The following is a 72089-nucleotide window of genomic DNA, read 5'->3' as shown; positions in this document are numbered from 1 at the left end:
AATCGTGCACAGTGAACTTACAGCTGAATTATGATTTCAAATTTATAAAGTAATATTTAAAGACAAATATTATAGTTGTGTGATACGCTTCAGGCTTAAAACGGTTTAGAATATTGTTCAGTCAACATAATTATCATAGAATAACACCAAAGACTTGCGGCAATTGCTCATTTATTATATTACGCTTAAATGCGTATAACAGATCATTAATATATGCATATATCATATATGTCTCTTAAAGTCTTAATAACGTATTCATGAAACATGAGTAAGTTAATTATTACGATTTTTATGTTACGTTTTATACTGTTAGGTATATGGATTTGAAAATGAATCAATTAATAAGAATCAATATGAAAATATGAATATTAATAAATAATAATATTTTATTATATTATACTAACTCAAATTCTAACTAAACAGTGCTACAGAAATTTCTTTTGCATATATAACATCTTATAAGGTATAATTAACTACCAAATTGACTAAATTTTAAAGTAAATATTTTTAACTATACTTGAAGCTCTCGGAACATTTGCTCTGTTGTAAATAATCCCATAATGGTCACATATACAATATGTCTATTAAACAATGAATATGTTACAAAATTCCTCACTTTAATCACAAAATTGAATCATTCTAAGTTTTAAAACAAAAATTGATTTTTTACTTAAAAGAATATAACTCTAAGCTTTATAAATTTCTTACTAATACTTAATGTATCTTGTCTTAGTTTAGATTGATGTTAGTATGGTATAGTTATTTTCACTCATTTTGTATACCTATTAGATATTTGATGATTAATCATTAATCTATTTTATAGTATTTTCATAATATTATATATTTATTGATTTTTCTATATGAGTAAAGGTCACTGTTATGGATATGTTTTTATTTATAAAAATAGCTAATTAATGATGGGCATACTTGATTTACGCGCAGTATTTACTTAGACCGTATCCGCTGTATTCATTTTTAACAGAAAACGTAGAACAAAGGCCTCAATATCTATATAGCTTCGTGTCCTCGTCTTTACAACAAAAACATTGAAAATTAGGTTAACGGTCTATTGTTTGTTTTTACATCGTCACTTATAGCTTATTATCGTTTTTTTAACGCGAGTAACGAGTAACAACCATAACGTTTTTTTATTTTGTTCAAACATATAATTTCCGCAATCGGTTTTGGCTGATACCTTGTGTAGACATACACATTGTTTTAACAGCAGTATGATAAATGTTATTTTTTGGTCAGTATACATTCACAAAACATACATAAACTTATTTTATAATAATCACACTCTAAATCATTTTCGTATTATATTCGATCAGTAGAAGATTATAAATATTAGTATTATATATGTACTATGTTTATTGTTTATACATGTATGTTTGACGTATAGTTATGAAATTTGCATTATTTTTAGATTAAAAATATGAAACAAAACAAAAATGATCAAAAAAGCTAAATTTATAGTATTTCCACTGTGTTATTGTTTCACTATGGGTCGAGATTTAAAATTAGAACACATGTCTGTCCACAAATCGCTAAATGATCTACTTTATAAATTAAATCCTATAGTATATAATATTGAGTGACATACGTCCGGTTTTCTCAACATCGATACATATCGGAAACAGATAAGTGATGATGGACTAAAATGATGACTTGTGATTATTTTATAAATTTGTGTACAGTATAAAATAATTATAAATAATCATAAAGGACATACCAGGTGTTTTTTTTTATCATAAACAACTCATCATTTCAAAAACTTACCCCGCAAAATGTAGTACACTTCTTGACTCATCTGAACTTTAAATACTATCATTGCTCAAAAACTACTACTCCAAAATTTGATTTTTACTCGTCGAAATAATCCGAATAATATTCTATTTCGGAATATGTAATTTTAAATGTGTGTTATTATACAAAAAGTAAAAAAAACTTAAGCTGCAATTATAATCATAAAAAGGAGTAATAATAAAATTGTTTTTTATTACTTACAATTATGCGAGAAAAATATTTCCAGAAACGACTATAGTTTTTGAAATAATGAGTGGTTCGTGATAAAAAAAAATTAACCTGTATTATATACACTAATTCAGAATTGTATTGTTAACTGATGTTACAAACTCACAAATAACCACGATATTACATATAACATAACATATTAATATATTGAAAAAATTGCAATGGCCTCATGTTTTTTTAAAAATTAAATGTTAAAAATTAATAAATATCGTAGTTTTAAATGTATTATCATTTTGCTCTGTTCGAGTAAATTATACGTATACAGCTGCGTAGTTTATAAACTTTATACCTAGTTAGTAGTTCTTAGGTAGGTTAACTACGTACGGAATGTTGCATTAACATGTGTATTTCATAACTAATAAGTATTTTAAATAAAAAACTGAAAATTATATTCAATAATAATTGAATTTTAGACTTTAGTATAATTATAATATGAATAATATGAATAAATATATATATATAATATTATTTTTATGTGCATATATGTACAATGTGCACATAAAGGTAGGTTGAGTAGGTACTGAATTATAATATTTTGTTATTTGTACATCATATTACTACTTTATGTATACAATATACATATTATATATTACCCACCATTAATACTTTACGATCGTCAAACTGAAAAAGCACTGACGTGTATGTTAATTAAGCCATACCTATTAAAAACATACACACATATAACAATTATATAAGTAAAGTTAAATAAAGTTTTAAAGGTATATGGAATTTACAACATTTATTATAGATATAATGTATATTCAATAGTAAGTATACATATTAAATAGGTACTACTGAGTGATTGTTTTAATAGTAAATACTCGATATATTTTAAAAATGTAAACGTTTTTGAAAAATATATTTTTACATAATTTAATTTTGAGGTATTCTCTCTATATATCGCCTATCTATATCTTAAAATGATTAGATTTCTAGTAACATTGTTTTGTGTACCTACTTAAGTCTGTTCTATATAGTTGAATAAGGATCGATAATATAGTCTCCATATACCAAAAGATATATATTACTTAAAGCGAATTTATCATATCCAAAACTGGTTTCTTAGTCCTCGTTTTTACACTTAGGATTAAACACCCCAATCGAGGCTGTCCCGAACAAAATAATAAAGGGGGGTGAGATGCATTAATGTGCCAACTCAAAAAAATTTTCTCGCTTCGCTCGACAATTACTTGCTACCTACAGATTACATACATACAGTAGTCAGTAATCATATTTTACACAATATTACAAATTCTTAAATATTTTACTATGCTCTCCATTTTACTATCTCTTATATATATATTAATATATTTTGATAATATCTTCACAAGCATACTACAATAAAATATTTTCAATAACAAAATATACAACACTGATGTATATTTACAAAACTATTATAATTTGCCATTTGGTAACATAATATAATATTGCTTTTATTAAATGGTTGAGAGAATAAAGTAAATAATGGTTGAATATAGAAGAAATACATGATTTTTAATTATCATTTGTTAATTTCATCAGAGTATCGAGAACAATTTTAAATTCTTTTCTATAAAATAGATGCATTGTGAATTCAGCTTGAGTTGTGGCATTAGAATTACCTATATCGTTTAGGAGCTAATCTTTTACGATGATGTTATATTTAACAAATAGAAAATAATAATTAAAAAAATAGGTAACTGGTTTTAATTAAAACTTAACTTGAACATAAGATAAATTTAATTAAAATAATAATTGAACTTACTTAAAAAATTTAATTTTTCTATTTGAAAAATCAAATTTAAATGTTTTAAATTATTTAACAAACTATATTTTAGTACTTAAATTGTATTATAATATTTGTGTTAGACAGTTGATAATCGGAAAATTAACATATATACCTTTATCATTATTATAAATTACAATATACCTATTAATAAATTATTATGTCGTCATATTTGTTCTTTGAAGTATTTACAAAATTATTTATAAGTTGTATACAAAAAATTATAATTTGGCAAGTGCCAACTCAAATACTTAATGTATAAATATGCCAACTGACATAAACATATTGTATACTTGAGGGGACACCCCCTAAAACCCCCTATTCGGGACGGCCCTGACCCCAATCATAATAAATTATGACTCGATATCTCAGCCTGCTAGACTAATCATTACAGAAAATTTACAGAGCATAAAGTCTAGGGCCTAAACGAGAACAACTAGTTATTAATGTATAATATTTAAATGAAACACAATTAAAACAAACTAAAAATAACGTTAAAAATCTTATAGAGCTTTTAAAAGAAAAACATTTAAAATATATATTGCTAGTTGTACACTTGTACCAGATAATTGACTGATATGTTGTAGATCTACAAATTTGTATACAATTGGCTCTTTGTTCAGAGTTATGAAGAGCTTGAAAAATACTGGTAATCTGCTTCGGAACATGAAATTAAAAATGTAAGATCCTATAAAAAAAAAATCAAAATCTTAAGATATAGGGCTGGTGGTATATCAAATGTTGATACCGGTATCCGGTATTTGTATACTACCGGTATCTATAATATTACCAGTTATGCGGTATTTTCGGTAATTATATTATATAATTCATTGTTAGTAGTAATCTGTGGTTACCAATACTATTATTTTGAATGCTGCACGCTCAATATTAAAATACTTATCTTAAAATCGTCTTAAAATAAACATACATAAAAATGGATTGGTATTTTAATACCATCACAAATCCCTCAGTATTCAAATGGAATTAAACACGTCCGAAACATTATTTAAAGAGAGTATTTGTTTTTAATTTAAATTTAATTTTGAAATTCATAATTAAATCTACTGTTTTATATACATACGCACTCCACCATTGTCGATTTTACGTATTTCCCGCGGGTATATTTGTATACGGCGGAGATCGATGATATCACCGAGTTTTACTTTACTGGACTCTGGACTTTGTAACCATGGTTACCCTTAGCAACCAGTCAGATTCGGTAGTGTACTACGTTCCAGAATACCGTACATATTATACTTTATACAAATTACTTATATATAATACAACTTCCAATGCGCAACATAAATCGCAATTATTTTTCTGTCATTGTGTTTGTCGATGAATTCATCAAAACCAATCGTAATCTGTATAAATATTAGTATAAGTCGGCATGACGTAAGAAAAATAGTGGATAAATATTGGATGGCATAATCGAATAAATTAAATTTTGTATCAGACATTGTCATTTTTTTTTTTTTTTTGAAATTTGATTTTAAAATAAATAATCATTATATTCTTTCTTTGAAAAAAATAATGTAAATAGGCGATAAAAATAACTGCATGATTTTTTGATTTTCATGACTTTTTATAAAATTAATATACGATTGCATTTCATAAAATTATTTTAACTGATTTTTGTTTTTTGTTACTATTAAAAACTTACTTGCAATACCATTTTATTGGCAATCGGTTGAATAAAACAACCAGAGAAGTAAGTCATACAGTATACTTGAATTAATACTATTTATATATTAAATTATTTAAATATATTAAAATAATTTCAATATTTCAATAATTTTGGATTTTTAATATGGAGCTAAATATGTATTATAGATCTAATATTTATTATGAGATTTTTAAAAACAGTTTTTGAAGTAAAAAATGTATATAATTATAACATCTGAGAAATATATAGATTTATTGATTATAATTTGAAACCTTATTCAAACAATAACTTAGATTAATTTAAACATTATCAAGAAATTTTTTTTAGAACGTTATTTATACATTTAGTCATAATTGTAGTTTAATATTAACAATAAGTTAATATAAAACTTTTACTAATCGTTAGATTTTTAGATTCTAAACAGAATGATGAATGTATTGATTTTACAATGATGTGTGTTTTTTTTATTTTTTGTCTATCATCACATATTGGAGTAGTAATAGTGCTTTGATTTTGTTTTGAGTAGTTTTCAAAAGCGTCAGGAAAACCCTAAAAAAGTAACGGAAAAACGGGAATTTTTACGCATAATCAGTTTTCGACAAAATCGATTTTTTTATTTTGCTACAACTCAAAAACAAATTATTGTAAATACTTGAAATTTTAATCAAATTTTTATATTAGCGATATCTATTTACGATTAAATTTTCAAAATATTTTGACTTTTTAACTATTTGCAGACAATTGAAATTTTCTAAATTTTTTTTCTTGAAATGCCGATAAAAAAATTTGGCTTTTCTAAAAATCTTTAAAATTTAATACAAAGTTTATTATAAGTTGTACTTATTGTAGTAAAAAAAAAAATCAAAAATCGTTAATCACAATTTTTGTTTATAAGCATTTAAAGTTCAAATGTTTACGAAATATATCGAAATCGCGAAAATTAGTAAGGAATTTTGATGTTGAAAATTCATAAAATTTTTGTGATTTATAACTAAAGTTAAAAAACCCAATACAAGGTTTTCCATTAGTTTTCATTTAAATAACTCTAAAAAGAACTCCAGCGTCAATATAGAAAACATTTTATGAACACATGAAATAAAATTTTTTACGAATAACGATATATTACAATTTAAATATAGGTAATAATATAATATAATATCCTACTAATTATCCTAGACTGACAAATCATCTCTGTTCAGAATCGTTTTTCGTATACAATGATCCCTGGCATTGCATCCATTATAGTGACCTACTCTCTATCTCTACTATACAGCAGATCAGTACCCACTTGCCCACCCTTTCTTATATTTGATTTAATTTTTATTAATTTGTATTTGTATATTACATTTAAAACCACTGATAATAAACTTTGGTAATTTAAAATAATATAGGTGTTGGGATGTCTAGAACTTTAAAAAATATTTTTTTCGTTGCTTTATTTAAAAACCCTATATTGTTTATTAGCTAAATATATATATTTTCAATATCAAACCACACCCAAAACTACATTGTAATTTATGGACCATTAATCGCGTGATAAAATAGTATATGTATCTTTTAAAATAGCGTGAACAACAATTATTTTTGTTTTGTAATTCACCTAATATATAATTTACTAAATTTAGATTAATCATTGAATATAAAATAATAATTTATACTAATATGAACGCGATTATAATATTACTAAAAAATAATAGCAATATAACAACAATAATATAATATTATTTTATAATTATATATTATGCAGAGCATGGGTGCAAATCGTAGGGATATAACCAGTGCTTTTGTATGCTGATTTTTAGAGCTAAGGCCACGAATCCCGTAACCGTACCCACCTATCGGCTATCATTCTAAATCATAACTATTAACAATATACGTATACCTATGTCTCCAATAACTCATTGTTATACACTTCGGTTTACGTCAGAGGATATTTATATGGATAATAAGAAATATACATATTTTTAACCATGTAATTTATATGACGTTTATAATACATAAAACTCTTACAATGATGGCCGCTATTGCTGAGGGTTATTAAAATAAATATTGATATTTATACATGCTAAGCGAATAATTTAACAGTATTTAGCCATTTAGGTACTCATTATTTTGAAAATTAATACCTTTTTTTTCAAAATTATAAATAATGTGCACCATTTTAATATTATATTATTTATTTTCATTATTTTTCAAAGTATGAAGACGGAAAGAATAATTTTCTAAACATGTTGACGTATAAAATAATGCGTTATAAATGTTATAATCTCAATTTATAATAAGTTATTATAATACATACTATATACTGATATTCTCAAGTTATTATTAATAACAATAATAACAAATTATGTATGCCTTATATAATTTCAATTATTCAATATAGTTTTCATTCAAAGTTTACAGCGATACTGCCGATACTGTGTGCTCTGCAAACTCCTAAATCTTAATATTAAGGGAGAATGTTCATTAATATTTACTGCAGATGACACTTTCTTGCGATATATAGCAGCAGCACAGCACATCGGTATAGGTACACAAATATATTATTATTATAATATATTTTATATCGCCGTCGATATCGGAAATTAGGTCAACGGGCGCCCGGGGGCGTGTGATACGCGCGGTGCGTATGGGCGTTCGCGTCGGTTGGCGTCATCCGACGCGGCCGGTCCGCGCCGCGATTTCGGGGTCGCCCAGGCGATTATTGTACCGTTGTTACGCAACCGAGAAATGCGTACACGCACATTACACTATTATTATTATTATTTGGTCGGGCGCGAGCTGAATGTGTGTCAAACGCGTACCTACCCACACACACGCACACGCGTATATATATATATATATATATATATAAGGTAGGTATATTATATATATATTGTGCGTGTGCCGATTTCGTCTCTCTCGCCCTTTTTCTCTTTCCGTTTCACTCCTTCCGAGGCCGCCTAACGCAATTACCCGACGTTACGATCCATTATATACTGTTATAATATTGTTACTATAATATTATATACTATAGACCTGCATAGGCTGTAAATATTACCGTCGGGCGGTAATATTATAACGCGTATACCTACGCCGACTGTGTGCGTGTGCTTAACATTTAATGGGTTTTGTTTTTTTCGCGGTGGGCGACCGGAAAGTCCGTTATCGGCGGCCGCGTCGTCGTCCGTTTCCGACCGTAAATGGGTTATTTGAAATATTCGTATAGGCATATTTAGGCATAGGCGTGTATAGAAAATATTTCGCAGACCTGCAGGTCGAGAGTAATAATCGTGTTGGTAATAATTTCTTCATGAAATCATGAACACCTCCACCCAACGCCCTAAAAAATAATCTTCAAAGTTTGTTTCGATTTAATTTAAATTCGTGGTACTGGCCATGCAACGGTCATTCTCCATATTATACGTACAACATAAGTAGCCAGTTAAAGGTATAAATGCACAATATCAGCTATATATATAATATATATACGGTTCGCGGTCGATCGTATATATATGCTTAGTGCTTACAACAGAATAATATATAGGTAGGTACGTGTATAATTGTGTAATATAGCAAGTGTATAATATTATTTTACTATAGGTTCTTCTGACCTCACACTATTATAATATTATGGATTTATGCTGCTGTATTCTAGTGTGTGTATTCAGTGTGCCTATCCATACATATTTATGACTCTTTTTCTCTTTTCCCGGCGTGCGCTGTTACAGTACCCGTCCGTCAAAAAAAACAAATAACGATAAATTTTCGATAATACTAGAATACGATTACCTAAACGATAGTAAAAAAAATATAACATGCTTCTTTTATAACAATCAAAAAAAGCTGAAAACAAGTACAATTTTGGCGCTTGAAAAATGTCCACCTATGTGTAGTATATCATTATGCAATATCGAAAAAAGAAATTGATTCCAAAACTATATAGTCGTCATTGTCCGAAATATAAAAAAAAAACGGTTCTTTTTATATTTATTATTTCGAAAGTTTAACGTGCATTACTTACAGCAGAGACACAAATTGGTTAAATCCAATATAACAGATCGATTTCTATAGTAAAGTTCTTGCCAGAACTTTCATTTAAGCTCGTGTTCAAACGTATAAATATTTTGTCCGCGTACTTACAGTATGGCTAGAAGTTATTGCACCACTTTTTGTTCCCCATATGTAATGTAAATTTGTAAACACGCTAATCCTCTTTGTTATTTCCAAAGTTTATGCCCTTTGTAAATTACAGTTTACGAATCATAAGTATAAGTAGTCGTGATAAATATAACCATTTCTTATGTAATATATTATATTATAATAATATATAAAGCCATAAAGGAAAATAGTAAATACATAATAATTAATAACAAACATGTTTGAATATACATACTATACAAACATTTTAACATTTAAATTAACGTAATATTATATTATAAAAAAGTAAATATTTGATTATATTATACTATGGTTCTAATATATAATTGAAATATTTTTTAGAAAACAGATTTATCAAATTACAACTACACCATATGTAAGTTTATCAGACAACTAAAGAGGCACACTGTACTACATAGTGCAGGAGTCGGTTGGACCTATATATATATCTGCTAGGTATGCAATATTTTTTTTAAATTTATTTCAGCATAATTCATTGTTAATACAATAATAATAATAAGAGCTGATACGTATACCAACTGAGTTAAGCTCGTATCTGGTATACGGAGTTCCTATATTAATATAATAATAAATTAATCATATATAATAATATAAATGTTCTTATACAGTTGAAAAGTTGACTTGATTTTCTAGGTAAGTATTAAATTATTCGAGTATTACTAATATTAACACAAAAGTTTGCTTAAATATATATATTTACACATATCTATATTTTTATAATTTGATTGATACACACATTCTCATCAAGGTCATTAACTTTATTAATTGTATTGTATTATTGGTTTTAAGGTCGTTCACCTGGTTCGTCATTGCCAAACTTTTTTTTATAGTTTTTATATTTTTATTTGGTTTTGATGAAAGATAACATTGAAAATAATTAAACAGTTCCGTTTTTTATTTCAAACAAGAAAAAAATATATTTTCTTCTAAAAATAATACACATCGGAATTTTCTCAAAAGAAATCAATTTATGACTGAGTTGGAATGGATGAAATGTGTGGGAAATATGTTACTTGATGTACAGATGGTCGTCTTATACCAAGAGTGTTTTTGTGAAAAAGCTAAATTGAAAAGACTACGAGTCCACGACATTCGTTAATGAAATAGTGGATACAATAAATAAAGGGCATTTGGAAAAGATAGATGAACGATGAACGCAGGCAATACTATATATGTTGGTATTGAAGTATTGCGATGTACGTATTCTTCCTACAATATAATACTAATACCTATAGTGTACCTATATTGGCTATAGCCTATATTGCATCAGAACATTCAGAACATTCTTATCGTACATAGAGAATTAGAGCATTTGCTCTAATAGCAGATGTTTAAAAATTAAGAATACATAATTTCAATGATGATATTATTTGTTAGCCCGATTTTAATTTTTTTTAGGTAGATATTTAATTCAAAGCGTTTTTGGTAAAAGTCAATAAACAAAAATTTAATATTTTTACTCCTGCCACAGAAGCATTTTATTTTTTTTATATTATACGAATATGTAATTTAAATGGAATTTGACTCGAATAAGAACACGACTTTTTCTTATAATATAATTTTTAAACATTAGATGAAATTTTTTATTTATTTAAAAATTAAATGTCAATTTCATCAATGAATTATATTATATAGTTTCCTTGTCGTGTACACGTGTACCTATGTTATTAATAATACATGAAATAATTTTTATTATGTACATTTTTTTGAACATATTTTAGTAATTAACTGCTACAATAGATTGGGTTATGAAGGAATTTAATTTAATTTAAAAAAAAAAAAAATGTTTATACCTAGTATATAAGTTATATAAAATCTCCGAGACGTAAATGTTAAACAATTCAAACATTTGTTCGTATACAAAAATTTGACTTTGTCTCCAATGTGTTCGATGACTAATAAAAAAAATCATAAAAGTTTTTATAGTTTAAACAATATACCTACTCATTACTCGGTGCATTGCTTTTTCTTCAGGCAGTAAAAGTGCTTCAAAAGTTTCAACTCTCTCAACATTTACAAGTGGACACAACTCACTAATAATATATACCTATACATTTGATACGATGCAATTGTGAAGTCATCTTGTTGATGAAATTTCCGAAGCAGTTAGTATCTCTGTATAATAAGTTTTAAATTCTGTTACTTTTTTGTTGAATAGCATTTTATTGAATTACATGAAATGTATTATTTTCAAAACGATTTAATTTTATTATTCGATTCTGATTAAAGTGCTTATTATATAGTTATTGTTTATTATTTATTTTTACTTTCAAAAAACACTTTTTAAGGCTTTACAAAAAGTAGTTCTTAGCTCCTTTTATATAGATTCCTATGGCCCAATAGATAGATAGATAAACATTTTGAACGTAGATTACAGATGACTTTTCTAATTTCCCGGTTATTGTCTTATAATAGGATACCTATGGCTATTATATAAACTGCGAAATAACGAACGGTATAAACGTACAGAACGCTTTTTTTAAATAATACTTCAATCATTTCAGTGTAAACCGCGTGCTCCGTCGAGGCGCGAGCAAAACGAAACGAATTTACCCCAAGGACCCAATACACTGCGAGAACTCAGTGTAATACAATACAATTTTTCTGTATGTTGTTCACAGTCGGTAATTCTATTTTCTTGTTTAGTTATATCTTATAACTTATGAAAGGTTTTTTTAAACGTTCATTCTAAAAACATCGATCTCAAACCTTGTTGCTGTGTAAAATATTCAAATTGGTTGTATAATTCAGAGTATATATATTATATATTATTATATTGTACTGTAAATATAACTCGATTTACAACACTTTGTGAAAGATCAAAGACAGCGCTCGGCGGTGGGTTGAAAATCGATAGACAGTTAATTAGAAAATAAACTTTATATAATACAATATTATACACCAGCCTGTATTATATTGCTGGATAAAATATTATATAAATCGTCGAAAACCGTCGAGGCGCGCGTAATAATAAGAATAGTGATGTAACGCACGGATTGTATACACATTATTCGTCGTTGTCGCCCCTAAATAAGGGAAGTTCCGAAGGGCTGACATCATAATTGCAGGGTAAGGGTTTTTCCCTTTTCTTTTAATATCAAGTCTGAATTACACAATACGCAAATATATACGAACGAGGCGCATAAGCGACGTATATATACGACTTCGACAGACGACAGAGGAAAGTGCCGAAAGCACCTATAGGTACCTATATATATACACTCAACTTTCTGAAATTACCTATTATTATCGTAATAATAATCGCACGAGCAGCAATTAAGTCTGAAGAAAAAAGTTGTGTTCGTTCCGGGTCAACCCTATAATAATAATACACATATAATATTCGGCCTGCCCAGCACGAACGTACCTATACAATATATAATACGAATAACATTATTCGACGTAAAAACTGCGTTGCCGGTCAGGTGTATCTATGTACATATATATATATGTAAGTGAGTAATTACACGTAGCTATAGGTAATATAACTGCAATCGTACCTATATATGTATATATATATTCTCGTAATCACACATATATTATACATACATATAGAAAGAAAGAGAAGTATTAGCTCGTATATGCGTATATATATACAAGTATTAGGTATGCACACGCGATATCCTATATACTACATACACACACACACACACACATATATATATATATACGTATTTTATAGTGTGATGTGTGACGGGGACTAGACCGCGAAAACTTCTGTACATGATGTTAATAATATTAATATTATTATACGATGCACACGACAAACAGTGGAAAACTTTTATTGTGGCGATAAATATTTACGGAGGCGCCGTCGCGGCGTCGTCGTCGTCGTCGTTTGCTCGCCCGCGCGACAGCCGCGACGACAGCAACAACAGCAACACCGGCAGCGGCGGCGGCGGCGGCCGATTCGACTCGAACTGGGTCACGGATCAATAAACTGCACGTGCAAGTTTACCCGCGAGTACCCTCTCCGCGACACGCGCCGCCGCGATCGCGGGACATGCAGACGCCGATTCCGCGCATGTACCGTCGACGCGCGCGCCCGCGCTTTCGCCGCGCGACCGACCCCCTCCCGCGACACGACCGAAAGTCGCACACCCCGTCGGTCTTTCTCCGCCGTAATATTTTACCGCCATCGCCGCCGCAAACTCTTCGTACGCGCACGCCGAGCGCGAGTATAATAATATTATATTATGCGAGTGTATAGGTATATTATAATATTTTATAACTATACTATTTATAACCGTAATATTGTAATAGGTTATATACGTCGTATATGCGACAGGTAAACGCGCTCCCTATATAATGGCTAGGTGGCATATTTTAAATTATATATATATTAATAATAATTATAGGGTTATGCGTTATTCGCACGCCCCGCGCAAATACATCATAATAATTATATATACGACCGCATATCGTAATATTATTATATTGTAATACACATACGTCTTATATCAGTGTGACACATTATCGTAAAAAACCTGCAGAAGGGGCGTTTTGTTATTGTCGGTTAATATAATATAATACCAGCAATACCGCCGCTCTTGATACGAAACCGGGTTTCCTCTGCCGTGACACGCCGCCCCCCACATATCAATCGACTTCTTAGATTTTAGTTTTAACAGTGACATTCGTATTTATTGTTTGAAAATATTTGTATTTCGCGTATTATAAGTACAACAATTATGAGCACGTAACATATTATTATATTAGGTATACAACACACTTCAAAAGTTCCTCGTGAAGCACGGTCTATTATTCGATTTTTAAAAGTGATCGAGGGAAGTAGGCGAATTGCACGTTTTGAATTTGTGCACATATAACATGATTTACGTTAAGCGGCGGCCAGATTTAAAAGACGTTATCCGTTATTTATACCATAGTGGATAAGTGAAAACGTTCGAACTTTCAAATTACCAATTTAAACTTATAAATGACCAGTTATAGCCGAACTTGAGTGGAACATTTTAAATTTGGATGACATGACTAGCTACTTCACGGTCATGTACAATATATGTTTATATTATATAATTATAAGTATAAGCTATATATTAATGTGCACAAAAACGCACTGTCATTTCCGGTCAGTTTCCTCACAAAATCGGCATGCAATACATTTAATCAAACTTAGTATTTACTCAAATATTACATTCAACTCAAATGCAGATTTCAATTAATGTTTTTTGAATTTCCCAACAAAATATTTAATTCTGATCATAGTCGTTTTTAATATTTCAATGAATAATGATATACAATATATACGATACATAATATGATTTAAATTTTAAGAATTTTTTATCTTACTTTTACGCTTAGATACCTACTTCATTGTAGCGTCGTATCAATTCTATTTTTTGATTTATAAAACGCTGACGTGTTTTTTAAATGATTTGGTCTTTGGTATATAAATATAAAATTGTTGACAAAGTTCGCTAATCATACATGTTTAACGTTTAGATATATTTATATACTACTTGTATACAAAAATCGGAAGGCCACCGGAAAACAATAAAATTATTACAATATACATGCTATGTGTATTCTGTAAATGCTTAAAGATAATAAAGTTATTGCATAATTCTTGAAACACGAGTCAGAACGTTGAAATATTTTACAATATTATATTTACGGAATCGAAAATACGAAGCTTCGACGACAAAAATTAGTACGAATTATCGGTATATCTGTTATTGCAACTACGTTCATTAGCTATAATTTCCCCATTATAGTAATACCCGTTATAATACACGTATAATAATGCAACAAAATGCAATCAATATATAGACGATACTACAATATTTCCTCCAATTGCCGTTTTTTATTACTAAAAAAATAGACAAAAGATCTATTTAAATATATAAATAAACACGTCATGTACCGCCGTTAACATAATAATATGCGTATACCGCGATATTGCACTGAGTATATTGTACTAGCATATACATACGTACCTGCGTGTAATAATACACACCAAACACGAATACGACATAATATTGCACAGTCATACACACAGTTGTATATTATAGACAGTAATGTTCATTCGTATATATTGTATACACAGTAATGCGTTCGTTCGTATATACATTTGAGCTTAAACTCGCACGCATCGCATTGTTTTATTACATTATTTACGCATATCTATACAGATAATATAATATAATGCGTGCAGCGTTGTGTATAATATTATTTTATATATTATATTATACTTTATATACTGTGGATGGCTGTAGCGGTGGCGACACGTAAAATGAATATAACGTTAATATATATATATGCGTATGTGTGTGTGATTACGAATCCCGGAGAAATCGGGTCAACCGTAAGGCCGTTTTTATATTTTTCGGGGCCGGTGGGGGAAAATCGACCGACCGGATCGCGTGCGGGGCACGGGGAGGAGAGAGTACCGTCTATTTTCTTTTTGTTCCGATTTACACGCGGCGACGACGTCCTGGAATTCGGATTATCTAAATAGTTATTATTTATGTATTATTATTGTTTTTCACGATAGACCGAGATATATGATATTATAACGACACGAATATACACGTAATATTACTACATCCAGTTAATCGGAACATATTTTTTTTTTTTATCAATTTTTTTACCGAACTGTCGTACTTCTGTATTATTTCGCGATCGCATGTCATGGTCCGCCCCGTAAACGAATTATTATTTGTTTTGCATTTTTGTTATTTTCACCCGCGCTCATCGCCATAACGCATTTTAGACTGTGTAGTGATGATGATTAATACTAATGATAACAACGACAATGATGATATATATTATTTGTATTATTATAGTAATGTGCGCTCCGGTCGTCCACTTACACACACACATATATATATATACATTATACGCGTATATTATATATTATGGCGTGTGCGTATATTTACGAACCGCGTTAGCGTCGGAAGTTTGACCTACATTCAAAGCGTACGACGGATTTCACTATATATATATACTGTATATTATATTATATGAACAATATATTATACATATAGGTAATCTATCGTATATGATAAACTATTGTGTAACGTATATACTGCATGTGTACTATATATATACATGTATATTTATTTACGCCTCCATTGTTTGTATGTGTATTTACTCTTCATAATATATATATATATGTGTATGTTTGATATTATGAATATATGATGTTACCGGATCGACATCCCGGATATCGTGATGATTTATTATGGGATTGCGAATTTGACTTCTATACGACAGCGATGTGTTATTATGGAATACGGGTGTACGGCATATTATAAAGTGTAGGTACGCACATTGAGAACCCGAGTTGCGCTTGCCGGAAAATGTTCTTTTTTTTCTTTTTACTCGTGTCGCCTTCGAATAACCTGCAACCCGTAACTTGAGTATTATACATTTGCACAATAACGAGTGGTTTTTCTAAGTTTTTCTATTGAAACATCACATTATTCCACTATAGGTACTTACTACTTACAAAAGGTACATTAACTCGTATAACGTAACTATAATAAGACTATAAAAAAATTGTCGTAAAATGCTTTTAACGAAAAATCGTGGAAAATGACATTACTACAGTGATACTGTATACTCGACAATATATTAACACTGCATCCTACAACATAAAAATAATCGTATTGCCATGATTTTAGTTCACGACAAAAATACTGTATAATAACAGCAATTTATCTTTTTTCTATGAATAAAATATGAAAAATAAAAATAAATAAATTTACACAAATAAATAACTATTTCCTGTCTTCTAAACAAATCCTAATGGTAATATAAAGTAATTATATATTGTAAATGTATCATACTAAAAATCAAAAATCTTATAAAATCAGTAAAAAACAATACATTTTTTTCAAATGCCTAGAATTATAACTTATATCTACTACAACTGTGATTTATTTTCAGGAAGGTAATTCGAGTGATCGCAGCCATACAATAAGTTAAATTATACCTACGAATATATATATTATGTATAGGACATAGTTTTTATATAGAATGTGAGCTATAATTTATACATAAGAAATTGGTCCATTCGTATAAAGGGTTCTCACGGAATTTTATAAGAAAGAATCGAACGAAAAAATCACAAAAAAATAGTCTTTGTCCAGTATCAGAATCTTTGCACAAGTGTGTATATCGTGTACATATAAATCATTTGGACTTTAGCAGTATTTTACTGTTTGAAAATGTAAATTATATTGTTTTACAAACTCGGCACATCCGCGAACTCTAAATAAATTGTGATGCTCTCGGCTAACGTATAATACTTTGTCTCTCCCGGAGTTATTTACGGTAAATCTTACCAAAAATCCTCGAAGTCTCAGACTTAATTAAATCCATAGTTCACTTTTTACTTCGTGAAAGGTTTTGATAAAATGTGTAGTTTTTTCCACCTTAACAATACAGTCTGTTGGCAGATTTAATGAGATTTTTTTTTAACTTTCTTTTTGTTTTCGGTTTTATAATTCTGTTTTTTCTGCTTTGTTTATTATAAAAGTAAGTAAGTCTTAACTTTTAAGTACTTGCTGTAATATAGAAGAGATGTAATATTCTTAAAGAAATAAATCTTCAAAAAAAAAAAAAAAAATTAATAAAGTACATCCTGGTGTCTGGTGATATTCAATACTTTTCAGTAATAACAATGAAACCCATATCTGGCACACACAAAAAAAATGAGAAATCCTTTACATCATTCTTAACTTCAAAAACGCAATACAATGAATTCATTGAAAAATATACTGTGTCAAACTAAAAACAACGTTAAGAGAAAGTTAACGATAGGAACAAAACAAAATATAATAATATAACTAACAATTATACACATTTATAAATATACATAATAATATTATAATGACTAATTAGTAAAATTAAACTCAACTGTTCAATTGCGCTATAATCTTTAATTACATTTTATGTAAAATATTAAAAACATCATTTTACACAATTTAATAATTATATATATTGACGAAAATGTATTTATACATTTATTAATAATATATTAAATCTCGGTTCTATAACATTGACTACATATTATCGACAGATACATGATTGAAAGTTGAAAGAATTACTCAATGTCATAATAATCAATCTGTATAAAATCTTATAGAGAAATATATTATTTTAACTCGTGGTTTTAAAATATTATATTATTATAAGAAACGTGTTTAACTCAAAATTCTACATAACGTCGAAAAGACGACAATAATAATGAATAATAACTTTAAAAAATAATCCCAAAAATGTCAGAATTTTTATAACAAGGTGCATCATTAAAACTTCAAAAACAATTGAATACGGATATAAATAAAATAAATAATTTAAAAACAAACGCCTTGCTTAAAAATGCATAAAATCTACAACTACAAAAGGAAACGAATTTCAACTTCAAAGTATAAAAAGGAAGTTCAATTTGTTATCTAATTTTTAATATAATAAGTCAGATAAAGTGTTAGAAGAAAAAATATAAAGTATCAAAAATATTTTAATAATAAATTTCTAATGTCTTAGACTCTTAGGGAATCACCTTGTTAATATTGTATAATAAATTATTGTAGTATATCGTGCACCATACGATACATGTACATATGTTATATTATGTGTAAATTAAACAAAATAATGATCAATAAAAATTAACAATAACAATAATTAGCGATTATACACTCATATTTATATAAAACTAATTAACAATATAATACAAATTATCTATTTATTTATTTTATCATTAGTACTGCTGTTATTAATTATAGGTTACTAAGCACTTCTAAAATTATAATTTATATTATAATATACTGTTCGATTGTTGTCGTTTGTTAATTCCCCAATTGAAAGTAAATATATTAAACATTTATACATGATAAAAACATAAACAAATAAGTACAACAAGCTACTCTTGAGGTATATTCATGATGTTTTGTTTAGTAAAACTTTACCTCACTCATTCGATTAACAATACTACATTAAAGCTGCTTCTATTAAAACGTATACATTAAAATGTATTAATATGCTATTTCGGGCTTCAGCGTTAGCTATTAGCAGTACTCATGGATAATTCTGAATAGAAATCGCATTAATAGGAAAAATATACGGTTATTATAATAATGTGACGTATTATGATTTCAGTTGCATATGCACTTAAAAGCAATATTGTAATATTCGTTCAATAGTAATTTTATTATATGAATCGCTATACTCTTATAATTGCAACTACTGTGTAGTGTGTACCAACCGCATTCCATGTCGTAATTAAGCAAACAAAAGAAAAAATATATAATAATTCGTATAAGTATAGGTGCCTATATATTTTGTATTTTATTATTATTAACTTCAATGTGGTTTTTAAAATAAAACAGAAATACTTGGAATTTATTTAAAAAAAAAAAACAGATTGTAACTTATAAGGAATTATTTGTCAACGATCATATAATTACATAATATCATAATATGTATAATAACATGAATAACTCATATTTTATGATAGCACTAATTAAGACACTATAATATATGCGTTTTTATCAATATTGTATTATGAAACTCGTATTATTTTACTCGTAGCTACTACATTTATTATGCTTTTCAAACTACATCATTATAATATTTTGTTTAATAATATAGTATTTATATACAATACTATATAATAAACTATTTAATATGTATTATGACTTATTTGATATGAAAATAAAACATATTATAATTTTATAGGTACCTACGCTATTTAAATTAAATTATAAAAATCAAATCAATTCAATATTGATAAGACGGAATGATTTATACTATGTACCTATGTTTAAAAGATACAAATACTCTGCTCTTCCCCGCAGCGAATTACTTTAAATGATTTTACGATAAAACTTTCAAAGTTATTTCGATTCTTCACATAGATACGTTATACACTTATACATCGACTAAATGACCTTTTACAATGTATATAGATAGGTACAATGTACCTACACGTGTTTAATAGTTTTTATTCCTAGTTTTACCTAGTTGTCTATAAAAAAGTAATGTTTACCGTGAACAAATTAACTCATACAAATGTTTACATCGATTTTTCGGATGTATCATCCTATAATAACCATTATACAGACTCGTACCTGAAAAAAATGTACTAAACAAATATTTATTTAATATGAAATAGTATTTTTAAAGAATGTATTATATTGGTATACAGAGCGATCAATTTTTTTAGTTCATCGATTATTGAGTTTATCATTGTTGTGAATAGGTGGACAGACTTGATTCCCTCAAATTACTCTCACCCCCAATCCCCCAATTCAAAACACAGATCCTATAATACTAAGCTAATACTAAGCATATAGGTATACCAGGTAATTTTTTTAAAATATTTTACATTTTTTTAAAGTTATCACTATTTTTTTTATCGGTGTCATTTTTATATTTTTTTAATGACAACAATCGTTTTTCCAAAAATGACGTTTTGTAACGACTTAAAATTATGTAAAAGAAATAATTTCAAAAACGTCAGTGTTTCTCTAAAACAAACCTATCTTATACATTAAATGGATCATCTCGTTCATCGTTTATATAAAATTTTAAGGTGGAGGATCTTCAGATCCATAAGCTTATAATATTATTTTTATCTAGTGTTATGCTCATGACTGAAATGGCCATACGGATAATATCACATTATTGTAACGCGCGTATATACTGGAGTACTGAGCATATAGTAAGCCGTAATATAAGGGTCCCCCTCACCGCCGTTCAGTTAGGTCGGGTTGCACGTGCGAGTTCTCAGGAGGATAACCCGGCCCCTAGTGATGAAGTGACGTTGGTGGTGGTGGTGGTGGTGGTAGTGGTGGTGGTGGTGGTGGTGGTGGATAGGGAATCGAGCGTAAATGGTGGAACTGAAGAGGAGAAAAGAGGCCTCTCGCGGGCGGGGAACTCCACGTGCACCGAGAGCGGTTCTGTTACGCCATCGCTGCCGCTCGGGATGGCCTCGTTTCGCGCTGACACACTTTTCGCGCGGTTCATAGCTACGGCGGCGTTGTACCTACAATATAAATCCTGTATAATAATTATTATAATATTAAACCAAAAGGATTGCCATACGAATAACAATGTCGATATAATAAAACGAGTACCTACCGTACGGTGATAATATTATATCGTTTTCGATCGGCCGAACCACGTTCGTATGATTATTAATATTCATCATAAATAATGCCAACGACAATATTATGATATATATACTGCAGCTCATATCCGAGAATATTCGGTATATTATTATTGATATTTATTTTGCGCTCGGACGTGCCGTTTCCGAAACACGCGTGTAAACAATCGCAGTAGCTATAATTGTATATGTGTATATATATATATTACTAGCTGTATAAGCCGACTTCGCCCCTGGAAAAAAATGAACAAACATAAAAATATAAAATACAGCGCTACATCAATGTGGCTTGCCGTTTTTTTAGTGTACCTCAATTCATGAGCAAACTGGCGTCAGCGTACCTTGGTTTGTGAACTAATTCAATCGAGATGGGCAATAGCACTGCTATATTTTTGAACGTGGTCCAACTACTCTTTGAAATTTTTGTAATATCCTTAAATTTTCATAATAATCGGCCAAGTAGTTTTTGAGTCTATAACCTACATTCATACATACGGAACGGACATTGCCTTTGGTTGTACATTTAAATAATTGACAATTAATTAGATATTATTATTTTTTTTTCAAATAAATCTCATTGCAAAGCGCATGGCAGTTCGGCTAGTCAACAAATTTTTATTTTTGTAACCAATCCCAACATTAAATATTCTAGCAGAAAGATAAAAGTTATTATACACCAGTGGTTGTATATCAGGAGATACACTTCCGATTTGTATTTGTAAGAATAGAAAAGAGAATAGAAACAATAATGGTTTTTAGTGCGTTTACTATATGCTAATCTTGATTCTTGATACAACAAAAATAAGAGAAGACATTTTAGAGTTTGTGAAAGTTAATTAATTGTAGAGTATTATACAATTTAGTATATATATATAGGCATAAATCTAAATCTAAAAAAATAAAAGTAAGTTCTGAACGTTATTTTGTTTGTGCATAAAATATGTAGATATATTAGATTTGTACGCTAATTTTGTTGATGCGTGTGCCCTATAGGTACTTATGGCAGTTTTCAACGTTGTTTCCATAGTAGGTTGTCTTGATGTTTGTGAAAAAAAGTTATGGTGCATTAAAAAAGGTAAAAATTACAATAAAAAAAAAAATTACTTAAAATTATTGTATAGGTATAGAGATTGTTGTAGGTATAGAGGTACCTATGTCGTTTATATACCTTCGTTCGCATTATCGCGTTCAACAAACATACAATGGGAATCGGATTAGAACACAAGGATCTCCTCGAGTGTTTCCTGTCATCTCGAACACATCGTATATTGTATTCATTGTATATAAAGTGTACATGCGTTTATAAACGTATTCAGATGAAATTCCGGCCGCAATATCCAGGTATAGCCTGTCATTAACGTGTTTAATTGACAAAGTGCAGGAAGCACAGACGGGAAATTACATTAAATTAACATTGTGTATAATATACATATATATATATATATATATACAAAAGTATATATACACATTACACACATATACATACGGTTAAAAAAAACCATATACGAAACAATAAGAACCCACTTTTAAATTATACATCAACATAATAATATATAATATTATTATAATATGTTGTACATAGTTAAATCTTGAATTATATTAGACTGGCTATACTGCTATAGTGACTATATACGTTAAAACATTTTACTGTAGCATTTTTTACTATCATATTATGACTTGTGCGTTCACATCTCATGTGTGATAAAATATTTAATACTATATATAGTTCGTTATGCATGTATATCAACGATTTTTATTTTAATTAGCATAAATAAAACGGGAGTGTAGTGTGTACAAAATTAATTATAATAATAGTACAATATTGTGTGAAAATATCTGACTACTCAAGCGACTAATACATAATAATAATATAATATTACAATATTAAATTTATAAACACATGACTGAACGGCAGTCAGTATACAAAAATATATTTACACGTATATAGGTAGGTATTTTTTATAAACTCGTTGAAAAGTTCAACTTACTCAATTTAAATATTATCCTTGTAACGTGCGCAAGTGCTCTACGGCTTCAAACTTCTGATGTTATTATTTATATTAAATAATAAATATATACACTTAAGTGATCGAGTCAGAACGTGATATAGTGGTCCGTGGGGACGTACTTGTGTCATAACTTGTAGTTATGATGCTTCAATACATAATATAATCGAATAACATTTTATAGAATTAAAACTTGAAAATATGTTAGATATGCGTATATGCGTATGCAACACAAATTTTTAATAATTGTCTTTATTATACGATATATTCGTTAAATTAAGTCTAAATTGGACAGACGCTACAGCATATGTACATTAATTACAATATAACTACACAAAACAATCGACACATCGATATTGGTGTTGAAAACTATTTGTTGAAGATAAACGCATAATATATATATATATATATATATATATTGTAAAACCGTTCGTTTTGATAAACAGGTCATCCGCCTGGAAACCAGATTGCTGATGCCAGATTTATAAGTGCCTAATTATACGGAGCTGATACTGACAGATTATTAGGAGATGTTACTATATATATGCCAAGTATATAATATAGTATATAAGGTCGTCCAGATAATGATGATAATCGAAATACGATTCAAAAATATCAAAAATTAATAGTTGCTATTTTTTTTTTATGATGATTTAAAGTTTAAACTACTTCATAGTTTTAATTCAAATCACGTCCTATAAACACTTAAGTTAACCATGTAATACACTGTCAGACAACTGCATACATTATAAATAAATGTGCACTAATGCACTATACCTAAAACGTCAGATAATTATACTTCACTGTCGTATATATTAATTCCTCCATTCGGTACGTTCTTTACATTTTACATATGAATAATTGTTAATACGGTACATGACTGTCGAAGAATTTAATAATTGCATATTTTTTCCGTTATTCTGTATATTATTCAAATCTAATATGTAAAAGTAAGTTGTAAGTATAATACTTCAACTACATATTACAGTAAATATTTTTTTTTCGTAGTAGGTACCATTGATTATACCTATCAATGATTTAGTATTATAATAGTTATATGTGTGAATATTTTATTTTTAATACAAAATTAATGCTGCTTAGTGCTCATTAAAACCTAACAAGTATTGGAAAATACATACTACATATAATATAAATTTTTATATAATTAAAAAGATAATAATAATTAGTCTTACTAAAGACTAAATTATCTTAACTATAGATAAAAAGATAAAAATCTATTATTGTACCTACTAATATAGTTATAAATAAATTTAACAGAATATTTTTTATTAATATATAATACACGAGTAAACATAAACAAAATGAAACAAATATTTGATTGAAAAAACATATTTTTTTTATAACGCATATCTGTGACCAAAATCAATTATTCCATCTGGCCCTTTTTTGTTGCCGACAGATATTTTATTCACAAAAATACTCGTACACTAAGATAACATATATAACAAACTTTTCAAACAAAAAATGTTAAAAGTAATAAAGTACTATAGTTACGATGAACCGATGAATTCCAAACACATTTTTTATCAATCGTGGTTTTTAAACAAAGTTTTAAAATAAACATTATTCCTCTATAAATAATAACTAACAAAAAATAGATAACATAAAATGCTAACTAAATAGTAACTAAAAAAATATGTATATTTTAGTTACGCATAAACGTTTTACGCTTTTCTCAATTTCTTGACATTCCTTTTAATAAGTCCGTGCATTTTTGAAAAATATTTATTATTTGTATTATACGTATACTTTACATTCTTTAATGGTTTTCCTCATTAAATCATACAAGATACGTGAAAATAATTGAAAATGTTGACAACGATTTTCTAAAAAATCCTAAGATAAACCATATGGCTTGCATTTTACAATCCCAAATAATAGTTAATTTTAATAGTGTGCATTTATTTTTATTTATATATTATATTATATTAATTTATTTATTAGCTTTGAAGAAAAAGTAAATTTATTAATTATTATAGCACAAGAATTACAATTTTTAGAACATGCACTTACTATAATAAGCCTTATTTATTTAAAAAACTTTTTAAAATTTATTTTTGACTCTGACATTCAAATCATATGATCTAAGAATAGGTATGATAGCTGGTAAAGTTGATAGCAAATCGTAAATTACCTAAAACAGTCAAATACATTTTTTATTGTCTTATATTATCATTTAATACTTCCTAATACTTAAATTTCTATATTTGCCGTCAATTACTAAGAAAACATTCCATGTATGAAGAGACTAAAAACATAATATATAACCGAAATACAATGACTCATGAAGTAAAGAGTAAATTTACTATAATGTATAACTTATTATATTTTTCATAATTTTAAGTTAATTGTTAAAACCATCACTCATCACAATGCATTGGGTTAACATGTTTGGCCATTTATGGATAAATCGTTATTGCCATTTCAAAGAAGTACTTGATGTCATGTCTCAAAAATCAAGAAAATTGATAGACTTACTTTTATAAATGATTATTTTTTTTATATATGTATATTGTATATATATATGAGGCATAAAAAATAATATTTGTTGAGATTTAAAGTAAATTAAGTATAGTTACTTTGGAGGGTATGGAATTTACTACTTCACTGCTAACTTTGTAATCATGTTCTATGCTCCTCCATTGAAAAATTCTGCAGAATATGCCACCACTGTGCATCCAATATTTATGGGCACTGTCCATTTATCTGTATAATTGTCGTGTAACGTTACAATATACTTATATCGTACACATGTAATGTGTATATGTTTGGAAAATACCTATACATACATATAAATATATAATGCATAAAATTACTTGTGCGTATTTTTAATGTCAATATAATTTAATATTTATTGTATTTTGTGCATACTTCATAGGTGTAGTTACATCAAATTGTACGAAACCCAAAGGAAACGTTTTATGGTCTAACCCGTCTACAGCGCCATTGACATCGTAAAGTTTAAATAGCATAAAACTGATTTTACTACCAAATAAAATTTTGCTAAAAGGCGTCTCAGAAATCGTTAAAATTAATAACACTATAACAGTCAACTTTTAATTGTTATAGCGGTCGGTTGACATCACGTGTATATAGCTAGGTATATATAAACACACCAATAACTGTATGACTTCCCGTATGCAGTTATAGAATTATAGTACACACTATTTAGCATTATCCTATAACTTTTCGATGAATAATGAATATGCATGGATAAAATAAAAATTACCCAGCGTCACTTTGACTGGTTGATTTCACTTGTACAGCTTTGGAGTATTATATACACACTGCAGCAGTTCACTATAAGGAATTAATTTATGATTTTAGTTTTTTAATTAGTATATCATCTTCTAATACACACTAACGCGATGAATTCATGAGTACGATATAATACGAATACCTAGTAGGTACCTAGAAAACGGGAAACATCCCCTGTTTTAATGTGTAGTGTACGCATTTTAAAAGCGGTACCGATCCATAAACGCGTTCGAACAATAAAAAAATATTATTCTATGCACTCTCGACAGTCTGGGTAAACCATTATAATGTTCTCGTAATATGATTATTCAATACGTATACGTATCGTATACACTTTGTTATATTGATGGAATATTGGTTAACTGGAAGTATATAACTTTCGATAAAAACAAGAGTTCATATTATACATTTTACTTAAAGGAAATTTCAATAATAACTAGCCCATATGAAATTTAAAAATATACAAGTACATAAAGTAATCGGGACCCGCAAATAAGACATATTATTATGCCTGCGGTATACGAAATGTATATTATATTGAAATGTGCTCAGACGTCAGACCCTTGTATAGATGGCGGGAAGCTTAAGATACCATAGCTATCCTTGATCGATTACAAGCTTCACTCAAAAACTTTTTTTCAATTCAGTCTCCAGTCTTCAATATTTACCTATATATTTTTATTCAATATAATATACATATATGACAAGGGCTCTTAAACATTTCTGCATTATGGACCCCCATTGCAGGACCTTTACAATATAAAATATAGTAGATTTTTAATTTTGATTATTATTTAATATTCGAATTTTTATTTTAAAAAGTATTATTATTACGAGTATATCGTCATACCTCACAAAAATTACTAATGCACTTTTTTATGAAATTAAATACGCACAAACATCAATACAAATTATAATAAAATCTACTATGGTAGTAGACCATCGAGTAATTCATCTACTGATCCCTCGAGGGCTTACAATCTACCGGTTAAGAACCCCTGATATATGACATTTATGTACTCATAGTTAGAGGGTGTATGGGTAAAATATTGCACTTTATAAATTTACTCTGTGATCTTTATTTCGGGCTCAAAAGCTCTTTCAATTTTTCGTTTCAATTTACGCAAATTTCTAAATACATATCTGGTTCGGGTAGCTCCTATAAATAATAAATAAGTATGTAATATATATATATACTAATTCAGACAGTATAGTTTTTTCAAAATGTGACTAATTTGATCGTATCGTCTCATAAAAAGAATGAAGATTAATAATCACGTATCGTAGGTATATCGCGACTATAATAAAATAGGAGACGTTGGGATCGCTATAGTTAATATAATATGTTATGTATACCTACTGCTCTACAGTGTGCAGCATTTATATATTTAATATTATATTATAGAATGACACGTGTGATATGAGTACTCACACTTAATTTGGATAGATTGTTTTTCTTTAATTATATTTTCACCCGAAAGGTGAACGCCCATATTCGTGTTTGCGCTCCTATTGTTCGATGTAAGTATCGACTACATATAGTGTATGTATATTTATAAATGTATATACACAATATACATATTACATATATATATATATATATATACAATATACATACTACATATATATATATATGATATGTATGTATGCGATGTGTGTAACTGATGAAAGTCACGCAAAAGCTCAAAGCCGAAACGTGAACACCCCATATTATATAAACACTAGTTAGGTATATCGTGCCCGCACAAACCGTGTGCATAATTATTTACGGTGTAAAATAATATATTACGTACAAATCCATAACCATACTCCTGTGTATACGGTATACCTGGATCTGACTATCTGCGCACACTCCGAATAGGGATATTATGTATAATACAGCTTAATATTGCCATATATAAAACTCGACGGATCGCGACATGCGTTGTACGATCGTGATGGCTATTTGTTATTACATAATTAGTTAATACTGAATGAGAATTGGCTGATACATGAAGAGTAATTATTTGCCAAGATGATGCTCATCCCGATTTTTCCCCCTAAACAATTTATTTATTCAAAGTCTGAATTTTTAGAAGAACATCATGTATCGATATGCCTAAATTAAAATTTGAAGTTATTTCTAAGCAACATGTATGCTGCAAATATATGATTAATTAGTTCGTCGAAACGCCCACAATTATTTGTATCTAAATATTAAGCGAAATTGTGTTTATTGTTATTTAATGAATACATATAAGTATACTTAGTACCTAAATTAAAATGTATTATTACGCTTACAATTTTTGAAATATTGAAAATACATGGTACTAATAACAATGGATTATAGGACATATACATATAACCTTATACCAATATCACCATGTTGTACCCTATATTCTATAATACTGCAGTACACGGATGTATATGAATTGAATCTATGACACATACTGCTACTGCTACAATAATTAAACGGACTGTCAATTAATATAATATAATAACATAATGGTTTCCGTCGAAAATGATTAACGATTATCATGGACGCGTTCATGTATTTTTATTACGCATAACCTATATAGATCGTTACAAAATAATATGTTTCAATAACACCAATATAGGGAGTAGAATTCTTGAGATCAACGTAATAAATATTTTATACGTGCGGTGTACAGTTGTAGTTTACCCGCATCAGTGCACTGTTGTATACATTGAAAAACAATATTATTAAATTAAAAGTGTAACTAATCGTCATAAAATATATTTATAGAAGCCGAAGTTGTAATTAAGTCCAATAAAAATTTAAAATATAAAAATATCGCGAGTGCATAGAACTCGCTTTTGAACATTATATTATATTATGATTAAAATTAAAAGATTGAAAAGTTGTACAATATTTATACTTTCTATAGTAATATTCGTATAGGTTATGTCGTTATGATACCGATAATTAATATTTATTCCGTGTGATTGCCAATTGGGCTATACTTATACCAGACTACAGCTTTAAACTTTTGACACCAAACTTTTGACACCAAACTTTTGTCAGAAAATAAGATAAGTTATCTGCAACAATAATTTTTCCCTATAAACACCTGATATTACAATCACGATTAAATATTAATAAATATTCTTCACGCTCAAAAGCTAACAATTGAAAAACGAATAACCGTAAAAAAATTGTTTCCACCAAATGTTTATACAATAATTTCCAGTATAATATGTTAAACATATTTTTTTCAACTATTTATAACTTTATAAGTACAGTTGAAATTTCCATTTGTTTTTTTTTTATAATGAAGATAAAAAATCTATATGAATAGGTAAAAATACTTGAAAATTTAATACAAGATCCCATATACCAAATACGTTATTTTTATATTTATAAAAAACATAAAGATAAAGCTATTAAAAATATATAAACACAATTATATTTTATAGACATTTAACACAATTTTAACTAAATTAGGTATTTTAACGATAAAAAATAATGATATCAATTATTTTGGTATAATTCAAAAACATTATTCGTGGGCATTTAAAACTTTTAGGTATGTCATACATTTTACTATACGCAATGAAATTTTCATAACACGTAGATTAATTTTAAGATTTTAACTATTTATACCCAGAACCTATTCAAACATTTCAAACTATAGTTTTATGGTAAAGTGTTATTGACTCAAATGTTAATAACTATTGTTATTGTTTGTTAATAATAATAATGTAATCTGGCACTTATAAATATTTATAATTGTAATAACTAAATATTAATGATATAATGAATGTCGCATTTTTGACAAAAATGAATTCAACCTACCGTAATGTTAATGGTAAAATAAATTACTTAATTGGAATAATAAAAAAACATAATAAATTGAAATTTACTTGGTGATATACGCTGCGGAGTGACTGTGTCCGTTCAGAATCTCGTTTTTTGTATACAATGATATATCATTGAATTCAAATTTAACACACCCATTACAGTGACCTACTCGTGACCCTTTATAAACCGTTTTTCAGAATAAATTGAATGCAATTTAATCGAAGTATGTATTTGTGGCGTCGCCTGGTGGCAGACATGTGCGACCACTACGCGAAACGTTATTTTACGAACGTATAATACTTATTGTAGTTTGCGTGAAAAATCATCACGTCCGGGACATATACCATCGTTATTTCGGTGTCATCGGTCGTCAAAAGGACCGTCAACACGTGGTCTATAGTCGCCGGAAGTAAATCGTTTGGCAATCGTCTCCAACTCGGCGATTCCGGACCACTGGACGGAAACGACGCAACTATTGAGCGTCGTAAATCTTACACTGCCTTTTAACAATAATATGTATTAATAATAACAATATTGTACTGTTGTCGTTGTCGCAGTTCGTTCGATATTATTATGACATATTTTATAGTATTTATAATGATTTATGTCGATCGGCCGTTCGTCACGACACGCGAAGGAAGATCAAAAAACGGACTGGTGTCGAAACGCAAAACGTTTCGCGTCGTCCGGCTTGACGTCGGCCGGTAGATAGCGCTGATCGGCCGTCCGGCGAACGGTGGCCGGCTACCGAGTGCCGTCCGTCGCGGTCGGCCGAGCCGTGCGCGTCGCCGGCCGAACCGCCGTCGGTCCGCGAACGGCAGACCGACGACTCGACGGCGGCACGCGTGGCCACTCGACGGCCGCGTAACGCGCACCAAACGCCGCCGCGCTCGGTCGTGGCCGCTGCACCGCCCGCGCGCGCGACACCGCGTACAAGTACGGGTGGCCGACGGCGCGCTCGGGCACATCCTTGTCCTAGGGGAGCGGCGCGATCTATGATCGTATAGTGAGCCCGCGCTGCTGACACCCGTACGGAAAAATTGCCCGTGTCCAGCGCCTAGTGCGTTGCGGCACAATTTTTGGACGTCCCTTTACTTTACTTTAAATAATATATTACGTACAAATCCATAACCATACTCCTGTGTATACGGTATACCTGGATCTGACTATCTGCGCACACTCCGAATAGGGATATTATGTATAATACAGCTTAATATTGCCATATATAAAACTCGACGGATCGCGACATGCGTTGTACGATCGTGATGGCTATTTGTTATTACATAATTAGTTAATACTGAATGAGAATTGGCTGATACATGAAGAGTAATTATTTGCCAAGATGATGCTCATCCCGATTTTTCCCCCTAAACAATTTATTTATTCAAAGTCTGAATTTTTAGAAGAACATCATGTATCGATATGCCTAAATTAAAATTTGAAGTTATTTCTAAGCAACATGTATGCTGCAAATATATGATTAATTAGTTCGTCGAAACGCCCACAATTATTTGTATCTAAATATTAAGCGAAATTGTGTTTATTGTTATTTAATGAATACATATAAGTATACTTAGTACCTAAATTAAAATGTATTATTACGCTTACAATTTTTGAAATATTGAAAATACATGGTACTAATAACAATGGATTATAGGACATATACATATAACCTTATACCAATATCACCATGTTGTACCCTATATTCTATAATACTGCAGTACACGGATGTATATGAATTGAATCTATGACACATACTGCTACTGCTACAATAATTAAACGGACTGTCAATTAATATAATATAATAACATAATGGTTTCCGTCGAAAATGATTAACGATTATCATGGACGCGTTCATGTATTTTTATTACGCATAACCTATATAGATCGTTACAAAATAATATGTTTCAATAACACCAATATAGGGAGTAGAATTCTTGAGATCAACGTAATAAATATTTTATACGTGCGGTGTACAGTTGTAGTTTACCCGCATCAGTGCACTGTTGTATACATTGAAAAACAATATTATTAAATTAAAAGTGTAACTAATCGTCATAAAATATATTTATAGAAGCCGAAGTTGTAATTAAGTCCAATAAAAATTTAAAATATAAAAATATCGCGAGTGCATAGAACTCGCTTTTGAACATTATATTATATTATGATTAAAATTAAAAGATTGAAAAGTTGTACAATATTTATACTTTCTATAGTAATATTCGTATAGGTTATGTCGTTATGATACCGATAATTAATATTTATTCCGTGTGATTGCCAATTGGGCTATACTTATACCAGACTACAGCTTTAAACTTTTGACACCAAACTTTTGACACCAAACTTTTGTCAGAAAATAAGATAAGTTATCTGCAACAATAATTTTTCCCTATAAACACCTGATATTACAATCACGATTAAATATTAATAAATATTCTTCACGCTCAAAAGCTAACAATTGAAAAACGAATAACCGTAAAAAAATTGTTTCCACCAAATGTTTATACAATAATTTCCAGTATAATATGTTAAACATATTTTTTTCAACTATTTATAACTTTATAAGTACAGTTGAAATTTCCATTTGTTTTTTTTTTATAATGAAGATAAAAAATCTATATGAATAGGTAAAAATACTTGAAAATTTAATACAAGATCCCATATACCAAATACGTTATTTTTATATTTATAAAAAACATAAAGATAAAGCTATTAAAAATATATAAACACAATTATATTTTATAGACATTTAACACAATTTTAACTAAATTAGGTATTTTAACGATAAAAAATAATGATATCAATTATTTTGGTATAATTCAAAAACATTATTCGTGGGCATTTAAAACTTTTAGGTATGTCATACATTTTACTATACGCAATGAAATTTTCATAACACGTAGATTAATTTTAAGATTTTAACTATTTATACCCAGAACCTATTCAAACATTTCAAACTATAGTTTTATGGTAAAGTGTTATTGACTCAAATGTTAATAACTATTGTTATTGTTTGTTAATAATAATAATGTAATCTGGCACTTATAAATATTTATAATTGTAATAACTAAATATTAATGATATAATGAATGTCGCATTTTTGACAAAAATGAATTCAACCTACCGTAATGTTAATGGTAAAATAAATTACTTAATTGGAATAATAAAAAAACATAATAAATTGAAATTTACTTGGTGATATACGCTGCGGAGTGACTGTGTCCGTTCAGAATCTCGTTTTTTGTATACAATGATATATCATTGAATTCAAATTTAACACACCCATTACAGTGACCTACTCGTGACCCTTTATAAACCGTTTTTCAGAATAAATTGAATGCAATTTAATCGAAGTATGTATTTGTGGCGTCGCCTGGTGGCAGACATGTGCGACCACTACGCGAAACGTTATTTTACGAACGTATAATACTTATTGTAGTTTGCGTGAAAAATCATCACGTCCGGGACATATACCATCGTTATTTCGGTGTCATCGGTCGTCAAAAGGACCGTCAACACGTGGTCTATAGTCGCCGGAAGTAAATCGTTTGGCAATCGTCTCCAACTCGGCGATTCCGGACCACTGGACGGAAACGACGCAACTATTGAGCGTCGTAAATCTTACACTGCCTTTTAACAATAATATGTATTAATAATAACAATATTGTACTGTTGTCGTTGTCGCAGTTCGTTCGATATTATTATGACATATTTTATAGTATTTATAATGATTTATGTCGATCGGCCGTTCGTCACGACACGCGAAGGAAGATCAAAAAACGGACTGGTGTCGAAACGCAAAACGTTTCGCGTCGTCCGGCTTGACGTCGGCCGGTAGATAGCGCTGATCGGCCGTCCGGCGAACGGTGGCCGGCTACCGAGTGCCGTCCGTCGCGGTCGGCCGAGCCGTGCGCGTCGCCGGCCGAACCGCCGTCGGTCCGCGAACGGCAGACCGACGACTCGACGGCGGCACGCGTGGCCACTCGACGGCCGCGTAACGCGCACCAAACGCCGCCGCGCTCGGTCGTGGCCGCTGCACCGCCCGCGCGCGCGACACCGCGTACAAGTACGGGTGGCCGACGGCGCGCTCGGGCACATCCTTGTCCTAGGGGAGCGGCGCGATCTATGATCGTATAGTGAGCCCGCGCTGCTGACACCCGTACGGAAAAATTGCCCGTGTCCAGCGCCTAGTGCGTTGCGGCACAATTTTTGGACGTCCCTTTACTTTACAAGGGACCAAAATGTGTCGTCGAACAATAATTTACCCGGTGTGTACGCATTTCGTATTCTTGTTATTCGGACGACGGCGGTTTGGAGCCAAAAAATGGTTTCGAAAGAAATGCGTAATAACAATAATAATATTACTCATAGACCTTAATTATACACTCAATACCGAATAATTTTAAAATTAGGCCACTGTCGATTTGTTTACGAGTATCGACAACTGACTCTCCCCCAAACCGATATTTTCGAAAAGTGTCACGGCCTATTTGTGTAGCGCAATACCGAAACTTAAAAGTTTTGCTCGGTTAGTTTTTTTTTTTTAATCGATTCCGACTCCGTCCAAACGTAAAATAGGCAATGCCCACAACGATCATAAGTTGCCTATACGTTTCACCTTAAAAATGATTTAACCTACTCCAAAATGTATCATAATTTGATATTGATATTATTCTTAGCAGTAATGTGAAATAGTCGGTTCTACACAATAGGTAGTAGATATAGAAAAAAGGTTTGTTTTGCAAATTTACTCAGTTCATTCTAATCGAACGGATTTTCAATGCATTAAACCCACAGCAGTATGAAAACGTTTGTGAAACGTGCGTTGGTTACATCAATGTCGAAACCAGAAGTGTGCAGTACTGCAGTATCAGTAGGGTAAATACAGGTCCATTAAAGTATTAGTATATATTTACTAGCCCAAAACGGCCAAAACCTATTAAAATGGTTAAGAATGGTTTATTAAGCTTAATACTTATAAATTGTAATCTACCAAAATGTAGTTCATGTTATTGTTTTTCACCAGCCAGTCCACCAAGTTATACTCAGTAACTCGTTGGTTCTATCCGTGTCTGTGAGGTACTGAAACCGAATATATTTAATATTTATACAAAAAATACATTGACTATTTAATTTAGATTTCTACAAAATATATCATCATATGGTTCTATTTCATATTGGTATTATTTATACGAAGATTGATGACCACAATGGAAAATATATAAAGTCTGTCATATATTATATTAAAACAATCTCCTAAAAAATACTGATTTACTAAGTATAATGACCCCTTTTTATATTCAAATTCTGATTTTTTGGTTTTTTGACTATACCTATGTTCTTAAATAATAAGATTTTTTTATGTGCCATTTACGGAATGTCTTGTGGCGAATGATAACCACCATTTTTTAATGTTAGTTGCTATGCAGATTATTTTAATCACGTCGTAATAGTTATAGTACTATTGTACTCGTTCACAGCCATACTATGTACTAATATTACACAAAACTACAAAAGACTATATTTTTTCATCATGTTTCAAAGTGTTTTGATTAAAAACAATTATTCTTACAAGTTACAACCGAAGGCCAAATTGTGAGACCACACCGCGGGACATTGAATAGTAACACAAAAACAGTCCACAAAAATACTATGTGGTATATATTTTCATAGAATTTAATATTGTTCAGCTGCAGTTCGCTGTCTCATATACGGTCTTAATAACACGACCTACGCAAATTTCCACACAGTGTGTCAGTGTTAAATTTAAATTTTACCGCACCTCTGTTTATTATTATGTTTTTTTTTTGCGTACATGATTATACATATTAAGTTAAAAATATAAATACAAAATATAGATTCGTATTGTTCCTACTTTGGAGACGATTGCGGTGAATAAAAATAACTTATATCGGTACAATATTATATATTTTAATATTTATTTAAAAATGTAATACAAATGTATACTGTATATGTATATTAAACATTAAACACATTTAAATTGTTTCGTTAATTACTGCAGTTTATACACATATATATATATATATATATATATATATATATATCATTGAAATGAATAAATTTGATAAAAATTATGGCAAAATACTCCGTTTATGATATACAGTTTGATTAATAGATACGCATATTATATAAATCTAGATCTTGTAATGAATTAAAATTTGTTAAGAAGACCTGAAGACGTCAGTGCACTATTTGTTTTTTTTCAGATCTCTAACACACGTTCAAAGTGCAACACAGTAGATTTGTGTTCAAGGTAACGAACTTTCAAATTAAAGAAAATAACTTATCATAAAATACTGCTTAATTTAAGTTAACATAACATGTATACGGTATTGTATACGGTATATATGAGCATTTTTAAATCTCATAGCTTCCATAAAAATCTAAATATCGTAAAAAAAAATTAAAAAACATAATATAAAAACATATTCTTAACTTAAATTGTATAATAGGTCTATTCACTTTTATATAGCTAATAAAGTAATAACACAATAAGATTGATTCTGCTAAATTTAAATTTCTAATGTTAAGTTTCTTATTGCATATGAGCGAGATGGATAAAACCAAATATTGTACGCTAACAAGATATTCTCGGTTTGGTTTATCACAATCACGTATTCAGGATCAATTTTCGAGGGGGGGATAAATATTTTTAATACATAAACTTTAGTTGTACAATTATACATAAAATCTGTAGTTATAACTATAAAAACTATAGTTTTTGTTTCTACTATAAAAATGTCGGGAAGGAGTGATCCTTTACCCACCCCTCCTATATACAGGCTTGGTTTATCATGTCAATTAAATTTATAAGATAATAAAATATACGTAACAATAACAAAAATAATATGTGTAATCAATTTAAGGTTAATGACTATGCTTATTTTTCAAAAATAATGCAACACAGTATTATTACTATAACATCTATATAAGTAATAATGTGCTGTAAATAAATATATATGTATTTGATAATATCAGGAGAAAAATTAGAATTCATAAGAAAAATATCATTGCATTTTCACTCTTCTTCGTTCATAAGAGCAATTTTTTTTTGTTAAATAGCATGTATAAAAGAGCATATTATTATTTTACATAATATATACCTAGTCCCTACATATGTTTAGAAGAAGATAAAAATACGTACTGCAGAAAAAAAATGTGCCTTGTACTAAAGTTTATTACTCGTATTTTTTCAATATTCTTTCATCGGCAGTTTTTTTTAATAATTATGATATTTTATTTTTTTCTTCTAAGTCAAGCTATAGCCCTAAGTCAAGAGAAAGTATACATTTGTTGAATATCATACATTAGAGTATTAAAGCAATTAACACACATTCGTTATAGAAACCTACATTAACTTTAAACTTAACGACTGGTTTCGATATCGCACGATAGAAATTATAAATTTTGTTATTCGTCCGCTGGCTAACTCCTCGCTTGTCCTCTATATAGGTTAGGTCCAGAGATAAATACCACATGTCCGCATAATTACTATAACTGAATTTATTGTGATACGAGTATAATCCATTATACGCCAATATAATATACCATATAGATTATTACTGCAGTGTCGGTGTGCAGATGAAAAATTTGAAGATTCGAGATCGCGACGGATTATTGTCTTGTTACGCGTCATCATAATATTAACATAAACAATGTCGTCAAATCCGGCAAAACGTATATAGGTATATATTTATCAGTTACGCGTCCCGTGGGCTTGCGCCTTATTTACGGATAGCTAGATGATATATTAAGAGCCCCCCTACACACTCGATGACCTTCGTGTGGTATATATTATTGATGACGCGCGGAAGTAATAATATTTTTCTTTTAAAAAACATTGCACCACCGTGTTATTTTAAGGCGAAAACTCGGTATACAACAATAACTGGTATTTATAAACAGCTGATCCGCGGACAGACATAATCCCGGCGCGTAAAGCCGAATCGATGTCCGATGACAAAAAGATCGCGCGCAAGTTGGCAGACGCCAAACGTCTAGAAATAGACCGATGTGTTAGCCGCGGCAGTTAGGTTTTTGTGTTTGCGCGCATTCCAACCGTATAAAGCCTTTGAATACAACAGGTAGTGCCGCCGAGTGGTCTAAAGCTTTGAACGAACGCTGCAAAATCTTAACCGCTGAAACATGACGAAAACCACCGAAGAAGCCGGATACGATCTCGTCCAAGTATGTTTCTACCATTAACTAGTCAATATATATTATTATTATTATAATCACCATCATTATCATCTCGAATACGATTTATTTATACATATATATATATATATAAGTATAATGGATTGACCTTTCATTTTTATTTTCAAAACAATTTTGTACGTTCCGAAAAACGACTATATTATTATTGTCAGTGCACCCAGAAACCGTTGAGAATAATATTTTGTTATACAAATAAGACATCAATTTACCAATTTATCATTTTTTTGAAAAAGTAACAAACTGTATATGGTCGCATACCAAAATAAAATATAATTTATGTATCATTGCATAATGAATAAAAAAGAAAATTAAAGTGCACTTTTAAAACGTCGAACCATTTAAAGGAAAAGAGCAATGAAATAACATCACTATATTTAAAACTACAATAAAAGACGCTGGACACAGGACACGTATATTATTCTCTCTCCGTACGAAAAATTAATGAATTTCTTTTTCTCTCCGATTGACATAAAAATTGTATTCAACTCTTTGAAACAATATAATACTATTTTATTATATTCATTTTGTTGGATTATGGTAAAACTACTAATAAACAAAGTTCAAACGCTATAAAATTGTTATAGTTTTTACAAACCATTATAGAATATACATATTAACATATAGATGCTTATGCCATAAAAGAAAAATTATCCACAAAATTGATTTATGCGTTAGTATGATTCCAATTTCCAAATATATAAAATTGTATATTGTTTATTTTTGCATATTTTTCATGCTTTTATTCAATCTTTTATTTTTAATAATATGCATTAAATTTATTTTACGGTATACTTTGATTAAATAAAAATAGTAAAAAAAAATATTATATCAATAGAATGCGAGAAGCAAAAATACCAAAATTGAAATGCATTATAAATCGTTGTTTTGATTCAATTTCACTTTTTATTTATTTATTTGTTTATTATTATTATTATACATAAATACATTTTCAATTGTAATACATGATAATAAATTCATTTTTTTTTTTAATAAATCAGTTCACTAATAGACAATACAGTTTAATCTTAAATAAATATTCAAGTTATTCAACTGCTCGAAATTAAATCTTGTATCATGTATATTTAATTAATTTAAGTAGGTACACTGTATATATTATGTAAATAAAGAAAATTAATATTAAAATGTATATGAAATCAAGAATTTAGTTTACATAATACATTATGTATTTATTTTTTGTAGGCTTTACTCAAGTTTCATGATGGCACTCATGGTGCACGTGAACGCATGGTTCATAAACCTGGTTGGAAAATGCTTTTTATGATGCTGAAATATTTAAACTGCTACCCGGAATTAAGTAAGTGAGCCAAGATATGTACTGCATGACTCGTAGGAATATTAAACGTAAAAAAATATTCCTAAAAATAGCTGTTTAAACTTGAAAAAATTTAAACATCTATATTTTTAGTAATATTTTTTTCATATCATGACATTCTTGTTTATGCTATTTATGGAATAATAAAAATATATTGTTTTATCATAATATATCTTCGATTGGTGTCCTTATAATATTAATTGATTTTAAAATTATTATAATAACCAAACGGCTAAACAGTATTGTGTACAAATAATCAAATATTACTCGTAATTTCACAATTTTTTGTACATATACGCAAACATAGAAATGCAGAAATAATACAATAAAGTGTTTTGTATTTTTAAGAAATGATAAATAATTCATACAAACAATATAAGTTATTATTATAATTTATAATACACTTTCATTGTCACTGAAAATATTCAATTTAATGAATAGTATTTTTATTTTTATTTTTCACAATAAACGAATAAAATAAACATTTATGATTTTTTTTAACACACCTTGTTTTTTGAACGAAAACGTGGGAAATAACAAGTTGAAACACTTGAAGGCTAAAATCACAATAAGTGATATAATCAAAATATGTTTACTCTAGTTGTACAAGTTTAATTGAACGTACATTTTAATAGACATCTTGAATTTTAACTCAAATTATCCTATACTTTAATTTTAACTTAATATATTTTAATATTATGCAATATTATAATTTATAATTCACAATAACTGAACAATTTCAAGTATAAGTAACCATGTATTTGTGCTATAACAATAAAAAATCACTGCAGTTATTATCGCAGTATTACACAATCGTGATATATTATAGTCCTCATTTATCAGTTATCTTATGCGAACATTAGATTTTACTAATAATACACTAATAGCAACGTCTAAAACTCAAAAGTATGTTGGGTTCCTATGCTCCCCCCTCCCCTCGGCTGTGATGCATTTCAACATTTATATAACATTTACATATTTTAAATCTTACACTTCTGCTTTGCATAATAAATATTTAGTCAAACTACCCTATGTTATATTACTTAACCACTTTCAAATCATCATATTTTCATTCTTCTTTTTACTTTTAACTTTATATGATTAGTAATAACTAATCCCCCATGGCCCCATATATGGTATAATCACTACTCCTTGATAGAATTATTTATTTAAGTTTAATTTCTATTTATGAAGAAACAATAAAAGTGCACAAATCATTTATTCAAATTTGTATGGTTATGTGAATTTAAATAACACTTAAATGTTAAATATTGTTTCACAGCTTCAATGCCGTATCAGTTGACTCCGATTGTACTGCACGTACCACCTGAATACCATCAAATTGTCCTGAAGAATCCTATGATCGTTAGAAGACGTCATGTAGAATTATTACCTATCAAATATGGCTATCGAGAATTTTGGAAGACTCATATAAACCGTTCGAGGGCATTGCCTTATCAATATTTACTATGGGAAGGCGGTTTCGTGCTGATTGTATTCTGTTTTTACGCAATCGGTTAGTAAATTAAATTACGATAAATGTAGAACTTCGCTTAATTTAAAAGCCGAAGTAAAGTATAAATATTTTTTTATTGAAATACTAATTACAGGCGATAATGTCATACGTGTAGTAAATATCACAATACATTTTTCAAAAAAAGATGTACAACCTGAGCCTTTATGCTATCAAGATAAGCTCATGCTGGAAGAGGTGAACTAAATCATATTAATACTATACTTAATTGTACTTTAAAAATGAATAATATAAATATAAATTATGTTTTTTTTAGTGTTATCCACTGGATACATTCAATCCCGGATTTGCGTTACCCAAACCAGTATCAATCAACACGAACAGGTAACTTGAGTAAAATATTTTGTGGCTTTTATGAATTCATACGCCAAAAATAAAATATAATTTTGATGTAATATTATAAATTACCCATAAAGGTGGACAATTTTGCGAGAGTTAAAAGAATCCAGTGACAAAAAAGGCAATGAACTGTTCTTGCTATCACTGTCGCCTTTAATGGACGAATTATCTGACCAAATTCTAACGGATACAAGACGTAAAATGTTAGAGCTATTGGAAGAAGCTATGAGCTGGAAAAGAAACTTTGATCGTTAAAACGCCGTTCCAATCGTGTACTTATGTTATAATTTAAAAATGTAGGTACATGAAAACATCATATTTATTAGTTATTTCACTTATTTGTTATTATAATAAATACCTATAGTACCTATACTACCTACACTATTACTTATTAGAACCTATGAGTAAGTACTACGTTTATATTTATATTTATAAAATGTTCCCGTTATATTTGATTGCTTATTGACCTCATAGAAATATATTATTATTAATTATTTGTATAAATAACGTAAAAATGTATTGTAAAAGTTATATATTTTATAAAATAATATTATATTCTTTTTTAATATGTTTGTATTCTGTAGTATTATAAGTATATTATTGTCTAACTATTGTTTATTTAAATGTCTATATTATAAATTATAATCCGTTTAGACGTTATAGTATTTTGTCTATATGTAGTGATAGCTAAGACAATATCAAGTCGCCGGGGTTATTACAAGTCTACTAGAGATTAATGTCTTATTTATGACCATATCTTATACAGTTATACCTGTATACATTTACACAAATTTAGCGTATTACTCGTATTAGACACTATGATTAAATGTATTCTCATTATGATTTTTTAATACTGATCACTAATATTGAAACGAAATGTATCAAATTATGAAAAAAATGTTCGTATAGCTACCGGATATTTATATTACGTCAAGATATATCCATTCGTAGTGAGCATAATATTATTAAAAGTTTTAAAAATGGAGAATTTCAAGCAACTTTTACACGAGCTCGTTGATATCACGATTGACCGTCTCATCACATGCACCGAAGGCGTGACGATATCTACATTCTATATAATATACATGTATCCTCGTGCTTATATACCCCCGTTTGTATTTTGTATTATCATGAAATATATATATATTTTTACAAAAAGTTTCGAGTAACGTTTACAAGTATTCCACAGTAATATTCACGATCAACGAACACGTCCGGCGTACATATTCAACACAACATGTACAACCCAATAAAATGTTTGTCAGACATCTGTCTGTTGAAAATAACCACTCTGGCATTGTCACGTAGGATCCTATTGCAATTAAATTTCTCATTTATTGTATAGGCACTAAATAATTTAGGCATTTAGTAGATCACGTACCTGCCGACCTCCGGCCATGTGACTTATAGAAACTACACTTGAAATAAATCAAGATCAAAAAATATAAAAGATATATGCTTACATGGATTTATATGAAAATGTATTTTTGTGTTCAAAACCGTTTGGTTTTATATGATATGTCCTGGGGACAGCGGTGGTCCAATGATTTTCAAAGGACTCCTATATAATGGGATGTGAGTTACGGATATAATTTCAAAGAAAAAAGAGATACGGACATTGACTGTCCCAACATTTAGACTATATAAACATCTATTAGTATATGCTTACTGCAGAAAATGGATACCATTAGGTAATACCACACTATAGTTTATACATTACTATAGATGTATTATGTTAGTATATTATACGTTGATAATGTTTTATTTTTATTTTTTAATAATGATGCTGTATTTTCCATAATATCCGTCATCATCACTTGCATTTTGCATAATATAGTTATTTTGACAGGAATTTCGGGATTCAATGTACTTTATAAGAATTTAATACCTAATAAGATTAATGCTTATAGATATATACATTTTCAGAAATTTATATATTTCTAAAAAAAACACTATTTTATCTTTTATAAGACATAAATACACAACAAGTTATATATTTAATGTGTGTTTTTTTTTATTTAAAAAAATAATTTTATTATAAATTATATAGAGCTCAAAAGAACAAGTTTACAATAATATAATAATATGAATCTATCTACCACCTGTAAACAAGCTTGTGATGATGGTAGAGAGTTTCAAAATCTAGTAATTAATATAATAATCGAACAATAGTATAAATAAAAATAAAAAATACATTGTTAAAGTTCCAGTAAGTACATAACAAAATAAATCAATATACATAAATACTATTCTATTAGAGTGATTAACAGTTAACTATCAATTTTTTGAGATTTGACTTTTTAAAATTCCTGGAGTTAGTGTATATACTTATTTTAATAATAATTGGTAATAAGTTGAAATACAAAGGACCGAGATAATTAACAAATTTATATCCAAAAAATATTTTAGAATAAGGTATTTTAGCATCATATATTCTATTTCGTGTTACTTGTATACTAGTATACTTTATAAACTTATTAATATGATATGTGATATGTTTATCGTTTTAAGCAACACAAGTATAATTTATTGTACATTTGTAATCTATAAAGAATTGTAAAACAAAAAAATATTTTAATGTTTCCCTTATAAGTACCCGTAATATACACAGATTAGTATAATTAATAACAGAAATTAAACGTTTAGGTTGGCTAATATTATTAATGTAATATTAATTAACTATCAATATTTTAATGCAAATTTCTAGTTATCAACCTGGTTGATAGATATTTTAAGTTATATTACAATAATACATGTAATATACTATTTCTATAAAAATAATAATTGGATTTCTTTTTCTCTCCGACTGGCGACTGATAATACAAATAAACAATTCAATTCAATTTTGATTCCCCGATGCGTATGGCACGTATAATAAGAATAACATACTATAACGAATTTCTGTATAACAACTACATTGATGTTACAATACCCTACAGTCGGAGGTCCGGAATTTCCGCCAGGTGTATGTGAAAAGGTAGAATACTCTAAAACGGATAACAGAATATTCGGAATGCAATAAATAAGTACGAGTAAACTAAACAGGTCACATTGATATTACGCATAAAATAAAACTTAAAAGTATCCATACCAAACCAATATAATATTTTATTTATTTCTATTTTATTTATCGAATATTTTAATATATCAAGACGTGTAGATATACTCGAATACCAAATAACAGATCAATTATCTATATTTTAAATCGTAACATATTTTTATTAGTTATTTTCAGTTAGTACCTACATATAATAGTTACCTAGTAAGTTTATAAACATAAAATTTTCTTGTTATTTTATTGCTTAATGATTTAATCACAATATATTATAAATTATTTATTTAACGTTGGTCTTAGGAACATACATATTATTATTTACCTATTGGGTATATTTAAATATATTATATTATGTTTAGACGTTAGTATTTTGTCTATAATGGTGGCTAAAATAATATTAAGTTGCCGGGGTTATTAAAAGTCAACTAGAAATCTTATTTATGACCATATGTTTTAACTGTACTAGTTTACTACACACATTTAGCGTGTCGTAATATATTATGATTAAAATTATTCTCGTTTTGTTTTTATTATTTAACGTGGTGAAATTGGAAGGAAATGTGTCAAATTATGAAAACAAAGGTCTTATAGCTAATGGACAAATATATGACGTCGAGAAATATCCGTTCGTAGTGATTTTAGTAATAAAAATCTTCTTAAAATCCGTTGCGACAAAAGCTGTTTGCACGGGCTCGTTAATATCGCAGTGGTTTGTGTTAACCGCTGCACATTGTACCGACAACATGACAATATCTGACATAAATGTATTCTCTCTTTTATACTCGCATTTGTATACGATAAATAAAATAACAAAAATATTTCTATGAAAAGTTCCTTAACGATTACAGATATTCCGCGGTAATAGCCATCAACAGATTCAGCACATATATCAACATGATATGTTTAATCCATTAACGTTTAGAGCAGACATCTGTTTGTTAAAAGTAAGCAATCTGTGATATTATAGTTTGTAAATATAATAATTATATTATATTATTATTAAAATATTATTGTAATATTATGACGTGTGTAGGCGTGTAGGCGTGTAGCTAGTTATATTTGCTCTCAAAAGTCCAAGGTCTTTTCGACATAATTATCATATCTATAATAATATCATTTATATGTATACATTATATAACCACCTACATTATTTTCGCCAAAATTAACGTAGGTAAAGGGTACAATACGCATTAAGAAAATAATAATAAGTATTTAGATATTTTATTTTTGTAACATAATTATTTCATTTTGGCCAAACGTCCCTAACCAAAAACTACAATAATAATAATTTCATATAGTTTAGATAATGCATTTATGCCTAAAAAAGATGTAATAGGTACATAGTATGCATATAACTACGAGATAATATATTACATGTACTTACTACCTATATTATAATTTTTAATATATTTATACATTTATTTTTTCTTTTTAAAGATTTTTTTCTGAGCATCGATTATGATTTATAACGCGAATATAATATGTGTGTTTTTGTTTTGTTTTAAATAATACGAATTAAATTAATGTACAGGTACGAAACATGTGTATATTAAACGATTAATGTTTAGTAATAAACTAATAAATAATAATGTATATTATTATACAGTATATACTTAAACAGTTATACTTGGGATTTAGCTACGAAAACCGTTCAAGAACGTCGACCGTTATATAAGCGTAGCTGGCCATCCGGACGATTTTTCTCACGGAAAAAGCTTGGATTGTGTAGTTATCGGGTTCGGAATTACTGCAGATATACCGCAACCCGACTTTATAGGATATATGACCAATGCAAGTGTCACGTACGGTCCTACAGCGTGTCAATTGTCCAATAGGTAGGTTAGTATAGGTACTATATAATTTAATCATTTAGCAGATCCTTTACCATCGATCACGACTTATAGAAACTACACGTTGAAATAGATCGAATATAGTAGATACATGGAAAGAATATTTGTGTTCAAAACCAGACATCCATATGGTATGTCCTGGGGACAGCGGTGGCCCAATGATTTGTAATGGATTCCTATATGGAATAGCCAGTCACGGATACAATTTCAAAGAACTAAATAGGGATTTCGAATGTGGCAGTTCCGAAATTCAAACTAGGCATTTATTCGTATATGCTTACAAAAAATGGATAACTAATATTACAACAAATACAGGAAACCCATTAATACCACACAATAATTTATATTTTACTACTATTATGTTAGTATTATACATTGTGAATATTTTATAAGATAAAAAAATTATATAATAATATATTATATGCAATATTACAATAAAAACCATAATAATTTATCGTGAATTTGTATTACATATTATAAAATATAAAGAATTGTAAAAATGAAAATATTTCTTAACATATTTTATTCTTTACCACTTAAGTAAGTGCCAAACAACTTTAACCTATTACCTATTAACAGAAATTAAGCGTATACGTCGACTAATAGTGGGAATGTTCTATTTATTTACTATTAATATTGTAATCATCAATATTAACCATTTTAAGTTGTATACTTGTATTACAATTGTTTTTTTGATAAACAGTAATCAAATTTCGATTGATCGGCTTTTAAATTATACATACGGAAAAAGCGCACTCTCTTGGAATAAATAATTATATCTACAGCAAATTAGTTAAACAGTTGTATAATATAAGAGATCGCGGTAGCTGCAAATATATATACGCAATTAATTTTCAAAAGTTAGTAGTTTTTTAGTTACCTATATTATGGACTTAATAATTTTTCAAGCATTTCACAAATGTGTTCATTATACATTTAAAACTAACATTAACATTAACATTAACTAACTTCGATTTCATTAAACCATTGAAAAGAAGAAAAAATGTTAACACAATAATCAATTAAATACTAACATCTCGTATTCTCGTCGTTCCTCCACTGGGAGGTTTCTTCATTCTGAGAAACATATTTTTTTTCTCTCGTCCATTCAATTATTGTTTAACTATTATTTAAATAGATTGTAAAATAAATATTAACATAATATACAAATTAACAGATTAGGCACTCAATAATATTAAAATAATGTATGACGATAATCGATGTAAGTGTAGCCACCAGTCTTTTATAGGTATAATTGTATAAAATATAATATATAATATAATAATATTGTGTATGCCTAAATTTTTAATTTTCACAAATATTTATCTTAATGCGTATGAAGGTTCACGACCGTTCCACGTGAGAATGTAACTCAATGAAACAAACGGACGTACTTTAATACTTATAAGTTATAACTGCCTATTACTTTCGAACGCTCATAACAAAGTAAAAAAATACTTTTCTAATTCCGCCACTGTCAAAACCATTTAGATAACGTTACATCCTCATGCGTTGTCACTTGTCTCCGTCTTACACACGTACACAAATACACAATGGAACATTTGCGTTCAGTAAATAATCAAATTTAAAGGTAAGAATATTATAAAAAGTTTAATTTATACTAAAATTTTTAGCGCGTTATAAGCATTTTAAAATTGTAATATCTTACATAATTATAAATTTTATAAGTCACTTTAAAATTAAAATACCAATAAAAGCCTATGACTTACGAAATAGTCTATAATTAATATCATTAGGTATTACCTTTAAGTTTGTTAATAATTAAATTCATTCTAATATTAAACTATAAGAACGCTAAGTTGGTTTTTCTGAACACAGATTGTCATAAAAAAATATATTACAATAAAATAAATATATAATAAATGATTAATGAATAATCAGACAAATGCTTCTGAATTTATTTACGACTACATTATTTAAGTTGTAACATATAGCTATACTATTTTGCATACATAGGCGGATATTTTATTTGTTTTTTTAAAGGGAGGGCCCCAAATTAATGTGATTTCCAATTACTATTTACATGGTTCCTGGATGTATAGTTACACCTTACACACAATTCCATTTGGGAGTTATTGCAATTTTTCAGGGGTATTAAGCTCTTCACCCGTTCTCCCACGATGTCTACATAATATAAATAATGAATATAATATGTCCTACAAAATACAGCAGTTAAATTTATTAATCAATAGTGACAGCAGTCCGTAGAGTATAGACTTATCCAATAACATTAAACATATTATTATACATTATAATTTATATCTGCAGTCAATTATTAATAAGTACCTATATCTACACTAAAATTGAAAAAAACTATTCAATAGACAATTTTTTTTAGTTAGCAGTTATATATTATTCATATAATAGTTATTTATATATAGGTATATCAAAGCGTATCTCAATGAATATTATTATATAATTATATAACCATATATATATATATATATATATATATAGCCAATAGCCACATCGATATCCACCACCCAGGTATGTAGATAAAGCTTAAAAGCATCACTATACATATATATATATATATATATATATATGTTTTTTAGGTTCTGAGCAGAGCAATGTATTGATCTTTTTTTTATTTAGAACTTTCAGCTACAGCTATTATAGTATTGATCTTAAAATTATATTATTTTTTTTGTGATACACGATAAGTTTAGTTTGTAAAATGCTTCGATTTTTAAATTTAAGTCTTAAATTTTAAAAGTAGTTTCTAAATTGGATATAGTTTGTACTTTAGAGAGATAAAACATTGTGGTACTTTCTTATAGGTAATCAGGAAAAACAAACAAAAAATTAAGGAAAAACGAGAAACTTTATGCTATAAACTAGATTTTGACGAAATAATTAATTACTTTAATTTATTACAATTCGAAAACGAATAACCACAGAAACTTGAAATTTTCACCAAGTAGTTATATTATCATTTAATATAATTTATTATATGGTAAATATTTTGACTTTTTTTAGCTATTTATAGATAATAATTGAGATTTTCGATTATTTTTTTTCATATAAATGCCAATAAGAAATTTATGAATGGGTAAAAATACTTGAAAAATGAATAAACTTTTCCTATAATAAGTGGTTCATTTCCCAATTAAAAAAAAACCGTAATAATTTAAAGGCATCATATTTTTTTATAAGCATTTAAATTTAGGATTTTGATAGAATTCGAAAAAATCTTAAAAGACTAAAATACATGTTATTTTGTAGTTAAAAATACATAAAACAATATTCATTTATACCTGAGATTTAAAAATTAAATTCAAGGTTCTTTATAAGTTTTTCAATCTAGGTATATGAAAAAAATTTTATCTTAGAGCCAAATTAATTTTTATGAGCATTTGAGTTCAAATTTTTTCAACAGATATTCATTCACTCGTATAATAACTATTTCTATCCATACGATTATTGGTTTTTCGTTTTCATTAAAAAACGAATAACTGTAGATACTTGAAATTCACACAAAACGTTTTCACTATATAATAACTTTAAATTAAACTTTAATTAATAAGATTATCAATATTATAAGTAAAATAAATGGCTTTAAAGTTAGATATTATATCAAAATAAAACATATTACGAAATATACTTAATTATATTGATAAGGCATCAAACCGATTACGCTTAAAATTATTATTCGTATCCAATAATATAACATATTAACATTGAATTCAAATTTAACTATTTAACACACCCATAATAGTAACCCACTCGATACCTAATTTACAGCAGAGCGGTAACAACTTGCATACCTTTTTTTCATAATACTAGTACAATTATTAGTAGTTGGTGTGATCAAATCTATAACAATATTTATTGTGATTCCGAAGAAAACAAAATTTTTATTATATTCCTAAAAAAAATTATTATTATTCGTTGAAAACGAACTTAGCTAATACTAAGTAACCTTCGTAAAATTAACGAGTAATTTTACTATCGTTAAATGCAAATTTAATTTATTGAACAACGAAAACTACATTATGAACTATGATCGTATATAATTCTATACAAACAATATCTATACACAATTGATACTTGATATGCTATAATATTACAGACATTACAGTTGTATAATAGTACTTATTTATATATTATTGAATATACCTAACATAGGTACTATAATATTACTATTAATGATAAGTGATAATCAACAAACCCAAATTCACGTAACTTTCTGATATTTATAAAATACTAAAAGCAAATTAAAATTCATTTTAACTATTTGTATTATTAATAATAATAACAATTTATAACATTAGCTATACAGAATGGACTTTGGAAGTTGCAACTAATCTAATAATAAAATTAGTAATGCCTTCGGGAGGCCTCTGATAAAAATGTTTCTGATAAATTGTCATACAGATAACGAACGATATAGATAACTCAAAAAGCTTTTTAAGATTTAATCAGAAAAAAGTAGAAAAATATTTTATCAAAACGTGTTATAATAGCCAAGTAAATTACCTATTGCGTGCTGTAGACAAGGTGTCTACACACTACACATTCACACTACCACACTTGAAATTTGAAATGAGTTTGTTTTCTTGCAATAACACAGAGTTTAAGTGTTTTTATTGACTGCTGTTATCTCATCTACGTCATTACTCTAATAGTGTGATTTGTGAACGTTATGCAATCAGTGGAGAGTGGAGACAAAGTATAACAATTTTCAATGAAATATAATAAAAACATAAATAATTTCTGAGAGAGAGATAAACTGATGGAATATTATTCAATAGCAAGTTATTTCGATTTATATTATAATATAATGAATATACTCGTAATCGTTTTCTATCGACTATCGAGACAGTCCATTGCAAACGACGTCAGAAAAATGCGAGAAAACAGTATTTGTTTGACCCTAAACCTTCGAAGTTCATAGTTTCAGACCCCCTTCGGCGGTGGCCCGAGTAGTGGGTTTGCGATATCCAGAATAGTGTGTAGCCGTGGGTCCTCCTCGGCGTGGGTACTATCCGAAAATCGTTTACAAGTTTTGGACCTGTTGTGTTCTAGACGGGCCTTTGCGGGACAAGTATGCCGGTAACATGACGTAGACGTAGTATATCATCACGTTTATTGCTTTGGACGACGAGACGTCGAAAGGGGTGGTGATCGGGGGAGAGTCGGCCGGCGACAATGTTTTGGAGATCCCCAAGGTCGGCGGCAACGGACGGAGGAGAGTGTCCGTACCTCACGAAACGTCTGCAGCGGTGACGGCAGTCGCCGGAGTATAATATAGACGTTGCCGATTTGTGCGACCGGTAGGGAACACGCCGGGTCGTCCGTCGGAGGGGAACTTCGGTGGGGGGGTGATGGGGCCGGGTGATTCGGGTACAGTTGCGGGGCGGAGAGGACAGGGTCGGCGGGCGCGGCGTGGAGAGGTACCGGGCGGCCGGGTCGTCGGATGACGCGGCGCCCGCGCCGTAGGCCGCGCCTCCCCGACCGCGCGCCGGTGCGACGTTGTTATCGCGGCGGCCGCCGACCCGCCTCCCCCGGCCCTGGCGACGGGCGGTCGACGCACAAGCCGCCAACCGCGAGCGCCGCACCGCCCGGTTCCGTTGGTCGTTGGCCGCGCGGTTGCCGCTTGTTGTCGCCCGCCGTCGTGCCGCAGCGCTCGCGCACCCGGCAGACACCGCCGCCGCTGAACACCGACGATAACGACGTATACGCATCGCGCCGCGTACATAACGACGAAGCCGTCGTCCGAAACGGTCCGGGTGGCGCTTTCGCTTCGCCACTGTAGTGTGTCGCCGCCGCCACCGGCTCACCGCCCCGCGCCGCCGCCGTTCGTTACTCTCTTTTTTTTTTTATTATTACTATTACTACTACTATTATTATTATTATTATTATTATTATTATTATTTCGTCCGCCGCCGCCACCGCCCTACCAACCTACTCACCGTCGTCGCTGCGACGTTGCGTTGTTTCGCCATGACCGTGCTGTGAACCGACGAGGAAACCGGCAACATGAGCGCGTACAAAAAACGTTACAAGACCACCGCAAGTACGTGTCGGCAAAGTCCTAAACCGTTTTTCATTATTAATATTATTGCTATTATTACTATTATTATTATTATTATTATTATTATTATTATTTAATATCTAATATTATCGTATTTAGTTTTTTTTATAATATTTTTGCTGCTGCTGATTTTTTTTTTTTTTGATATACATTTTTTGTATTTCCCGTTCTCGTCAACTTTTTTTCGTCCCGCGTATCTACGCCTCCTTCGGTGACGCGCGACCAAATCTCTTTCCCGGCCCCAGTCCCGGTGCCGGTCCGGTTGTCGGGACGACTTTCTTCGGCGACGAATATAATATTGTTGTTGGTTGCCATAATACTATGTAGTTCCATAATTGTAGGCGTATTCTTCGTCGCCAGCTGTACCGATGATCACGTGTTTTCCATCTGTTTTTTCGGCAAAAACCGGCTTGTTCCCATTATAATGTGTCGAATTCTCTCCGGTCGTCTATGCATAATATAATGCCCATTATTTTATTGTTATTTGTTGTTAATATGTTTATGTCGAATTGCAATAAAATGTTGTATAATATACGAATTTCTCCGAACCAAGGATATCGTCGTCCCGCAGTGTTCCCGAAACCAACTACCTTTTACTAACTAATTTGATAAATCTTAAACTGAGGGCTCGACTAAATATTGTGATTTGCTTTATGTCTGTGTTAACGTCGTATACTCAAAATAAAATGTTAACGATGTCAAAATGACAATCATCGTTTCATAGTTAGAAAAATAATATAGAGAAAAAAATTTGGTTTCGTGTCCACGTGTAATGAATGAATTTCATTTTCCAAATGTCTTAATTTTTTTTTAGAAAATCATTCAATCGATGTTTGAACCATTTTTTTTTTTTTTGGTTAAAGGATTTTATTTTTAAAACGGAACTTATGCAATCATTAGATTTATACAAATAAACATGTTAGAACATTTATTTTGAGCTGAAATTCATAAAAATTGTTCATAGTCGTCCTGGAAATAATTTTACATTGCTTCTGAATAATTATTTTAACCTTGAGTTATGAAATATTTCAGTATTTGTACCATGAAACATTATATTTGTCCGACATAACGGTAAATATAATATAGTATACACCATTCAATATATGTATTGATACTATTAATACTCGTAGTCTGTAGGCACTTAAAATATAAAAAATACTATGGACTAAATTACATATAACTCTCTCCTTGTGGATTCGTTGATAATTTAAGACGTACAATTTGATTAGAATATACTATTATTGGTCAGATGTTATCCAAATAGTAAATAACATGAATTATAAAACATTACATTTACATATTAAAATATATTATCACAATCAACAAATTAAATGTGGAATTTAGGCCTTTTTTATATTATTAATGCTGCGCGTAATGAAAAAGAAAACTATTTAAATGATTTTTTTATAGTTGATTAGAAATTTTAGGAGGGAAGTAGAAAAGCTAAACAGCCTTATGTAACCTTTTGATTGGAAATCTTTTACAGGCTTAGGTATGTAGAATCAAATATTTTGCTTGACTATAGTTCTTAGAAAAATGTTGAAAAACTATAAACTTATCAAATAAAATAAATTATGAGTGGGTTTAACTAAATCATGATAATTTTTGGAAACCAGAGAGGTATAATCATTTTTATATGTAATAATTAAATGGTTTATAAACAATTCTGGTGTTTAAATATTTATACTATAACTATAGTTTCTACCTATCAAAATGTATATGTTCATTATTATTATATAGTACTTACGTATGTATATTGTATAATAATAATTCCATCTACCAATCTTATGCTTACAATTTGTATGTATTTAATTATTTCAACTGCGATTTTTCCCTGGAATTTAATTCAATTATCTGTTGAAATTATAAATAAATTACTTAAATCGTTTAATAATAAGTATCCGTAGTTTTTAAACGATATAATATAATATGTTTTGTTGAAAATTTAGAAGTAAACGAATAGTGTAATACATTTTTTATATTGATTAACATCGGAATTCTTAGAAATTAGTAATCAAAAATTAGCAAATACTAATTAAGTACAAGTACATAAAATATTAAAATTAAAAACACTATAATTAGAATATGGGTACTGCTATGAATAACAGAAAGTTCAGGAAAAGTATGAAATAAAAATAGATTTCTTTGTAAAATGTCGTAATTATAGTTTGGATAACTGCTCTAATTTCGTCATAAGCTAACGGCTACAACCGCAAAGAATAAATACCAATAACTACAATATTATAATGATATTTTTTTAAATAATATAATTTATTGACTGTCATTTTATGAGATACATTTTATTTTTTAAGCCCAAGTTTACTTTGGTGAACTATTTTTCAAACGTACTTAGAATATTAGATTACTTTTAAAATACAATGATTAATTTAATATAAAATAAATCCTTGATAAACTATAATCGCATTAAAATCGAATTCAATAACCTCTGATATAGTAAGTAGGTATTTAAAATTAAATTTTTCCATACTAATTACGTAATAAGTGTAATTTTGTGCAGGTACCTTTAATACTTAGTTTATTAATTAACATTAGTCTCTAATTGAAATTTCAAAGTAAAATATTCACCAATTATACTATAACTTAATACAATTTAACTAACTTTTATTTTTGTTTTAAATAATGATAAATTAACCACGCATTACAAAATCTTTAATGAGTTTTATATAAGACAAGTATATAACTGAGAAATGTGTATACGGTATACCAATACCAATTAAGTTTAATTTTTGTGCCGATAGATAGAACAAATAAAAAAAATCGATAGTAGTAAGAAGTTTAATCTAATTTAATCACAATCGTTTAAAATTACGTAATTTAAAGATCATTATCAAATTCAAAATAATATTGCCCCAACAATGGAAAATACACACAAAATATATTAAAATAAAAAGTATTCAATATTCTAAATACATAATGTACATTGTATTATATTATAATATTATTATATCAATGAGACAATGAACACCAAAAAATAATCAATACAATAAATAATTAAACTATATTTTTAAATTTGTTTTCACATTAATAAATATTTAATAAGTATTTGTAATATTTCCTAAGTATAAACATAACTTAAAAACGTAATTAAATAAATATAATAAGAATATGTTTTACAAAAACAGTTACTCGAATCCTAGAGAAATATTGTAAGAAATTATGTCTATTATGTTTTAATTGTATTGATTAAAAATTGAATACGTGAATCTAGATTATCTACCTATAGGCTATAATTATGTAATCATGCTTTGGAAAATATACAAATGCATGTGATAAGTATAATATTATATTATACCATTATACATTTTCAATAATACGTCATAACTCATAATATTAGCAAATTGTTTTCATGTATTAATAAGTGTATCTAAATTAGCATTTATCAGTTTAATATATTGAACACTAAGTATTTCTTCTAAATCTCATTTAGTTTTCGTAAATGAAATATCTAGAATAATGATATTCATTTTTTAATTATCATTAATTAAAATTCTAGAGCAATCAATTTTTCTTTGCTAATTTATTGTTAGTTTGTTATCAATTCATTTTTATATACCTACGCACATATTATATATATATTACATAATATATTAATTTTTTTTGTGTATCATTTTATAGGTATAAACATTGTATTTTAAAATTTAATATTATAAGTTATTCATATTATTATATATGTATTTATTTATTTATTTATATATCCCAAGATGGTTTAAAATAAAGACATCATAAATATTATTTATTTTTGCGTTTTTCACTTTCAATGATGTCATTCAACTCTGACATAGTATCTTTAAGAGTTATTTATGTAATTTTCAAAATAACTAGGACAAGTACTCATTACAGCATGATGCCTGCGTACAAATGTAATGTATTGAACGCTATCCCGGAATATACGTCTTATACTTCATATATCGGCGTCCGGCGAATGGCGATGTCTACTTAAAACTATCAATCTTTTTAAACAATCCACTTATGTATAAAACGATTTCCACAGTTTACAATGTCATTTTACCGTGTGATCGACCTGGATTTTTTATAATCGGTCAATGGATAATATTTCGATCAAAATTGTCCGATCAAAGTAATCCTCTAATTATTTTTATGTTTGGTTAAAAAATTCTACTAGAAATAAAAATTGGTATTATTCACAAATTTTAGGGAGTTTTTATTATATGTTTTTGGGACTTTAATTATCTTATTTTGCTTATAACAATCTTGTTATTATAGTTAAGTTACACTTATAAAATATACTATTTAGACTATTTAAAACAGTTTTCTAAAAAAAAAAAAAATACATAAATATATAATAAACCATTTGCGGTCTTGCTAACTTGGCCACTTGCAATAGTGTTTTTACTCAACTAAATTTTTAAGTATTATGTTGTTGACCCTTCTTTTGATATATTGTAAACGTTTCATACATCCAAAAATTGAAGGTCATCGTCTTGTTTCGTAATTTCATACAAATAGTTAAGTTAGTTTTCATTCATTTTTTTTTTTATTAAATTACCATACCCACAACCAGTGCAAAATATTAAATAATTTGTTTCCTTTGACCATTGAACTTTTCTTTATATATAATCTAAACAAATTCTATTATCAACTATTCAATTAAGATATGATACTTAATTGTTGTAACTATACGTTTCTTAATTAATTTTAGATTAGAAGTAATTTAAAATGTATACATCGACAAATAAAAATAAAAATTGTATTTTTTTTAAAACGTTGATATCAGTATATATCACTATATTTTGTTTTTTAAACAACATAAAGTTCTTGAACCGATATACAAATAATGTTATATTAAAAAATGACCACACATATACGGAAAGGCAGGGCAGAACCGTATTAGAAACCATAATGTTTTGGTAATCAGTTTTATGATCTAAAATAGTAGAAATATAATCAGTAATACATTATACCCTTCATAAAAAATGTTTAATAACACAAATTATTATTAATAAATTCATTTTTTATAAAATAATTATGACTATATAACTTATACCTATTATACACAAGCATCATGGGTATTCTCACGTAGGAGGAAGGGAGAATGGAGTAGAGATTTAATTTAGGTACTCTTATAATAGTGATTTTCATGTTTAACTGATATTTAGTGTTGATAAATATTTATATTTTTGAACTTTTAATAATTCCATATGCATACGTTTTTGCTGCACAGTAGGTGACTTTAAATTAACAATAATTAAGTAAAAATTATAAGCAATATTCTTCCAAATTATATTATTAAATTCCTAATATGTACTTACTTGTTCGTAATTTTAAACGATTCAATAATATAAACATAAAATAAATATTCAAAAAGTCAATAATTATAATAACCTTATATAAATATATGATGGGTACCTGTCATCTAATAAATAAAAAGATTTGGAACAGTATTCATGATTATAACTATAATAATTTTATGAACTTATACAATTTTAAATTATGCAATATATATATTATATGCATGAAAATGTAATAAATATGTCAGAGCTTGAAACCGATATTGAATACCGATTTTGAATACTGGTTACAACCGTTAAAAACCGAAATCAAAATCGGAAAATTATGTTTCGGTTTCAAACCCTGAAATATATAACAAATTGACAAATGAGTTACGGACGTTACGGTACATCATATCGTGTATCTAGTATTCTAGTATCTAAGTTACTAATACATCCAATAAATCTGATAAATATCTTGTATCAACACATTATCGACTATCGTGCTCAAATTATCGTTCGACAATAATATTATTAAATTTGGCAACGTTGAAAAAAAAAATCGAGCGTTGTCAATCGTGTTACCAAAAATTCTGTTCTCAATCGTATTTTACGCGTTTTATTAAATGTTATATTATAATATTAATTATTCCTTTTGACTTATTTGTACTTTATACCCAACTATCTAATCAAATTACAGGTAACTCATTATGAACATATACAAAATGTAAGTACTTACTTAATAGTCAGTCGAAAATATATTTTCATTATAATAATTTATAATTAGAATAATTGTATAAGTACTAAGTAGCCAAGTAGGAAATTTATTATGTTATTGATGTGAAATATAAGTGAATAAACAGCATACGTTTTAAACTTTTTAAGTGATTTTAAATAAGGTTTCTAATGTTAATATTTATTTTAATGTTTTATCACTTATTGAGAAACGACGAAATTAAAAAAAACTTATATGATAGCTCTATCACCACAGAATAGATTAAATCTATTCTGTGCTATCACTCTACAAAACAAATAGTGATGGAGATAAGAAGTATAAACATAATATTAAAACGTCAGTTCACAATTTTTTTTTATCAACTTATACGAAGGCATTAAACTCATTTATATTTATTGTTGATTGATTGCATTTGTTTTTATAACGTACATAATAAAATAGTATATCTTCATGAACATTTATACTATGATGACGCATGGCCGTATTTAGGGAGCGAACCGAGCAAAGCAACTAGAGGCTATTTCCCCGGTTAGCTAATTTTTTTTAAATATTCATTATTTTATTCATACGAGTATTTTCATAATTATTACTTTACTTCTTATACAGTTAATTTGCTATAAAATGAATTACATTTTATCATATGTCTTAGAACATCAATATTAGTTGTTGCCACTGAGCGGAAAATTCAAAAATACGGTACTAATATATAGTAATATGACTATTTACTTTTTACCAATCGCATCAATTTTACTTTTAAATAATTAAAATTACGATTTTAGGATATTGTTGATATTAGTTTAAGGATATTTTAATTTTTGTTTTTTCAAATATCATGTAAATCATAAACTACCTAGTATATTTTTATATAGGTATAATATGATATTTTTAATACTAAAATAATACGTTCTAAATACTTCATGTCGAAAGTATTAAAGTAATATATAAAATAAAATGTATTTATTAATAAAATACATTATACTAACCTTGAAATGTAATTTACATTTAAAACTATTAAGTGCAGTGATAAATTCTTTTATTCTTGAACTTTCGTGCATTTTAAAAATGTATTTTATTAAACTAAGATTTATAGATCTAGGACTTAACATTTACCTATGTATTATACTTGTTATGTGGATTAAACTAGCAATCGAATCGCCTATTTGAATGCCTACATTCTTCATCATCTACATTATCTCCGTCTTATATAATTGTACAACATATACTAAATTTACGTTCAGCAGAATCAATATTGTTAAGTTTAAAATTAAAGTAAATTGACTTATTATAACATTTATAGGTAAGCATATTAAATGTTCTCTTGTTGGGTTTTTTGTTATTTTAGTTTTAAAGCGAGTAATAAATAAATAAAATATTAAAATTTAAAAATGCTCAACCATCAAGAGCTCACAAATAATATTCTTACTTTCAAGGTCGATTTTTTGTAATATTAAAACTAACACAACATTAATCTCCTACTCCTCGATCAAATTCATCGTAGCTTCAGATCTTCTCATCATGATATCGCACTACCGTGGTTACCTGTAGTATTTAAGTAGCCTTTAAATGATCATATTATTATGTACATCGTTATACTTCTATATATTATCTTTATGTAATTTAATCTTGACAATGGCCACTACTGTTGAGTGTTGCGGTCGTTGGTTTATTAAAATAATAAACTAACTTAACTAACAGTACAAAATGGATTTTGTTGAAAACAAATTTTCAATGTTATAGGTATATACATATTAAGATGAGTCAACACATGCGACTATGTGAGCATCAAGTCTTATTATTAAGTGACTATATCATGTTAACGATACAACTTCTGTAGTAACCCTAACTAGCATACTAATATAATATATACATTATACAAACGTAGAAATCGTGTAAAAGCTTAAAAAGTATGTTGACTAATATTTAACATGTACTTATTTTTTTTTATATTATTACATAATACCATCATATTATTACCATGACAATACAACGTTGGGACCTATTGCAGCTTAGTCATTTTGTACACCTCATGTCGTCACTAAATTTGTTTACTGGACTAATCTAATAAACCTTCTAAGAACACTTCATTAAAAGGTTTATAATCTAACTGGCACTTGATTGTTTTGATTTAAACACAATTAGTTTTGTTTCTATATTATGTTAGAATATTATTTATACTGTACATTTATAAATTATATTATACACTATATTTTCACATGTCCATGCGTCTGCCAACTTCCGTTGTCATAGTTACCTCTTACCTTCCTACCAAATGCCATTATGGATTTTATAAAAATATTATTTGACTGTATATTTTGGCATAGGTATCTTCTTGAATATAACGTCATAAATATATTGATTGTTTGAAATTTATTAAACCTACCATTTTATTTTATAAGTATATTTTTTTTAGATAGCACTTATACAATTAATCACGCACAGTTGTATTTTGACTATGCGATCCGCTTTAGAAATAAAAATTTGAATATAACATATTTAATTTAGCAATTTACCATACATTTGTGATTATATTTTATTTTAAACTTATGTATTATATACATAGAGTAGGTACATATCATTATTTAGTATATGCTTGTCACTCGTGAGCTTTTAGAAAAGCTGTTCAAAATATATCCATTCAATTGTGTCTTTTTTTTTGTATTCTGTAAATGCGAGAACACATTAATTGTCAACAATTTAACAATATGAAATATCTTATTATTGCAAAATTAAAAAAGCAATAATTTACTTCTATAGTTACCTAAATCAATTTAAATATTTATCTTTTTCGTGTCATTTGGTATTGGTTCCAATATCTGTAAGTGTTACAGGTTTACAATTATATATTAAATAACTGTAGACTGTGGTCACGTTTATCTGTGTAGATTACCGTGGTTCTGGTCTCTTAAGCTACATTCACAACTTGCCGTGTCGTGTTGAGTTTAATATTATATTTTATTTTTATAGCTTGAAGTATATACCTACGTTATAACGTGTTTCTACGTATATATTAAATATACAGAATATTACCAAATGTTAATGGTAATTTTCAATCCTACACATAAAGTGATAAATTTGTATTGATCCTCTTTCCAAACCTTGGATTTATTTAAATTTGTTTAAAATAGTCCATGTACAAAGAAAAATATATATACCGTTAATATTTTTTTTCAATATTTTAAAATAGAAAAATAATTATACTATACACATGTGCATGATGTTGAGTCATATTTGCAGTGCACAAACATTGCAAAGAGAAATTCGTTTCGAAAATTTGCAATGAATGATGAATCATTGGAAATATATGATTTTTTTATGAAATTTAAATTTTTCTAGTGCATGACGATGTTGTATACATTTCAGGTTACACATTGGGAATTTAATAATTGTATTTAATTTTATTCGTATTCAAACAGTTATTTTGTAATTTGTATTTTATAATAATTCATAGTGTATTATGAATTATGATTAGGATATATTTACGTATATCATCTATCTTTAATATGTATATAAGTAATTATGATAACAAATTATTACATTATAATAGAACACAGACATAAATGCAAAGAATTACATGCAAATTTTATTATTAGGGCATAACAATTATTTACATGACTTGCATAGCAGTTAATGTTATGAGTAGAAAATATGAAAATAAATTTAAAGAATGAAATTGATTTAAAATATATAAAAGATAAATAATACTACATGCAATGATATTTATAAATAAAATAAATTAGTGCCATATTATAAATTGTGACAGATCTGCGACTGAACACTGAGTATGCGAAATGGATTTTTATATAAAATATTGTTATCAGTGATTATTAATAAGCAGATGATCTTATGATGTTGTAATTAATAATTATTTTATTTTCATCACATTTATTTGAATTTGACTACAACAATTATTTTGGTATTTATATTAAAAGGCTAAAATAAATTTTGGTTTTCGTAAATTTAAATGTTACATAATACATAATAAAATACGTAATATATTATTATTACAATTTACAATACAATACTTAGGTAACTTAGTAGTTTGTACTTTAATAGTTGCACAGTATAGTCAGTATAAGACGTGTAATACGACCTATATCTTAAAATATGTGAAGTTATTGTTTTGAATTTCATTATTCGCAAATTAAATAATTAAAACATATTTTGATTAATGTTCAATGTTCAAATTATCAATTCTTATATTTGCATAATGGTTTTTCATTTTTATAAAAATTGAAACATTTCAAAATGTTATAATATATTTGTTGAACTTTTCACAATAGTGGTGATAATGGTGTCCCAATGTTAATATTATATATTTGTTAATTTTATCAGTATGGAAAAGATAACAATAAATCATAATAAAAGTATATATTTAAAATAATTTCTACCACTTTTATAAATTTTTATTATTTTATCTGGCTGATAGTATATATATATTTTAAACATTTTTAAAATAATAAATTATACTATTTATAGTATAAAAATAATATGTTTAAGCGTTTAAGCATGCTTTATTTATTATTATATAATATTTTAACTTATTCTAATAGTTTTTTTGTTAAAATTACTAAAGATTTCCATTCAAATTAATTGTATTATAAAAAAATTATATATCTGCAGTGTTATTTTGTTTATAATTCTGATTCGTAAAAACAATGTTATAATTATTTATTATAAATAAATCATAAACGTAACCTGAACGGTCAGTTATAAATTATCATTCTATCTTTTGAGTAAAGTAAATATAGTAATGACTAATGATCTTAAATTTCCTAATTCCTTAATCATCATGATCTTTATATCGTCATAATATTATGAACTAATAATTATTGACAAAAGTTCAAATTCATTGTTCAGATTTATATTTAGTAAAATACTAAAATAAATACCTATATAGTATATACGTAAATATTTTATCTCCTAAACATTCTGTGTATTACGTTTCTAAGGAAGTTCAAGTTGAAAGCTCATAATTTATGAATATCGCTTATAAATAACGAAAAGCCGGAAATCGGGAAATGATGCCAAAGACCGAACTACCGGGGTGTTATATAATGTAATAGTGATGGTGTAGTTGTTATTATATATATTTAAACGTGACAATAAATCATTGCATTCAAATATAACGATTGATTTTGACTCGTTTTTTTATTTTATTGCATTCGTATGAAAAATATTAATCATAAACATAATTATACTGAATAAATTTAAAAAATCTTATGAAAATACAAGTTCCAATTCTACAGCTATACAATAGCGTTTTTGTTATAGCAGGTATGCCCGGAGAAATCTCTTCCGCGAGATGAAACCTATCACACAAAAGAGCATAATATATATTATCTAATATTTAAGTCCTCCCCAAACCAATCTGCTGTCCCGCTGGGCTATACGCAACCCGAATTTCTCGAATGAAAGCCGACGGTTCCGTCGATACCGCGGCGGATCTTCTGTATCAAATGGGGAGGCTCTTTCGAGGAATACTCTACACTTTGGCCACCTATAATTCATTAAGTTTGGGCTTACGTGATGGGTTGAAAGCAAAAACTGTTGGTTCGTAAATTTGAAAAACGAAAGAAACGCCGAAGGCCGAACAGTCGATGCGTTTACGCACTAATTTAGCAGCAGCTACCTACCACTACTACTACTACTACTACTACTACGATACTTTAGTCAGTATATGGTTACTATTGCTGGCGTATAGATGATGTAGGATAACGCGACGGTGAACGTCGTCGAGTGTCATTCGTACAGGTATAATACAATATAGTTGTAGACGTTGCCGCCGCAGCCGCCGACCTTGAACGCCGAACTCGACACGGTGTACGATCGGCGGCTCTGCAGCGCAAGCGGACCACGAGGAGACGCGCTCGCCGGTCGCCAGTGTCGGCGAACGCGTCCGGGTACAACCATCAGCCTAATACTACAACGATTGTGCGTCGTCCAGGTCCTCGAGTCGTCGCCGTGTCGTTTTCGCCTCTCCGGTAACAACAACAGCACAACACCAGTCACAGCAGCCGCATTGCTCCGAACTCTTCTGAAACGCCGTCCGGAGGTCCGTCTCGCGTTTTTCGTCGAGTTTTGAGCCTTTCAAAATCCAGTGTCCGGGCCTTACCCCCCCGCCCGTCGATGCGACAGAATGACGACGGGTCGCGTTCGTGTCGCCGCCGCGGCTGAGGTCAGAACTCGATTTTTCTCTTTTACTGTACACAAAATAATAACAATGATTATAATACGATTTCGACGTTTGCATCATGCCTGCCGATGCTTTTGTTGTCCGCTCCCCCCCCCCCCGCTTCCCCAACCCCTCGGTCGGTGCATTTTTTTTGTTTTCACATGGTTAAGGCGTGCGCGTTTTGGAAACGGTCTCGAAACAGATTCACTCACACACGCAACACAGCACACACATGCTGGCACACAAAAGAGCTGATGTTTACGCGGCGCGTTGTACGCCAGCGGGTGGTAGCGGTTGCATGCGGTGCTCGGCGCGGTTTCAATCCGGGGGTGGGGGAAGAATATTTCGATTTGTCAAAGCGACGTTGTCACGTTTCCCAACCGCCTTTTGTGCGCGTACAATGGTCGAGCGGCGTATACAGCGTGATCGTCTAATCCGACGACAACATTTTTATCGCGGTTTTGGTTTTTATTGTCTTTATAATTCCTTTCTTCACCCGTTCCACGCTAACGTCGTCGACGAAACCGATGATAATTTGTATTTTTTTTCAATCGGTCGCTCGTTGCAGTCTGCGCCGTGACGAGTTACACGGATATAAATGATATAATAATGTACGAATATATTAAATTCGTATAGTTTTGATGATGTATTCGTGGGCCAAGAGACGGGAAAATGTCTGCGCGATACAACTCGGGTCATACCGAAAACTTGGGCTGATCGTTGCCGACACTGCGACCGCTCTGTGTGATACACTATCATCATTCGTCACATTTAAAACTTCGTAGTATTATTATGTAACATACCCTGTCCAACACTTTTCACAATAATACCTATAAGGCTATAACCGATTGTCGGTTTCCATACCCCCTGCTGGTAGCACCATACGCGTCTTCAGTCGCCTACGGTCGACAATAATTAATTGTGTCCCTTATTTTTGCCCCGATTTCTGGACCGTGTCTTGTCGGCCCAGAAATCGATTACGTTCAGTGATTTATCAGCACATTTCGCCTCCAAGACGACGGTCATCATGAGGTCTGTGAATCCGGCGAAGCGCAGTGCGAGACTTGCGGGAAAACGGCAGCCCGCTGTAAGCGTTGCATTAGGAGGAGGTTATACGACGGACTGCGGAGAAAGCCGCTGGTTGAGAAACGAACGGGGTTAGCGCGCTTGTAATTGTTTTTCTTGTCCGTTATAAATAATAATTAATAATTATAATTGTGAAACATTGGTAGAGTGCTGGGCTTCGTATTTGAACATTTTCAATTCCAAAAATCACAACAATTTGTCATGGTATTTGTCTGTACGTACCGATTCTAACTTATTGAAAAACTCCAAATACGAAACGAATGTCATTGTGTTCATCATGAAATAGTAGTATGGACGTTGCGAACTTTACCTGAAATATCCAAGTCGATTTAAATTAGTGTATACATGGTACATAAACAATAACATCATATTGTTTGGAAACACGAAACTTGCCGACTATTGTCAGTATCCCCACTTAGTAGTCAATATAGGATTTGGTTTATAGTGCACATGGCATCCGTAATAATAATATAGGAGGTATATAGTATTATAAAATAAACTTACGAACTTAACTACTCTACTAACTATCTTTTCTTGAAAACTATTATTTATTACTTATTTTTTTTTTGTCTTATGCGTAGACGATTGAACGCTATATTCAATAATAGGCGTTTCAACATTTGTTACCATCCATAATCAGGAACTTCGAATCATTTATCAGGATCTATATACCTATAATCAATAATCATTAAACGTATTTTACAGTGAAATGTAACTTGTAAAAACATTTACAAAATAAATACAACTTCACAACTATGCGAGTATTTATTAGATATATATTTTTTTTTATTATTAAAAATGGGATTAAACAAAAGTATGTCGTTATTGAGTTACTAGCTTATTATGACTATATTGATTGATTAGATTAATACATTTATTTATATTAATTTTTAACATTGGTTCCGACAGTTTTAAATTTATGATTAATAAATTTTATACCAAGATTTTTGTCACATTTGTTTATATTTTATACAAAATAACAATGCAATTCACTCTGATTGTAATTTTCGTTTAGTTCGCATTGTTTTGGAGTTTTGTTTATAATAATATATCGGGCACAAGTTTTATAGTTGACCTACATCGTAGGTACAAAGTAGGTAGGCAGCAACTTAGTTCCACCTTTATTTTTAATTGATATTTGATGGTAATGATAATAATTTCTGCAATAAGGATTTATAAATTGTATAATAAAAAAAAAGAATAATAAGAATAAAGTGTTTTTATGCAATCTAGTTGTGACTTGAAAAATATGTTTTTCTTATACATAAATGCAATTTGAAATTAAATAATTTACTTTTAAGTTTCAATATAGATTTTTATTTTTATTTATGACTATCTATCATTTCCTTATTAAAGTATAATATATAGTTGGTTCATTTTTGAGATAGGTATTTTGAATGAAACAATTATATTGTACATTTTTTCCTCTTAATTTTATTATTATTTTTAGATTTAAATAATTTTTTATCTTCTAATTAGTAATTTCTAGAAAAATATGTCTTGGAATATAATTTGAATGTTTTTGTCCACACTTGCTTGTGTTTACCTAAATTAATGTAACATTTTATAGTAAAATTTTAAATTATTATTTTTATGAGTATTTGATTGGTCTTAGTATATCATTAATTTCTTATCAAATTAGTGTGCTTTTGTTTTATCAAATTGCTTGATTTAGTATTTCATTATTCAATATTTATCAGTGTCTTTGTAGAAAAAATATTGACTAGGTTCCTACTAAAAATATTTTATTGCAAATCAATTTAATATTTTGATCTTTAATTTTTGGTGAATACCGAGTTGTTAATGTAATATATTGTATAATGTAAATAATTATTAAAAAAATATTGAACATTTTTTCTAATTTTATAGCTACCTATTGTTATTAATAGTATTTTTTTATTTTATTTTAGATGCTGCAAACAGTGATAAACAACAACATGCATCACCTAGAGTAACACTAAGACTTACCAACACGGGTAATAATCAATTTAAGAGTTCGTCTGCTCGACAGGATGAGAAGAACAAGAAAATAGCTGAAGAACAGAACGCCAGCATGACGAATGATACGTGAGTATTATAAAAAAAAAAAAATACATTTTGTGTTTTTGTCAAACACAACATATTAGATAATAAATCTTTTAATTTATAGAAAAACTGTTGAGACTGAAGAAAAACCAGATACACCCAGTCCGTCGATTTCTCAATCAACTGCAAATGTATCGACTAGTGCGCCAGCAGAGAGTACATCAGCTAGTACTTCTAAAGAAACTGAAACTAAAGATGGTGACTCAGTTGAAGCAACAGATACTGTAAATAGCTCATTAAATGAATCAACTGCAAAGCCATTAAAAGAAGCAGATAATTTAAAACGGCCTCTAGTTGAAGAAGACGAAGAAGTTAAACCAAAAAAAACGCAAAGAAGATAGCCAAAGTTCTAAAGGTGACTTACTTATATTGAATTTAATATGATTTAATAAGTCACTTTCTATGTTAATGGTTACTATCAATTGGTTTAAAATGATACTTTAATATTAAACTATTAATCTTTCAAAATGATCAAACAATATTTTGTTAAATTTAAAATCAGTAAATTTCTTATGGTTATTAGAACTTAAAGATTTGCTATTGCAAAAAAACTGAATATGATTAAGGTACCTAAACTATAAAATTACTAAAAATTTGTATTAAGATTAGTTAATCATATACTTATATGTTTAAACCTAAAATGTTATAACTTATAAGTCATAATAATTTATTTTAAATTAAATTAAATGTTATGCTGTATTGATAGATATTAAGATGTAGCAGACTATTTGTTTATATATATATATAAATGGCTATATAAAACATAATGAAAAATTCCATTAAGTTGTTCAAAAATTGTATCAATTTAGTTTTTTTTTTATTAAAATGCACCCTTGCATATTAATCATGTATAAGTTATACAATTATAGAAATTTTTAGTTTTAGAAAAAAAACAAATACAAATATGATCTTTAGTTAGTAGTAATAATATATTTTTCATACTATCATATATTATACTTTGAATATAAAATAGTAATTTAAATTAAAATAATGAATTAGTATAAAATACCATGTAGAATTTATTGATCTGTAAAATATATTAAGAACTCTTAGAAGATATTTCAGGTAGAAATATATATGTATTTTGATTTAATTATTTATAATATAAATCATATAATATGTAGTTTATTATATTATTGTTGCATTTAATTGAACTATTGATTTTACCCAAAACTATAAAGACAGTGATAATTTAATTTAACACACCCTACTTTATTAGATATAAAGTAAAAAAAAAAATATTAAATATTTCATTTTTTTAGGTAAAAATGAAGCTTCTAGTCCTAAACCTGATAGTGATGAGGACAAATCTGGTGGTTCTGGACCTTCTAATGCTGACAGTCCTGGAGGTGGCCCCAAAGTACCCCCATTAAAAATTGTGATACCTACTACTGATGCCGACACGGGTACAAGAACAAATGGCAAGAATGGTAATCGATCACATCATCATACAGCATTACCGTATGTAGTGCCATCTGAAGAGTCACCACCGGCATCTAATCAACCTAACTCACCTAAGTCTCCGCAAAAAGCAACTTCTGATACAATAGCTGTTGAAGAACAAAAGTCTCCTCAAACCAGAGTATTACGGTCATCTAACAGATGCGGCAGTAACAGTAGTGGTGCACCAAGTCGTGGTACTTCTCCAATTGTTCCCGATGAACAGTTGGCTCAAACTGCATCACCAGCTGCTGTGACAGTAGATGTAGGATCAGGTAACCCTTCGCCGTCTGCTACTCGTTCAGAACAAACTGAAAATGTATCGGCCAACGTTTCTGGAGATGACAAACAGGCAACTACTGCTGCTGCAGCTACTGCGACTACAACGTCTGAATCTACTGCAACTGCTGAATTGTCAGGTATGGAACTTCATCCAAGACGACGCAAATTGAAAGCTAGCCGTACTGAATCCGAAACTAGTGATACTTCATCTGCCGCCAATGTTACTACTGTAGAAACTAATCCGTCCGGCACAACCAGTGAACCTGCTCCAGTTACCAATTGCTATCAGATGTTTTTAAACATTAGAAAACAAGTAAATTGGTTAAATAATGATATATTAAATTGCTGTTTTTATTTATATATGTTATTATTATACTATATTTATTTTTTGTAGATTGATAAGAGACGTAAGAATTTGTTTCCTGTGCAACCAAAACCACCATCTGGATTTAAAGACTATCTAATGAACAGATGCACATATGTTTTGGCTGGTAATTCTAATAGCCGTGTAGTAAATACACAAACCCCATCACCAGCCAATTTACATGAACAGTTGAAAAAGCTGTTTGTTGAACAGGAAAAGGAGAGACAAAGACTTCGTGTACAGGTTTGTTCAGTTAGCCTAAACAAAAATAATATTTATATAATAACACTACCATGATTTTATGATTTATTTAGCACATAGTAGAAAAAGAAAAATTGGTGTTGAGTGTTGAACAAGAGATACTCAGGGTTCATGGACGTGCAGCTCGTGCATTAGCTAATCAGCTTTTACCATTTTCTGTATGTACTATACTCAAGGATGATGAAGTTTATAACATTATGACACCTGAGCAAGAAGAAGAGAAAGACAGACATGCAAGATCCCGTTACAATGGCCGTCTTTTTTTGTCATGGCTACAAGATGTAGATGACAAATGGGAAAAAATTAAGGTAATAATTTCATAAATTATAAATATTTTTAAACAAATATTTAAATATTTTATAATCATTACAGGAATCAATGTTACTGAGACATCACAATGAGGCAGAGAGTTTACATGCTGTACAAAAAATGGACTGGGGATGGAAGTTAAAAGAACTACAGTTATGTACCTATAGTTCGGAACCCAACATTGATGAAGAGCATGTACCAATGGTTTTAGTCAGCGACGATTTTGATCTCTTGCCTGCCTAGTTTTGTTATTCATTAACATATCGGTACAATGTCGACGGTCGAGTGATGGTTATTTATTCGACTAAGCTTTAGTTGAGATTATTATTGTTATGGATAAATATTTTACTTGACAACTTCCAAATGTTTGTCATTTGTATTCGTGCCATTTTATCAATAATATGTTAATAACAATATCGTGTGTTTGGCCAAGTGTTGTTTGTTACATCTTTCTTTTATTATAAATTTATAATTTCTTGACGAATACTATTATGGTGATAATAAATGTTTTTTCAAACCAACTGTTTATTTTTATTTAATTATATTTTTTTTTGCCACTAGATGATTATTTTAACAATGAACATTCATTATTTTGGAAAATGTAACAGATGCTCTAATATTTTTTTTTCTATGTTAAGAGAAATACAACTAGATACTGTTTATCTCGATGATTATGGTTAGGTTATGACATGACATTTGTGTTAGTTAATTTCAATAATTTTCCGGTTATTCACTCATAACTCATCTGGGAACTAACTAACATTTTATACTTTTTAATTTTTTCACTTTTATGTTTGTTTTTGAATTGTATATTGTATATTGATCTTGATTTTTAAGCGTTTGCCTTAA

At 29.0% G+C, this 72089-nt stretch overlaps 3 protein-coding genes and 2 non-coding genes across 5 annotated transcripts; all 5 read left to right on the top strand.

Annotated features, from left to right (window-relative positions):
- The first annotated feature begins 31812 nt into the window (after positions 1-31812).
- Positions 31813-31936, top strand: LOC132918781 (U4atac minor spliceosomal RNA). Its single transcript, XR_009660573.1, has one exon. It is a non-coding gene; the product is annotated as a U4atac minor spliceosomal RNA (small nuclear RNA).
- A 3006-nt stretch (positions 31937-34942) lies between these two features.
- On the top strand, positions 34943-35066 carry LOC132918780 (U4atac minor spliceosomal RNA). The gene has a single exon (XR_009660572.1). It is a non-coding gene; the product is annotated as a U4atac minor spliceosomal RNA (small nuclear RNA).
- A 3699-nt stretch (positions 35067-38765) lies between these two features.
- On the top strand, positions 38766-42953 carry LOC132917910 (uncharacterized). Its single transcript, XM_060978902.1, has 6 exons — positions 38766-39057; positions 40288-40402; positions 41703-41936; positions 42031-42131; positions 42211-42278; positions 42371-42953. Exons 1-6 carry the CDS (start codon positions 39016-39018, stop codon positions 42546-42548), a joined length of 738 nt encoding a protein of 245 aa, XP_060834885.1. The 5' UTR covers positions 38766-39015; the 3' UTR covers positions 42549-42953.
- A 2895-nt stretch (positions 42954-45848) lies between these two features.
- Positions 45849-47578, top strand: LOC132920529 (trypsin-like; the record flags this gene model as incomplete). The annotated part of the gene is made up of 4 exons (XM_060982990.1): positions 45849-46112; positions 46197-46292; positions 46987-47183; positions 47272-47578. Coding segments are annotated over exons 1-4 (864 nt in total), but the record flags the coding sequence as incomplete, so codon positions are not given.
- Positions 47579-52861: 5283 nt separating this feature from the next.
- On the top strand, positions 52862-71761 carry LOC132922259 (ankyrin repeat domain-containing protein 12). The gene is given in 8 exon segments (XM_060985680.1): positions 52862-53238; positions 68410-68566; positions 68649-68904; positions 68906-68939; positions 69847-70619; positions 70701-70913; positions 70985-71239; positions 71304-71761. Coding segments are annotated over 8 exon segments (1905 nt in total). The 5' UTR covers positions 52862-53201; the 3' UTR covers positions 71484-71761.
- The last annotated feature ends 328 nt before the right edge of the window (positions 71762-72089 follow it).

Source organism: Rhopalosiphum padi, chromosome 1 (assembly GCF_020882245.1).
Source record: "Rhopalosiphum padi isolate XX-2018 chromosome 1, ASM2088224v1, whole genome shotgun sequence".
In the NCBI taxonomy this organism is placed as follows: domain Eukaryota; kingdom Metazoa; phylum Arthropoda; class Insecta; order Hemiptera; family Aphididae; genus Rhopalosiphum; species Rhopalosiphum padi.
Note: the sequence above shows the minus strand (reverse complement) of the source record. Positions and strands in the feature narration are given on the sequence as shown.

What these genes read in the sequence shown, in the direction of transcription:
- LOC132917910 (XM_060978902.1), top strand. Translation starts at nt 39,016, where the DNA reads ATGACGAAAACCACCGAAGAAGCCGGATACGATCTCGTCCAA. An exon ending in AAACTGCTACCCGGAATTAA is followed by an intron (nt 40,403 to 41,702) that starts GTAAGTGAGCCA and finishes ATTGTTTCACAG; the next exon opens with CTTCAATGCCGTATCAGTTG. An exon ending in ATAAGCTCATGCTGGAAGAG is followed by an intron (nt 42,132 to 42,210) that starts GTGAACTAAATC and finishes TGTTTTTTTTAG; the next exon opens with TGTTATCCACTGGATACATT.